Source organism: Acyrthosiphon pisum, chromosome A1 (assembly GCF_005508785.2).
Source record: "Acyrthosiphon pisum isolate AL4f chromosome A1, pea_aphid_22Mar2018_4r6ur, whole genome shotgun sequence".
Lineage (NCBI taxonomy): Eukaryota > Metazoa > Arthropoda > Insecta > Hemiptera > Aphididae > Acyrthosiphon > Acyrthosiphon pisum.
In genome coordinates, this window is record NC_042494.1 from 163,379,431 (window position 1) to 163,451,519 (window position 72,089).

Consider the following 72,089-nt stretch of genomic DNA (forward strand, 5'->3'; position numbering starts at 1 on the left):
CGTATTTTATGTACCTATATATAATGTATGTATAAGTACTCGATGGCGTATATTATAGAATAGTCGTAAACGTTGTACAGTCGTGTGTGTGTGTGTGTGTGTGTGTGTGGGAACACGTTTGACGCGTCCTGCTACACGAATCTATTATGCATATTGTTTTATTTCCTTTTATATATTATTATCGACTACTATATTATTATTATTATTATTATTTCAGCGGTGGCGGGCGAGCAGATGTTTATACTATTATTTCGATGATTATTTTAATTCATATCACATATTATATTATATTTTGTTATAATGTATGCCAAATATAATACGGTACGCGGCACTGTAGTTACATTGTAGTAGCGTTGTACTGCGCGTTTGCCAAATTAGGTACGTCTTTTCGAATATCGACGACGCGTGTAAAGTACCTATACGACTTTCATCGGCAACAAAAAACACAACACTCAAAGTTTCACACGTCATTTTAAATACTCTTATATTATAATGTAATCAAACCGCATTAACTGAAATTTTAGGTTTATTGAACAGTAAATACGATAATGTATAATAAATAATATCTTTTAAACGTCCAAATAGCTAATCCATATAATATTATGTTTTCGATCGCCCTGATATTGCGTATTTGCGTTAATCGAAATTAACTTTTTCAGTTAGAGACTGGTGAAGCCTGCACCGATAATATCACGATATGGGTCGTATATATCGCGATAGTAGTTTCGACAAAAATCAAATCCTACTTCCGGCATTCGTGCACGTCATATTTTCGTAGGTATATTATAATAGAATATTGTATGATATCCGGCCGCGATTCGAACTCATACGTTATATTATGAAGTATAAATTAATGTTATTAAAAATTAAAATACTAATACTATAGTATTGCAGCCACAAAAAACGCTATACGATCGTACAATAATAATAATAATGATATACGGTACCGTTCACGACCGAGTGCAGTATTATACGTATTGTATTATACACACACACACACACACACACATACAATATGTCCGATTGCATTTTGTCAGCGTGTGTCTCGGTGAATGCGATCCGTCGCGTAGCCAAGCAATAATAATTGTTGCGGTCGTAGACCGAATGGCGCCAGCAGCAGCAGTAACAACAACGAAGAGACCCGGAGACCTAGTGACGGGAAAAATGCGCACGCCGCCGTCCACTCGTCCGTACGCCTCGTGTGCCGATGCACACCGCAAAACGAGTGCATATCGCAGCTATATAACATATATAATATTATACTCGTGTATACATATATGTGTGTGTGTGTGTGTGTGTGTGTGTATTCGCAATAACGATCGGACACGCTGCATTAGTGCAACATAGACTGTATAATATAGCTGCAGACGGAAAACATACAAAATATGTGTGTGGACGGTGGTCGGTGGACCTGTTTAAGAAATTAGAAATTTTAAATAATAATTTAAACATATTATTATCATTATTAAACGTATATTATTATCGAATGTTTTTTTTTTTTTTTTTACAAATAACTTTTTTACGTCCCGTAACTAATTTGTCCGTTGCGGGCCGCACGCTGTTTACGGAAATAAGTTGTCGTCGTCGTCGTTCAGTCTTCGAGAGACGAGAATGATATATGTAATATGTGATGATGATGATATGATGATGTAGGAGACGTATCGAAAACAAATACAATTGACACGCGAAATGATATTATACATATATATGGAGTACATTATATACACGTTACCTATTTAGTCATTATATGCAGCAACAATAATGGGTCCAGCCGATGCGACCACTGCGAGAGTAATGAACTGCCGAGCAAACGGTTTTGGCAGAAAACGATCTCCACCCGATCGCGGACCACTCGTAGGTATAATATTATAATATAATATGTACCGAAACCTTAATGATTATTTCGGTTCCTGGAAAAACGAAAATATCTGCTTCAGCCCGGTTGTTCTTCAAATTTCCTGTTTAGGTTTTCACTGATTTTAATCTGCTGAAGTTTCAATATAATTATTTAAAAACCATTCAACACAAACATAAATAACGAATCTTAAAAAAACGAATGAAAAATTCCTTCAGTAATCTCGTGATATAGGTTCCGATTCCTAAGATATTTAAATATGAGTTTTCCTATTACAATATTGTTTTCAATGGGTTCCGAATCCATGTTATTGCAGTGCGTGGTATATATGCATACGATAATAAAATCATAATGTATAGGCGATGAAAAAATACGTTCGTCAAACACGCGAGTTATATAATATATTATATTATCAACGTGTTATTATAATATTTTATATTGTATATTATATTATTAAACGCGAATATTATTATGATTTCCACGAAAGACTCAACGCATTTTATATATTATTATTGTTTTAACAATCGACCTCTCGTCGTCGTATATTATTTTGTTCTCGTATCGCATCTCTTCGCGAGCTGGAGAAATACTACGCGGTTCGAAGGACTGCTTCAGTTGTGGGGGGGGGAGGGAGGCACGTTTACCCGTCTGTACTTATTACCGGCATACGCGTATAATATATGTATAGACACTGTGCAACATACACGCCTAAACAATTCAACGCTATCATCATATTATTTTATTATGTGGCGTATATTTATCTTGTCTGCATCAACTCGCGTCGTATCATAATACAATACGTTTTTATGATTTTGAATTAATAATAACCGACGACCGAGATTCCGGGAATGAGCCCAGCCAAAACATTGTTTTATATCACACACGTGTATATGTGTATAATAATATGATACATATATTATATATGATATAGGGTAGGCGCCTACCTACTTCCACCGTGGTGTATATAATTGTTGACAAAAAAGTTATCCGCTGAAAAAATCGGCTGATTATAATTATATTTTGTACACAGCGACGTGGCGGCGCACGTAACAATACGATGCGATAATATTATATAAAAATATGGAACAAAGTTCTGTGAGTATAAAAATACAAATGAATAGTTCGTATAACGTTATATATAAAGTGAAATATGTAGGTAAGTATACAAAACAAAAAAATACAAATACCGCATGCCTATTAAAACGAAACGTATCGTTTTAGGCAGACGCGCGGTGTGTAGGTACAGAAATATAGGTAGGTATCCCAGGTATCAATGTACGACGCGGTATCGTACCAAAGCCGTAACTAAAAAAAATCAGGGGAGATCCAATATTATTTAAGACCGATACTAGACGCTTTTATCATTATTACGTTTGAAATTCATTATGCTCGTTATTATTGCTTTGATGCAAATTATTCTTAATACAATGGGCAATAAATAATATTAACAGCTAAAATTCTTTTACTTTGGAAAAATTCGGGGGGAGGGCCCCCATGAGTTAAGGCCTTGTGTCATACCTATATACAATATTATATATAGCCGTCGCAATATACATCTATTTACTCGATCCAATTATGAAATTACCGTACTGCACTGATAATATAATAATAATAATAATATTATGTATTGATCATCTGAGATTTTTTGGTAATCCGTTTTGCGCCCGTCTGTATAATATGCATATTATATAGTATAAGAGATATGGCAAGTATAACGTATATAAATACGTTTCGAGATAAGACCTGTCAAACGCTCGTCCGCTAAAGTTAATCCGACATGGTGACTTTTTTACACTCCAATATATTATCCTTAATACTTGACGCCATATATTAATGAATTCGATATAGAGTCCTCGTGTTATTATTATTATAACATAAAGTATGCACGACAAGCACGCTTGCAGAGATGAACACGATGATGTACACTATCTATATGTATAGATACATAGGCTCGATTATAATAATATAAGCGTTCGAAAAGTTGACTGTCAAGCGCAAGTTTTATAATTAGTTCTGACGGTATAATTTATCGAATTTTTAGTTCGTAACACCATATAATACTATAGCCTATAATAGGTATCTGGTATATATATACGAACATATAATACGGTATACGTAAACGACATCCAACGTGCAGCTTTTTGCCACAGACTTCACGTGAAGAACTTCCAAACTCGTTAAAGGTATAAAAGTAATTCAACAAAACGTTATTAATACGAAAGTCGCAGCCTGCAGGATGCTAAGGATGCGTAGTACTATGTAGAGATAGCACCACGAATCCCACAATTGAACATCTATGATGAGTATACTATACATATAGACCATGTACTTGGTATAAAATATATCGATAATATTGAACTAGGTAATAGTTGATATTAAGCATTTCAACTTTAAACCTTAGATTGAACCTGCAGTGCCTAGCAAATTTTCCTCGGCACCCTCTAACGCATACGCATTATACGTAGGTGTATACGGTAATGTCAGTGTACCTATACAGAGATTCGTATACATATTACATAGTATAGATATGCACTTAAATATAATTTATTTTTTCTTTCTAAGCGACTATGAAAATAGTGCACATCCACTATAAGATGATAACTTTGAGAGATCACCACCTTGGGAGCGAATTAAATTATAATAATAACACAAATATTATATAATGACACGTTATATGAATACCTATAAGGTATACGGCACCGCGAACGTGCCTATATGAGTCGTAGATTCGTATCGATATAATATCATTACATAGGTACCTAAATATTTTAGGTACCTACCTACGATAGTTTATCTCGGCGCGGTACACATGACCACGGTATCATGATATTATACGTACACTCTACATAATATTATCGTATGTATATAAACATGTAGGTACATAATGTATGGGTATAAAGCCCATTCGACGGAACCCTTTTTTTTTTCCTTTATACATCTATAAATAGGGGACCGGAGTGTATAATAATATAATATAATAAGAGTATAGATACACACCAAAGACGCCGCGTACCTACGTATACATTATAATATTATAACGTTTGTGTATGTAATCGTATCGATACGTAACGTGCAATTGGAAAACAGAATCGGACGAGCGAGGTGTATAAAATATTTAATGTACGAGTGAGTGAATGTGTGTGTGTGTGTGTGTGTGCCATGTATGGTATATATAGACAACGATCTGTAAAACGCCCGCGAAACGACGATAATTGATAACTCTGGAGCCGCCTGTGTGGGTCGTATAAAATCGACCGTGAAAATTGGGTTACCACGTAATATTATGTTTTACACCTATATACAATACATGTCTATATTGATGTTAGTATATATATATACACCGCGACGAACCGTTTGTACTTATATAATATATATATTATACCTAATATGATTCTATTATCGTCAATATTTTCAGACGCGTTTTAGAGGCGATGACGATACGATGACGACCAAGTCGAAGACGACGACGACGACTATCGCCCTCGTAATATTATTTTACATCTCATACATAGTACATACTATGATATTATACCATTATTTTAAACGTGCACCGCGATATGTAATATACGAAGACCGCTCGCACTCGGTCTCGGACCCGCGATGAGCCGCACCAGATTCCGACGTTATAACATAACATTATCTATACATGTGTTATATACCTCTATAATACAGTGCAAGTGCATACAATTCTTCGGTATCAAACTCTCGCGATGCTACGGGAGTGTGTGTTTTTTATTCTCTTCTTTAAACTGTTGTATACCTAATTTTAACTCTCTCGCTCACTCGCACCCTCTCTCCGCGATGCCTATAATAATCGATCGATGGTTCGCGCTAAATTATATAGGTACGCGCGGCTGCGTTAACACCTAGACTTTGTGATCATCGATTATCACACCGGCGGCGCAAACCGATCATTATATCGATACCTACCTATGTTTTTCGAAGGCGATGCCCAGCCGCAAACGTTTTAACCATATAATATTAATATCCTCTACTCCGTCGACGATTCCGGACCGATGGCTTATCTCTGAGTGTAGGTACGCCGTTAATGTTATGGACGCGACGTGTCGAAAACGTTCTGAAAACGATCCGTTTCACCAGCGCATCAAACATTGGCTGAGGAACTACCCATAAAATATAAAGTCTTATAAAATAATATATTTTATCACTGTACGTTTGAGCCAGTCCAAAACGGCTTTTTTGACTGCTGTACGTCAGCTCGTTCAGTACGTTTTACGTAATATGGTGATGTTCTTATAGTACAAATACAAATATGCGTTCGTTAATTCGCTATTAGCTGCGATAACTGCAGTAGGTAGAAAAGAACTATACCCATTCAAAGTCTTACACAGGTATGTGTATAGGCACCTACGTTTGGTATACCGTTTACATTGAAACATTAGTCAGTCACATGTTTATTTCGTTTCCGATAGTCTTTTTAATTAACAATAATATAGTATTGTTATATTGTCGGAAGGCAGCGGCATAATTTTAATGACCGTCTTTGATTCACCGCCCAAATAGTTGACTTTCGGTTTTTTGTGCATTTATTTTAACGAAAATCGTAGACCAGTTTTTATATACCCGGAATACTCCATGATCGGTCTTATATCGAAATCGTTATTCGTGTATTTTCGTATGTTGGCCGTAGGTATACTATTATGTAATTGCACATCATATTCGACAAAGTTTGTGTCATAAACGAATTAGCACGTTTATATATATGTCTTAAACGAAACATCTCGAACTAACAATTTTCGTTGCAGTATAGTTGTCAGATAACATAATTTGAAAACATTACTGGCATTTCTTAATAAACAAACTATATTTAAGTCATTATAATTCTGTTACAAAGTTTCACCGGAATCATTATGCACGCATTTGAAAATTAATAATGCGGTTAACACTCGACATAACTTTATAATAAGCCACCCATATTATACTATAACGGCGATTATATAATATAGGAACAGATGATAGCTCTAGCTGCGCTCTCGCAGCTGCAGAATTTTTTACCCTTTTAGTAGGCTTCTTTGATTTTTATCAATATTATTTTTGGCGTAGATTTAATATTGCCGACAGCTGTATGCGAACATTACTATAAGTACCTTCTAAGTCCAAAAGAACAATTTAAAAACTCTGTATCTTTCAACATTTAAACTATAATGAACGTGTTTAAATAATAAACAAATTTATTACCTAGTCATTATAGTTATTGAATTTCTCAAATTTTTTTCAGAATGTTCCGGTGAATGGTTTTGTTAAAGACAGCTGCTGCAGGGAACATGGTATTGATAAATTATAATTAATTAATTAACTGGGACGCATATCATAAAAGTCTATTAAAACAAAAACCTATTTAAACTCGGTATGAGCCTACAATAATATAATCTATACGTTGTAAGTACTTACACATAGTCGACCACTTGTTATTTTTGTGCGGGACTTATCTACACTTATACATACATTATTACACCTTTCGGGTGTCGGGACGTTCGAAAAGAACCGCTTGATACATTACGAAAAAACTAAAAAGTATTATAATATAATATATAGTTAACCACGATTTAAATGAACTATATCTGAAAATAATAATTCGTCTAGATTGGATCGACTCCAACGACCGCCGCCGCCGTCGTTTGTTTTAATTGGGTTTTATTTTAGACACTCGAATTAGCGCTATAATTAATACGTACTATACAGCTTTTGAAACCGATCGCTCGTGTATAATACCATCACGCGTTTGTGTACTTATAAAGAGCATTCTTCTGTTTGTTTTCTTAAAAACAAATCGGCGTCGGCTGCGGCTATTTAATATACCCTGGAACCCTGCATATAGACTAGACACTAGACGGCGCACTAGCTAGGGACGGTCCCGCGAGTGACGAGACCCATCATTTCGGAACCGGGGGATTACGGTTTTAGACGTTTATTTTCAGGTCGTTTTCTATTCCGGATGAATTACATTTGACGACGACGTAACACTTTACGGCCGTCCAAATATATACCACACGACACAATTATATCTTAAAAGCGAGCGGTTATGTGAGCTCTGATGCTGCTGTATATCGGTACTCTGCAGCGCAGTATATGGAATCGAACACGAGGATACGCTTTTCGGAGTGCAACGGCAGTAATAACTAAAAATAATATTTAATTATTATTATTATTATTATTATTGTTGTTGTGATGCTGTACTATTTCACCTATACCCATCTACACGATATATATAACACGGCTCGGTGTTGTTTCAATCTCTAATCGTATTTGGATTGTACTGTACGCCGCCGGTGTAGGCCGGAAACGCTGATTCTTACGTATACACACACTTAGATATATATGTACCTACCCGTGTAGGATATGTGTACATCGCGTTTCTATATGTCTACGCGGGGAAGGAAATCCGTGAGCACAGGACGCCCGCTGCAGCACACACGAGTCTTTATCAGTCGGTTCGGATTTGTGTTTGATCGGGAGGAGTAAAAAAAGAAAAATCAAACAAACTCGTCGTCGCGTCCAAAGCTTAGCGCATATTATATAGCACAATAACTTCATGTACCCATATACGTTACACATATAATACATATAATAATATTATATACTATCCCAGAGCGTGGGTTAGGTGGTATACCCTTAAACCACGTGTAAACATCATTATTACGTCGATTTTCAGTAACCCCGGTGCAGCAGCAGCTATCGCACACGGTGTAATATATTATTTTAGGGTTTGTTTTGCGCTTATACGCGCGTTAAACACTCAATCGTAATACGCGCGTAATCCCACTACATATATATTATGATGTGTTTATATATATATATATATATATATTATACATAATATATGGTAGCTCCGAGTTCGCGGCGGTGGTTTTTTACGACTCGATAAGATTGGTTTTCCTGTTTCCGATGTATCGGAACCGGCGCGGCGGCGACACGTCGTCGAGGCCGCAGCCGGGTATTATTATATATATGCCTACTTATATAGATTGTGGAGGTCATAAAAATTTGTCGCACAGGTGAAAAGCCATTTCGGACGAGGATACAACATTATTTATTATATGGTACCTAACCGATTCGTGCCTAATATTTACATCCTTTAAACGTTATATACGTGCGCCCTCGGGGCGTATCGTAGGTGTGTGTAACTGGAGCAGGTGCACTTTTGTCCACCTATCCGGTTTCATTCACCTGTACATAATAATATATACCTACACCATCACTCGCGTGTGCACGAGAATCATACTATTCGGAGGAATAGTCAATTAACATTTATATATATGCGTGATACCTAATTTATATAGATATTTATAACAACGTTTACATGTACTTATATTTGTCGTATATTATACCATCGCGCAGCCAGCCTGCAGTGGCACCGTTTAGTAGGTGGTTGGGGCACAACGGTCTATTACTACCACCCCGAACTTTTCTAGGTATAGGTACCTACAATTGTACATAATGGGTTATTGTATAAATCAAACTAAAATGTTGTCCGATCAAAATCGAAAAATGTTCTGAACGTTAAGTTATTTAATTTAAGTGCATACCTATGTACGTACAAGTACATTATACGCGACTATTGAATAGACCAGGTGCAGCTGTGATGTACACTGAAGTTTAGCTGTATAAAGCCTTCCAACTAAAAGGGCATTAAACGAAATGAACAACAAAATTAATATTATAATCAATGAGTATACATATTATGTCATTAGATAATATTGTGTATATTTACTCGAATGGCGGTGGTCAGTATGGTCGCGACGTGAATAAAACTCGTAAGATATTATAATATACGCTGTATTTAATTATTAATATGTTCGATCGGGGTCAGTCAGTGACTATATCATCTCGTTTATCCACATTATTAGATGGATCGAATTATTGATTTTTCCACGGATTCTCGTTACTTTTGTGCGTGTGTGTGTACACGTATAAATAAACACTCGTCGAACCCGTTGACAGATGAAAGTAATTTTCCTGTCTCATTTACTGCCGTGCACCGCTTCGGTTTGCGTGCGTTCGGAAAATAAAGAAGTCCTGAGGGGAACGAATAAAAAAAAAAACGGTTTTGATCGACAAGGCAATATCTTGAAATTCGAACCTGTGCGTGTATGTTATTGCTATTATATTATTATATTATTTTATACCTACTTATTTTTTATTCTATATACCTCCGTTTGTACGTTTGTTTTGTTTTTTTTTTTTTGTATGTTTTTTTTTATTGTTATTTATTTTTATTACTCTGCGCGTATATAGGTACATATGATCACCTGTCATCGTCTGTTAGAAAATTATTTAACGGATATTCTTCCTCGTTATCGATGCGATTCTCGAACAACACAACTGCCATTCGATGTAGTGATGATAACATAATTTATAACGATTCTATATTTAATAACCTATATATAAAATCATGTATAGGTACAATTAATAAGAAAATTATTTTGTCCATTCTCAAACACATAGGTACAATAGCACTGCATTCGACATCGATATAGTCTCGATCGAAATTATTAGACAACATAAACACATATTATATTAAAATTTAATAATTAAATAGATATATAGATTGTGACGCTTCGTATAGGTCTAAGTACAAGGTACTATAAATATGCTGCTGAAAGTAGTGCAATATACATAATATTACAATCGTCAGAGTTGACGGTTTATAAATTACAAATTATTACAAATAATGCCTCGACAATGACAATATTTAATGTCTTTTAATTTCTATTTTCACACTTGTAAAGTGGAAAAATGTTCTAAATTAATATACAGGTAACTGCTGAGTTATTTTATCCAATGAAGATCTTAAGTATTTTTCAGACGTTGACTTATATATACATAATATGCTTATTAATATGAGTATTAAGTTTATCCATAACACCTATTGTGCGCGGTTTGCACAATTTTGAAACAATCGAATGTAAAAACAAACTAACATTATGTTTTTTTTTTTTTTTAATAAGACATTTAGATGCTATTATTATATTTAATACTAATTAAGGAAATATAATTATTACGTTTTAATGAACAAGTAGGCAAAAAGAAGTCAATGTTTGATGGAAACGTGTGTTTTGTAAATTTATGTATATTTTATTCAAATGTTTACTGTTTAGTCCGAACACACTTTTATGTACCTAATTACTACTTTTATATCCATACCTGAAAATTTTCTGATATGTCAATTATATCGAATTGTCTCATATCTATTTTATACGTTCAATTAATTATAACTTATAACCATAAATATTATGTACTTAATATGTATATAACAAATAATAATGTATATAGGTACTGTTATATTCGTTGTTTTATGATGTCAATAAGAATAAATAACTTCGATATTTTTATCATCATAATAATCTAATACTAATAATTAAAATTGTGTTAAAATATTTAAACGTATTACACGGGAAGAGAGTATAACAAATGTCATAAAAATAGTCAGTATAATATTATTACATTTATTAGGTAGTCAAAAAAAATAAGAGAATAAGTTTATAATCGCTTACTCGCAGTGTCTAACTATATATATAACAATATAGCCTTGCCTAAATAATAGCTGAACAAACAGACAAATAACTTTTTAAAACGGTTTTATATCTTAATGGGTTAATTAAACACCTCACATATGCCATAAATGAGTCTGTACCTGTACAGATTTCCTGTTTATACGCATTTCACAAATAGCTACAGCAGTTCCGAGAATTATATTAGGAGATGAATTTGCAAATCGAATGTTCACAAATAATTTGCAATTAAGACTAGGTAATATATTTTTACTGAATGCAATAGCGTCCTATATCTATTTTGTATACATGTAGGTACCTATCTTGGTCACAATAATAATGTGCATAATATACCTATTTATACATAAACTGCTGATTATAGATAATGATTAAAAATTATATCGCGAAATAATGTACCTACGCATGCAGCTTAGCCAATACCTACTCACTCCTGTATAGTGTATATACATATTATATATATATATCGGTATGTATATAATATTATATACTTAATTATCACTATTACATAGGTTAGGTACCTACCTACCTATATATATTTTTATTTTTTGTTTCTAATGCACTTGTCGAGAACATTAAAAAAATATAAAATCGTATCTATTCAGTGCGTAAATCGGTTTAATAAACTACCGGATCAAGTTAATGGTCTAATTATGAACAAAGTCCTATACGATGCTCGGGCGGCGCGGCGGCAGTGGCGACGGCGGTGGCGGTGATTAGAGTCGAGGAAACGAGCGCCTCAGACCGTGGCGGCAGCGAATTAGACGCACATTCGAATTCACGGCAATAATAAGTCAGATGACCGTTAAAAAAAAATGAATACAAAATGTATATTATGTACACGTATAATACACTATAAACCCATCAACCATCGCTGATAATTACGGATCAGCGATTTCAAAATGGCGGCCGATCTACTGCCGATGATATATTTACACCTAACTACCTAAAAGAACGGGCTGGAAGAAAATAGTAATAACAATAATAATAATATAACAACACAACAAGTATATTATATACCTACACGTGTATAATAAATAATAATAATATATATAGTATATAATAATAATAATATTTTACGGCTTGTTCCATTAGAGAGAAAAATAATATATATCATAGTAAATATATGTATATATAGTGAGATAGATAGATGGATAGTTACTGCACGAGCATTGGAGCGTACATATCGGATACGTACATCGCAGTACTGCTATGTATATTACATATATAAAGTATATGACGAGGCACCTCCAGAGTACAATTTCTCTCGTATAACGACTTGCAGTCTATAGGTATATTATATTATAATAATAATATTATAATCGTCTCGTTAATTTCGATTCTAATAAGCAATAACATAATATTATAAAACATACCAATATATGATATGATGTCGGCGGCGGCGCCAGAGGAGAAAACGGGTTGCCATCTATACGACGTGACGCCATCGAAGCGGAAGTAATATTTTTACCCATGTACATATCGTAGGTATATAGAGATGCGATGGTATCAATGATGATGGTTGCGGTTGTTACCGTTATTAATATAACTACTCGTCTAAACAGTGCGACGAAACCAACCTAACTATACGTCGATATGATGTATATACATATAGGTATATTATATTTTATTAGCGTCAAACTTGACGATGTGCGCATTCCGTACACATAAATTACACAAACTGTTGTCATAATGTATAATAGATATTACGTTTCATACAAAATATTATAAGCAATGTATGTATCTATATTAAATACAATGCACGTTTTGGCGACGGCGTTGATAATTTCATTTCTAAACGAGGCGCTCAGAGAACGCTTCAAAGTCTCGATTAATCGCGGATATATCTATACGAAAACCGTATAATATATTAATAACGTGTGTATAGCGTGTACGTTTTTCCGATGTAATGACTAATAAGTAGTTGAGGTGTTTCGCCTCCGGAAAATCTTGTAATCTGTAATATCATTATTTTTTTAATAAATTATAATATATTCTAAACGCACAGAGTCCGGCGAAGAATGCAAACACATTATTGAATTACCATATCATATTGTACACTTTATATATACCTATAATGTTTGTCAACAGTTTGGACCTCTCACGTATTATACGCGTGTACGGTATCACTGCATTATTGCGTAATGTTGATGTAAAAAAAAGCGATGAAAAAAATAAGTAATCATAAACCAAAAATAACAATAATATACGAAATTAAATAGTACGGTAAACTGCAATAGTTGTTGATAATGTTTCGATGCCGGCGTATATACAGGAAGCGAACGAGCCGCGCGTTTCGAAAACAACAGGTGAACGTGTGTTATAATACGTATATTATACTCGCGGATAATGGCCAATTGAAAGTTTTAATATCACAGGAGTACATTATTATTGAATTATTTCATATTCGCTGGACGGGTTTCTAGTTTTTTTTTCGATATTATAACAAATAATAATAAACAGAAAAAAAACCCTGAATATATCGAGTTACCCGTCTCGCGGGATATTTTGGCGGTTGAGGTACGACCGTTTAGTAAATTATAAAAGACAATTATAATATGATATAAACCCTTTTCGGTGCCGCCGAGGCGGTTATGTTCAATAATTGTCGGTCGGTTTGCACGCGTCTACGTGTAGAAAGAGATTTGTTGAATTTTTATTTTATAATTCATTACTCGTATTATTGCTTTTGAGCATAAATCCAAATACTTATATTACCCATAACGTTCCTTTTTTTGGTTATGTTTGAGATTCGTTACTCAATCGTATTTAATACTCTATATATTATTATTATTATTATTATTATTATGAATTGTGACGAACACAATAAATATAAATAGCAATTCGATAATTCTAAACGATTTTTTTTTATAGCCAACAACAATTATTATAATGTTGTGCTATACGCGTAGAGTGCATATTATATTTAAGGCGTTTATCTATACGAGCATGCGTGTAGTGCGGTTTGTGTGTTACGCGTATCAGCATATAAAAATTAAAGAAAAAAATGCCACGCGTAAAACTACCTACTATAAAGTATGAAATCCGATTAAATCGTGTGTGTTATAACGTCATGTGCCCGGTTTGCTGGTCATTAACATCGAGAGAATAATATCATACCTATAATAGTTGATAGTTCCGTCACCTCACCACGACCTTGATAAGTGTAAACATTAGTGAATTCATTTTTTATTATTATTATTCTTTTAACGCGTCAATAATTGATTTCCCGTAATAATACAATATTATTGTTTACTCATACCTTAACAGAGCTGTAGTTATACGTTGTAGTTATCGGTATACAATATACATGTAACATGTATATGATAATAATATATGTACTGTTTAATTATATGAATTTGTGAGTACCTCCGTGTTAAGAGACTCGCGTGATTTTCCTTTTAATCTTCGCATTATTATATAGGCGCCACTAGGTCAATTCAATAATACGCACTATAGTTGGTAAAGGTACTGCAGCTCTCTATTTGTACATACAGTTGCGTCGACCTTTGTCGGTAAAAATTGATGTCCGTCAAAAGGCGTTGTTAACTATAAAAATGTATACACATTTTAAAATTATTAATTATCATCACTTGGTACATCATCATCGGGTAACATTATAATGAAAATGAAATATTTGGTTATTTGGACCGTTTAATGCGCGTATCGGGTAAACTGCAGCAGTGTATAATAATATATATGTACCTACACGTTTAACCTTATTATTAGTTGCTATACTGCAGCAGACGTATTATGTTATTGCAGCGTACAAAGGTCAAGGACACGCGTCGAAATGTCACGAATTAAATATTGCACGTGCCAATTCGTTTACATTAAAATAATAATATTATATACACGTTAATTGTTTTTGCGACGCACACGCGTATAGGTATATATTATAATATGCGTAAAACACTCGTATATAGGTATATAGGGCGCAATGATAGCGTCCGAACTCGGGTAAATTACACAGTGGGGTGAGGGGGTTGATGCGTGTGTGTGTGTGTGTGGGTGCGCGGGTGGATGTAGAATAATGTATAATCAACTCAATTTGTATGTAACCCCCGACTGCGACCGCCGTTAGGTATATCGGCGCGGTAATGGTAGCGATGCGGTATGCGGCGACTGCACGAGGGTGTCGAACGGATTAAAATCACTTTGATTCATAGACGCGTTATTAAATCACCGTTTATTTAAACAATATTATACTATATGTGTATACACCCACTGTTGTTCGTAATTTCGGAAACTCAACCTATAGACTAGTTAGACACGTATAGTCGTATCGTATATATGCATAAGGGACAGTGACGTAATTTGGGGTAGGGCAACTTGGGCATATGCCCCAGTCTAGTATTTATATCAACCTTAAATCGACAAATTTACCACCCCCCCCCCCCCCCACGACCCTTAACCACTATGGCACTATGCTACGAGAATCTGAGTGTAAAAAATTTTGATTTGAAAAAGCCGTGAAAAGTTTCCCTAGTCTAATAAAAACTGAAATGACACCACAGGTAAGGGAAATGAGATCAAGACGATTACAATATCACCGTAAGGTAAAATATAGTCTTAAGAATACTTTGTAGTGTTGAGTTCGATGATTTTTGATAAGTAATGTGTGATATATATAAGTGATATTAGTTGATATACCTATGACATATAATATACTAGTGTATTTTTTCCGCTCTCTCGACGGAATCATTTAGTAAAAATATCTACAATATTTTAATCAGATATATTTTTGTTAATTTAAAAATTATAATTATATGGATTTTTTATTTATATAAACATTTATTTTGCCTAATTTTTGTGAAAAAAGTATGATCAAATGTTAGACAAATATTTTATGAATCGGTCTGTCTCATTTATTATAACTCCGTACTGTGAATAAGATGGAAGAAATGACACATTTATTAAACAACAATGCAATTTATCAATCATTTAAAGTGAAAACATTTAAGACTTAGGAGCTTATTATCCAAACAAAGAGTTTTATTAAAAAATCCATTAGAGTACAAGCAGGAGTTAAATATTAGGTGCCTCATCGTCTTCTATTACCTAGATAGTATTTAGGTATATATTAGGTTATGTATATATTATGCCTGCCGATTGTGCAGTAAACAACACTATTTGCGATATATATGTATACAGGTTTACCATCGGAAGTGCGTCATCAACATTCAAATCGAATCAGGGAAAAATATTTGTACAATTTTTACGGGAAATTAATTCGAATCAAAATTTGTGTACATAATATTTTACGAAATCGAAAAAAAAATAATAACAATAAACTTCAACGACAATCTCGACCATTCATTGTTATTGTAAACGTAATAATATCTGCAGTGTGCATTGTATTTATTGTGGACATGTCAATTTCGTTTCAATTGCATTATTGCGGATCTTAGGTATAATTTTGGTTCGTATTTTTAATCGAAATGTATTCGAAAAAAAAAAAATAGAAATAATGATGTTCGGGAATGACGATTGCTATTTCTCACGACCCGTATAATTTGTACACGGTAATGTACAAAACTGTGGATAATTTCCGAGACGTGTATTGGCATTTCGGCACTCAATTTAATTGAACCGGTCAACCGAGAGTATAGCTATGTTATATTACTTCTTAGTAATAACTGTACTTACTATTTTTTTGTTGCTTCATGTGTGTTACACGATAACGACCAAAATTATACTATTTATATTTTATACAGATAGGTACACTACATCTCTTTTTTTAATGAAAATCTACTAAAAAAAAACATAAAGAATATTATATAAATTATATTTACTATTCAAGCATAATAGGTATACAAGTATAATTCGAAAATAATAATATGAATAATACTATAGGTATACACGTGAAGTCTCCGCAGATTTTGCGTTCCATCACCGATAGGTAGCAATTATAATTGAAAATAAACTAATATTAAAGTTAACTTTCACACTATACAATATTATATATACACGCACACAATGAATAATTTGTACCTACCTTCACATTTTTAAGTGACGTGTAATTCACGAATCGATAAGTTTTCAGTCGCGTTGCATTTAAATGACCTTTAATTATTTATACATATTTGAGTGTTTCGAGGGGATGTTGGCTACGTGTTACACGAAAAGTACGCGAAAAGTACGCTGCACAATAATTATTATTATTCTCGTATATGGAGTAATCAATAAAATTGTTATTTTAGTATTATAATTATTGTAAATACTAAATACACCTAGTATATAAAATTCACCACATGAGATTGTACATTGAATTATAACACTTAAATATATTAGGTGGGTACCGTTTTAATATTTCAGATCAATTTTCATACGAGATTCATATTACCTACACATAATTTAATATTAATCATATGTTGTGTATAATTACAGTTTTTTTTTTTTTATCAAACTGGTTGTCCTCGAAATAATATACGACACAATTATTATTTAATGATAAAAAAAATTCGATTTTATAAAAATATCAATGCACCTATATAATCAGTGTCTACACGTCATATTCCGCACGATGTATTTCAATGTAGGTAACTACTATCTATACCTATATTTTAATAAATTATCTCTTAATATGATCTAAACAGTTTATACTGTTATAAAAAATAATTGAGCTAAATAAATAAAGTAGTTTCAAACAGTTGGATGAAAAAGTGTGTATTATAAAACATAAAGTGGTGTATTTTTTTTTATATTCATGTTTATTTTCCTACTTAGGTATATTGTATTATATAGTTTTTAAAATATAATTAAAGTTTTTTATATTAGATTATAACAGTTTTTCTGCATTTGCTGCTAGTTGTTTTTATTTTTATGTGTATACCAACAATTAACACTTATGAAAAATATAAATAAATCCTACAAAATCGTTACAACGTTGCTATATTCGTGAAAAATCAGATGAGTGATGAAGGATGAGTATAATATTATAGTTCGTCTATTTTTTCTAAGTCAATGACTCTTCAGTCATGAAGTTTTATATTGTAAAATTTATAAAATTTATATTAAGGTTAATACTTGAAACTTATAATTTAAATGATAAACAAAATATGTATGGTATAAATATTATTGAGATTACTACTAAGTAATAAGTTCTTACCCTTTACATTTAAACCATATCAAAAAGTATGCGTCCTTAGTGAATTGTATATAAAGTTATTAGGTGAATTTATAATGTGTGGGTATATAATTTATCTGATTATATATTATAAAGTGACGTATATAGCCATATAGGTATATCTTAGGTACTTATATATATATTATCTAATGAGTAGTATACAATTTGTATTAAGATTTATTTCGATCAACTATTATACATGTGTACTGGACAAGGTGTGTATAGGTATAGTGTATACCTACACATGTCAATAAAATCGTCGAATATTATACAATTTAATAATTTTTTAAGCCGTCAGCAAGTCCGATTTGCATTAATTTTGCAAGAATAACAGATAATTAGTTTGGATAACGCAGTTTGTTCGTAGGATTCGTGTGAAACATGCAATGTAGGTACCTGCAGCAAGTATATAATATACATGTCATATAGTCTGAATTGTGGAATACCTACCGAAGCAGAGATGTAAATTTTCGTCAAAAACAAAAAAAAATGTCGGGACAAACCAGGACAATAACTCTAAAAAAATTTTGATCGCTCTCTTCTTCACGCGCGGATATCGAAAGGCCAAGGCTTAAAGGCTACATATTATGATCTAATTTTCGGGCGAATAAAATAAAATAAAGAAAAAAAATTTAAGCCGTGCCATGTAGTCGTACCTTATATATTTTGCCGGCACGGGCGGGTCGCAGGTGTGATGGGCGTTCGCGATCGGCTGCGGTGTATTGGCGGCGGTATCGGGAAAAAAAAAGAAAAGCGAAAACCGATCGGCGCGTCGAAGGGACGCACTTACGACCCGGCGCGCGCCGCCGCCGTGCGGTGTGCGCCCAAGTCGGCCGCCGGTCGCACACGTCGATTGGCCGCACCAATATCGTCCGTGCCCGGTGATTGATAATAATATACATAGGTAGGTATATATATATACGCACATGGAAAAACGTATCATACGATTCGCGTGCAACCCATATATAATATAGGAAGAGACGGACCGACGGGAAAGCGATGTGTATACATAAAATAGAAAACGTCAGTCACGGGTGGGGGGGTCGTAAAACGGGGGCTGCGGGGGAGAAGGAAAAAATAGAGAGAAAATAAAAAGGCGGACGGGCTGCGGTGGTGGAAAATCGGAAACGGAAAATAGGAAGAGAGAGGACACAGCGACCGTGTGACGACCGAGGAGAGGAGAGGAGAAAAAAATAAAAAGGAAGAAACAACGCGGAGCTATAATAGAGGGTAAAGGATTGTGCGCCGTGCGTCCGCCGTGGTCGTACAGCCGTCGACGTCGCCGACGCCGCCGCCGGCAGAGGGCAGGAGTGCACGGGGACCGCTCGCGCCGGAGATATCGTCGTCACCGCGCCGCCGCGCGTCGTCTCGTCGTCGGGCCCACCGGTATCCGCCGAGCGCCGTTCGCTCGCCAGTCGTCACTGATTGTACGCGCGGTGTCGACACGCGTGTGCTGTTCGTCGTCGTCGCCGGTTGTCGTCGTCGTCGTCGTTGTCGTGTGGTGTTTGTGTCTCGCCGTCGCCGCGTCTGCTGATCACATTGTCCGACGCCGCCGTCTTACACGCGAAAATAACACAATATAAAATTACTACCACATAATATTTTATCACTGTCCTATTATTATATTACCGCCGTCATTACCTATCATTGCCGTCGTCGGTCGTTATTGTTTTATCATTATCGTTTATTAAAAAAAAATCTAATTTTTTTTTTTTTATTTCATTTTTTTTTTTATTACGAAACACTCGTCGATTTTTGTGCGCCCGAAATACCCCCCCAAACAGTGTCGTACCCGTACAGAAAAACAAGTGCGGAAACATTTTTGCGATTGAAAAGTTTTTTGGGGTAATTTTCGAGAAGGAAATTTCTTATAACATTTTTTTTCTCCACTCCAAACATTCCAATTAGTATTTTTTTTTTTTTTTAATCACCCGCGAACCGGGTAGGCGATCTTGACCTGTCATACCCGGTGTTCCTGCTGCAGCAGTGCATTCGAGTGCGTTCGAAGAGGTGAGTCGTTATGATTATAAAATGCACATTTTTTATGATATATATTATATAAGTTATGCGTGGTGTAGGTGTATCACCTTTTAAAATGTTATCGTAGAATTTCAACCTGTTATTTTTTTTCACTTTCTGAGCAAAACAATTTTTACCCGAAAAATCACATTTCCGGTGACTACCTATGTAAGAAAAGTCAATTAATTCACTTCACGAAATTGTAAATTTTAAATTAATAAAAATATGCACATCTACGAATATTTTATTTTTTGCAACAATTAGGTCTGAAAAAATTGTTAACCCCGTATTATTTCCAAACATCTGCCAACAGGTTATAAAAATTAAATGTTTTATAAAATAAATACGATCAACTTGTGTAGCAATTTAAATTCGGTTTTAATTAATAGGAAATCAAAACTTTTAAGTATATATAAAATATACATAATTACGTATTTTTAATCTGAAATATTATAAAATTCACGCAAACTGATTCAGTTTCTATATCATATCGGGGAAAATAATAAACACGAACTACTATTTAAATTTTAAAAGTACTGTCATTTTTCTTTATTATTAATCATTATTGTTCGGATTAATGTATTATTTATACCTAACTTATATTTTTAGTAATTGCAAAATATTGTTATTATGTTGTAATTATATTTTTTATTCTGATAAAATTATTGTATTTTAACAATATTTAAAAATTATTATAGAACTTATTCAAAGATAATTTAAGATTACCTAAGATAATTTGTATACAACATTCATAATATTCAGTAAAATAAGTGAAAACAATAATATTCAATATTACTATGTATATTTTTTTAGTACATATGCCTAAAAATTATAACTTATTATTATTATACCTACTTATTTAATACATTATATAATATACCTACATATTATATTATATTATAATATATTTTCGGATTAATATATTTTATTTTTTGTTATTATTTGACCGAATTACAATATTATATTACTGATACATTAAATATTTTATCATAAATAATAATTAATATAATCAATCACAATGTTACATGTGTTTACATCATCACTTGGTTAAAACGTTTTGTAATACCTAAATAATAGAGAAACAATGATTATTGAATTTACTTTGAATTAATGGCAAAACAAATTGGTTAGGCACTACAACAAGAACAACAACGATTAAATATTTTTTAATTTTATCAAATTTTTAGTCCTGAGTATCAATATATTTTCATGATCAATATTTGAATTTTTAATTTCGATTAACTGAATATATCGCTTTCTACGAAAAATAAACAATAATAAAAACATTGTGTCTATTGTTTGGCGTCAGGTGTTTTGTTTTAACGCTTATAATATTTTGATAGCCTACTTATTGAATTCCAAAGCTTCCAAACAAAAATATAAATACAACAAATATTCCCAACAATAGTCCTGATCGTAGAATAATTAAAAACAATAAAACTGCAGGGATAAGCCGCTTAATAGTGTTATCGGCATCACCCATTCGACGTGCGTGCGTCAGACTGTACATTTACTATGATAATATTCATTTTGGAATTTATTGCAAAAAAAAAAAATTGGTTTCTACCTTAAACTGATTATACCCGCATAATACTATAACGATAAACACGTTCAATATACTGTAATTAAACATGATCAGAATAAATTGCCAATTGAGGTTATTAATTGTCAATTCGTTTTTTTATATGTAAATATTTATAGATACCTATACACAATTTATTTATACATATATTTTGACAGCTATAATTAAACGACAATAATTACCAAAGTAGAATAACAATTACATTAATTGAGCATAGAATTACGCAATAAAAATGTGTTTAATCACATTGGGTATGGAAATTACAAATTTGGAGGACGAATTAAACAAGTACGTTTAATAATATTATTATTTCCAACTCTATTCGATTTTAGAAAATATATAGATAGATGCGACAATTATAGCTTGTTCATTGTTAAAATGCTCATTACTACTTGTGCACGATCCATATTTTTTTTTGACGTTCAACAAGTTCCTACGCAATTTATTAATTATGACGATTATTTTTACACCACAAAATGATTTTCAAAAAAGCTTAAATGACTAATATAAAATATACGCTTCAAAAAAAATAATGTGTTTCACCAATATTTTGTCTGTCACACATTATATTTTATAATTAAAACATAATTTTCATTTATCTGATTTTATAAATTGTACTACCTAATCATTGTATCGTATTTGATATTTTGAAATATTTTTTATCATACCAAGCAAAAATTGATTGCATGAATTCCGAATTGTTTTGAACGACAATGATATGTAGGTACGTAAACGAGAAAAATATTTAAGAAACAGTCTTGTTAGGCGTTTTGTGTATGCAATCTAAGTGCTCGTACGCCTTTAACTTTATTAAAAACCGTGTTTTCATTTTTAGACTTGTTCCGTAAAAGTATTATAAAAACAATATTTATTTATGTGTTTCAGATGATAGACCAGACATCGTACACATTTTTCACTTGTTAATTCCTGTCGAAAAAAGCTGCTTATACGATAATTATTGTGTATTTCACATTAATTATGCGTAACACGTGATATGGATGTCCAGGCTATGCAGTCTATGGATTGGCTCTTTAAAAAGGAACGTATCTATCTACTGGCTCAATTTTGGCAACAGGTAAATACTAAAACAGAAGATAAAGAAACCAAAATTTTTTTAACATAAGGTGCACGTCACATTGTTTTAACGACGAGGGTTAAATGGAAGAGGAAAAAAAAAGAGTAGAAAAGAAAACCGTTGGCACAGAAACATCGGCAGACGTTACGTCCCAGTTGTATGTGGTTTGCCGGCCGCAGGGATAGGGAGGGCAAAGGGGCAGGGCCAAACGGCTCTTTAACGCACGGCCAAACATTATAAAATCGTTCGCACTTTATTGTTATTCGATGTATTTATGAAAGACATTCAAAACATCAATAAATTCCGTGTCCAGCGATATCACCGTTATATCTATCTATAAACATCAAATTATAACCAATCTCCTGAGCAATGCAATAAATTCCTGTCATCTCAGACGCTTTGTATAATTTGAATTTTCAAAACATTTTGCAGTTATTGTATTCTTCCTGCAGAGTGTAAAAATAATATATAATAATATTGTAGTTGAAGCTCAAAACATTTGACATTTTTAGTATTTATTTTGAATATCAATCTGCAAATCAGTTATTTGTGTATGCAAACCATATTAAAAGTTCAATTTTATCAGTACCTATATCCAAGTTTATATAATAAAATAAACAAAAACCCACGAAAATTAAATACGTCATGTCACGCACATACCGTGCGAATATTGCAAAAAATCGTCGTGCGGTAGGAACCCACTTGGAACTTCAATAACTTTCGAAGCCAATATATTATTATTTATTTTATGGTATTATTAATTAGGAAAAACTTCCGATTGTTGTCTGAAACCTCTGCGTAGATATTTTGAAACGCCTCTGTGTGACTTTCAAATTGAACACGTCCATATAAGTATTCAAAACACGTATAATAACATTTATCATTGCGACGACCGTTTAGTGTTGTTCGACTTTAATATATTAAATAGAGAAGGACCGTTGCACGTCTAAAATTATGACGGTGGCCGCAAGAAGCAGGATAGGGCATCGGGTGTCGATTAACGGTGGCGCGGTCCGAAATAGAATTTTACTTAAACGCCGTACAGCAGCCGTCGGCGGGGGGAGATTTAGAGCGCATTACGATAATATGTATAATTAACGGGGTGACGTCTCGAAAAAAATATTCATTAAACATATTTATTGTGTCCGTATCGCTTTACGCACGTATCGCCTCGTAAAAATCTTATTTATATCTGTCGCATTTTTTTTTTCGATTTTGTAATAATTTTCAGTGGCGCTTTATATTTTATAATATCATATACGAGATATAAATACACCTCTATCCGTTCACGGTCTTTGCCCAGTGACAGTAGTGAATTTTATAATAATAATACGTCTCTTCCAATGCGCGCGTGTTTGCGTGTGTTTATAATGTTTGTGTACGTATGTTCGAACGTATAAATTATTAGTTTACAGAATTATTTGGCAACGTCTCACAATTGACAGCGTGTTTTAATTTTAGAATTTTAGCTCATTAAATAAATACACGCGCATACATAATATTATATACTACATGCGTACATAATGTACTCGTTGTTTATAATAAAATGTACCATTAGGTACAATACTGTATTGTGTTCAATATAAAACAACAAAAAACACTTTATTGTGAAGACCGTTTGCGAGACCGGCGAATGGAATAAACCCGCAGCGGTATCTGTTCGGGCGGCGTTTGCTCGGCGCTGGCACAAAGGTCGGGCGATAGATGGTAGCACAAGCGGTCGGTACACGTGCGGCGGTGGTTAAACCGCTATACCATTATTAATACTATACCGTTGTTGTCTTCGCCATCGTTTGGCGAGGATTTGTCGCACGATAATATTATAATAGCTGTAATGGTATGTAACATACGAGCACGTATGCCGAAGACGAAAATCGTTTTTTGTGTGACGAAGACCCTTCGTCCGCGATTCGGCGTCTGTAGGCGGGTTGGGGCGGACTTGATCATAATATCACAAGTGCCTACACATATATAGATGGGTGATGTATAGCATTATTATTGCGACGTCTTGTCAATTCAATCGGAACCAATAACACATAATATGGATAGTGCCGGGTGGGCTCGGACATCCTCCTCTGCAGCATCACCCTGCACTGCATAGATATTGGAACGGCGGGCGCGCGCTAAGTTTAGAAAAACGCGCGAGTGTCCTACGCTCGTTAGCGGCAACGACTTTCGGCGGCGGTGTCAAAAACATTCGATTTTTCTATAATGACGCCTATTCCCGGTCGGTCGGCCGGCGGAGTGTGTGTGTGTGTGTGTGTATGTGTGTGTATAATATGCGAGTGTGAGTGACACGCCGAAGAGACGAGCAGCGAAGAAAAGTGAAGGAAAAAAAATGTCGAAAATTTACGATTTTCTTGGCACCCGACTCGACACGAACGACACACGGGTTCATCGGTGACACTGTCGCGCCCGCGCGCTGACTTTTTTCTCAATAGATCGAAAATACACGTGTGTGCGTGTGTGTGTACGCGTCGGACAGACTTAAAGCACATATTAATAAACTCCCACCGTTATAATACGGGCAACTGTATATGACGACCACGATGACAGCCGTACTGAAATAGCACCGGGGTCCACCTCCACCCGCCCCCGCCGCAGCACCACCCTCGCCGTTTCGAGTGCCACCGCCGAACCACCCCCGCTCGTCGACCGGTCCGAGCGTATAACTCTCCCTGCCGCCGCCACCCCGCCGACGATGAGACGGTGCGCGGACGAAGAGGTGTCGTCAAACTAATGGCGTACACAGATTAAACACGTTTTAATGCGGTTTTTAATAATCGGTTTGTTTAGAGTGACACATCCGATCTATGCGGCGGCGGCGGATCCCTTTTGAAAACGATCCAAAACGGCTATTTCGGTATATACGACCATCACCGCCGTATATTATAATATTATCGTCGGTCGTCTCAACTATTATACGGCCGATGCGGCGGCGGCGGCGGCGGCGTAGACGACGGTCATCTGTGTTTTTATTATTCTTTCGTATATACATAAAATATGTATTGCGACGGCGTTTTCAATATAATGATATTATATTATTATACGGTCGCATATATTATTAGTTATTACCATACACATCGATACGTCATGTATATTTTATATTGTCGCGGATATTGCAATGATAATAATAATATTTTTGTTATTGCTACGTGTTTGGCAGAAAAAATTTCATCGGATTGGTTTTTTTTTTTTTTTTCGGGACTTTTGTCATCCATTATAATAATATTTTCGTCTCCCGAAGGGGGGTTAGTGAACCCGGACGAAAACCGGTTTCCCCGTCATTGATAAATCGGGTTACCTGACAATTGATTAATTTCGGATAAGCCACAATGCTGCGGCCGCCATTGGTATTTGCAATCACGACTTCGGTGATCTCTCCACGCCCGGGACCGTCCATTCTCCGCCGTCCATCCCGCACGAACGTACTTATCTTATGTACACCTATATAGTGAATAATATAGTAATAATTTTATAAAATTGAATGTAGGCATTACGATTTATATATAGTTCCTTATACGACATATATATATTCCATTTACCTATACGACAAAAAATCATGCACGCGACGCGTTTTTCCAGCATGCAGTTTTCACGAATATAGGTTTCAGTATTTTATTTTTTTATTATTTTTGCGGCCGCCGAAACAGCTTCAATCGATATAATATAATATTAGGTATGTATATATATAAACATAAACGTGATTAAAGGGATCGGGGGCTGGTGTATGTGTAATCTTCATCCATCCTCGGTGATTCTTTTCTTTTTTTACACGTTAATAATTGGATTACTCGGTAGAGGATATCTTATAATAAAATCTTTTTCCCCCAAGACTTTCTCCGGGGCCAATCTCGGGCCCTGTCATTTGGATAACAAACGACGTACCAAGAAATTTGCCTCTTCTTTTCCCATTTTTTTTATCCTTACCACCGTGGCGGCGCTACACGCCGATTCTAATTATACGGCTGGCAGAGCACCGGCAAAAGAAAAGCTTTTTTTCGAATACTTGTCTTGTTTTTCCCTCCGAACACACATCGTTTTCCCATAACTAATTACGTATATACAGCAGTACTGCCGTTCGACATGATTTTCGGTGCGGTTTTTATACATCATTTACCTGCAGTCATTTTTTTGTGACAAGCAATCGTTCGCAACAGATGTATTTCGGTATGCAAAAATCATATCACGCAATTTTCGGTATTACGCAATAATATTATATATGTTTCATTACTTATCGTTATTTCTTTACCAATTGATTTATATAATTTTTTTTATTATTCTGCACGACCGCACGTCCTATTAGGTAGAACTACACATTCAAGATAAATATTTTATAATAGGTACCTATTATATGAGTAGGTATAATGAGATCGATTTTTGAATTAGGTACGAACCGATATATAATATATATTTTGTATACGCTTTAAAATATGGTTTAATCATATTTGATATCTGAATTACGTATAGCTATATTATGCAAAAAAACATTTTTCTGTCAATTGATATTTTTTTAAATCTCGTATTTCAAAAAAAAAAAATCATTTCAATTTTCTTAAACGATAATATTATACAGTATGGAGGTATATAACTATCTATACTTATATGCATATATATACATGATATGATAATGAGTAATGACAGTATCATTATTGATAATGCACAAACTACGCGTAAGTATATTTCAATAGGCACTGATTATACAAATAATTCAATACGCAATAAATTGCATTTTATATATTACAAGTTGCTTACTGAGATTTATTTTCAAACGGATTTCTTCCACTTTGTGTTTTGTCCGTGATTCGTGTAATAAGCTGGTATAAGAAACTACGTATGAATATACATAAATATAATATATATATAGTGTATATACCTATAATTATGCGACGTTTGCGAAGAATTCAGTGTAAACACAAATCACTTATTCGAATTTTTTTTTATTCTTTTTGTTTTTTTTTTTTTTATAACGTTGAATGGTTTTATTAGTATACCCTGAATATGAAATCCGATATCCTCGTGTTAACGTGTCGGATTGTACGTAAACAAACACAATATAAATGTTAGGTTTTATTTTTTATGTATGCGCGCAAAACAAAAAAAAAAATAAAAAATCCGACCCTTTTCGGATGTATATATGCACTTCCGCCCCCGTCTTGTTGTTCTTGTGTGATTTGCATACGTGCCCGTGTCAAACATTTTTCTCCCCCTGCCGCGTGTAATGTGTTCTTTCGCAATTATTTTTTTCCGCCCCCTCAGCTCGTGCAGTGTAGTACGCACATAATGAGTCATTCTTGTTGTCCATTTTGTCTTCAATCCGCCGATAACGATCTGATCGATATACCAGCAACAGCAGCACCACCACCACCACCATCACCGCACTATAATACAACACCGTTGGCGCTGCAGAATGCGTCTGTAAAAAAAAATTAACATAAAATAAACCATATATACAAGCAGCCAGTATGTATAATAATACACAATAATAAAATATATTGTTTCAAAAGTCATTAAAATAAACAATTCTTAGTTCTTATATGAAATGTGTTGCATATTATTATACAGAACAACATATTATTTTATAATATTCAGAATCAGTATTTGTATAATATCATACCTATGTAAGAACAATAATAATAATATAATAGGTTATTTCAAAAACCGTATTTATAGGTATACGCGCGTTATATTATTGTTACATAATTAATATACGTAGCGTGTATATATACACTAAAAAACGTGATGTAGTTTATTATAGGTACACTGAAATCAAAAGTTTTGTAATTCCAACGACACATTAATAGTAATCTCACGAGTCGTGGCTATATTATGTTATTGAGATGTGTCATTAGACACGTTCTTATATATATATATTTGTTATTTTTTTTCTCCTTATAGTCTACTTTTGAGATAAAGCCGACAGTTTACAGACGCGAGTGAGTAGGCGTAAAAAAAGTGTGTTTTAGAAAATCTGCAACTCTTATGAGAATCGATCTATATAGTTTTTACCTATATAGGCGGCGTTCTTTCATCGTTATCGATGTATACGCAGAAAACAAGATAACATTGTACATGTATAAAAGCGCCTTATACCGCCTTAATTACTAGGAAACCACGAGGACTATAACACACACACACATATATTATAGAAAGTTTTTTTCTTGATTATTAAATCAAATAATAATTAAATATTTCATCAACACCTTTTTATCACAATAAACCCGCATCGTATTTATTATTTAATTAATCGTAAAAAAAGGTCAACGGTTTTATATGTAAATTTGTTTATGTATACAGTATGGTATAATATGGTGTCAACCGATCAACAATGGGACATCGGAAATCCAGGGGAGGAATAGGTTAGGCTGTTGTAGTCATCGCGTTGAATGTGCGCATACAGAGAGGGAAAGAGAGTGAGAGGATAGTATATAAACACATAAATAATATAAATGAGCATAATGGAACAAAAAAAAAAAAAAAGTACTAGCTAAGAAAATAATAATAACACAAAGCGATTTATGTTTATGAGGATGAAGTCTCAATTCGTCAGTGTCAAGACCGTATTTTCCTTTCTTTTTGAAAGCAGTCTCCTCCCACGAACGGGTTTTCTTCTGTTTGATCCGATTTATCACCTATACATACGGCACACACACACACCCGCGGTCGTATTATTGTTGTCATATTTTTCAAAACGATATGGCCCATTCACTGGTGAGCGCGCATGTGTGTGCGTGTCAGTGTAATATGTAAATGGACAGAAAAACAACGAGAGCCCGTGGGTATTTTTTTTTCTAGTGCGACCGGGGATGGCGAGTGGGTGTGTGGATGGGGGGAACCCACGCGTTGAAAACAAAAGGGTCCGGACTTGCCCTGCGGAAGTCAAACGCGCGCCGCCGACGTCGACACTCGATGGTTGCTCGGATGTAAAATAATAATTAGAAAATAAATATATCATACGTATAATATGATTTGTGTGTGTGTGTGTGTGTGTGTGTGTGTGTTTCATAATATATGCGTCTAATATGGTTACTGTATATATAAGCTGAGTAAATAATACTATTCCGATACTATTTATATTTTTGCTGGACGAATTCGACGATATAGTATATACTATATATATATTATATTGTATAAATTACAAGAAAATAATATAGTGTTCGCCGCCGCCGCCGCATTCGCAGGTGTTTTATTGAATATAATTAATTAATATACACATAATAGGTATAATATATAGCTGATACGTATCAACCATATGGGTTATAATGCGAGGGGAAAAAATCCAATGAGCTCTCCATATACGTACGTCAAAACTCAATATATATAATGCGTCGCTGATGCAGAGAACGAATGTATTATAATATGTTTCAATTTAAAAATTCGGCAACAAGGTAAAATGTGTAGTTTTTTTTTTCACCGTGTATATACATAGGTAGGGACCTCTATAAAATGCATATATTTTTACATAGGCATATATATTATTCAAACCCCGACTAAACGGAAAATACCGGTTTTTTTACTACGTTAATGAATATTAAGTATAGATATGGAAATGAAAAATAGTGGGTTGACTTTTTTATTTATTGTGTAGAGATATTTTTTTGAAGGGTGTTTGTCTTGTATGTGGCGAAAAAAAACCACCCTCCTCCGTGTGGTGTGTATACATTATGCACCTATATATGTGGGTTTGGCGTGAAAAACACAGGTTATATACGGTTTATTTTTTCTACATATTATACGCACTTCGAGGGGGATAAACCACGATTTTTATCCCGCGCACCCTAATGACTGGTAATGGAGCTAATATGTTTGAACGAATTCCGCGCGATTGGGGGAAGTTGTTTAGTTGTCGAGGAGTACCTAAATTCTTGTAAACTTTGATACATTCGGATTAACGCGCTCGTTATAAAATATAATATATAGATACGATAGGTTAACTTCTCGAAAACAGATACCAGTCCGACTAAATACCATATAATTATATATAAATTAAATTATATAAAATACGCATTGTAAAGTATTATTAATATATTTTTGTATATAGATTAGGTATTTAAAAAATATATATATTATTAGTATAATGCAATTGTATAAAGGGTTTATCAATACGTAGGTAGGTACATACATTATTTTTTTTTTACAAATAATATTTTATAAACTGCTTATTTGCATTGTGTGTACATTCAATATTGTTATCTTGTAAAACAGCCGTTGTAAAAATTATCGAGGGCCGGAAGCACTCTTATTAGCATATTACGACCCTGCAGCTATATTATACTCGCGGTGCACGTATACGTATAGGTTATATATTATCATAGAACATAATAATGATATTATATATTATAATAGACCGAATACGAATAAATTTTTTCGTTCTTTTTGTCTTAAGTGTATATAGTTACGCCTAATTTGTCAAAACGAACATGCATAATATACAAACTATACACGTATAATATATTATTGTATATGTACGAATAGTTAGTTAACATTAACTATACAGTACATTATTATTTTTAATAAATGCGCGAACGGGAACAATGCGGGGAATTCTGAAAATGTTTTCAATGTTGCGATGCCGATGATGGATCCGGTACGTTATAATTAATAATAATAACTTGTAACGCGCGGTACAAATAATTATCAAAACAATCAACAAGTACATTTTTAAAGAAATCTAATTATAAAGAAAAACGTCGGAATATAAAATATGTATTCAAAAATATTAATTACTATCTATATATAATAAAATATTATACGGATATAACAAAAAAAAAAAAAAATAGTTAATAATAATAATAATAATAATTATGTATACCTACTGTATAATACGTATAAAAATATCCAAACTCGACTCTATTAGGTACCTATATATCTATATGTATCTACGTACATATTAATACACACATATATATATATATATAGGTATATATATATAACGTAATAATTATATATTATATACCTACAGACAATACGCGGACGGACGGAATCGTTCGAGACATACATCCGTCGTCGAATCGATGAGAACTTAATAATAATAATGATGATAATTATGATGATGATGATGATGATGATGATGATGATGATGATGATATAATATTATTCGGCGGCGCGTTGTCCGCACCGTCGAGGAGCGGTCGCTCTCGTATTATTATTATTGCGAGGACGCCGCCGTCGGGTGGTGCACGCCCGCGGTGGTTGGGAGGGGGCGGGTATACGATTTCCAGACGTCCGAATATCACGGACCGCACGTCGTACCATTATAAATATATTATCGTACGCCGATACAGGTACCTACATAAACCTATATATATATATATGTTGTTATAGACGTATGCATATTATACTATAATATTTAACCGTATATACCGCGGTGTATATGATATTACATGTATATTATAATGCGTACCCGCGCCGTGGCATTTAATATAAACGTACGTATAATGTGTATAGATAGGTACTATTATTATTACGTTATAGTTCACGATCGGCCACGGTGGTGTGCAGTCGGCGGCGGAGGTGGTGGGCGTGACTGCGCGGACGACTGTCGGAAGAGAGACGAAAAACGAAAAACGGAAAAAAAGAAAAACAATAAAAAAAAAAAAAACCCCCGACAACAAAGGCGACGGCGGGACGGAGAGATACGATACGGAATGAAAACCGTACCCGACGCCTATAATATTACGGAGCATATCTACCTACATAATATTATATTATAAGTATAGTATACGTCACATCTACATACGGGTTTATATGCCAGCAAACGTGCGTGCGTGCGGCCACAGCAGCAGCAGCAGCAGTCGTCGTACAGTAATAACTAATAATACTAATAATAATAATATAATATAATATATGATTGTACTATTATAATATTATTATGATCGAGTTTATACACGCGGCGGGACGCGATTCTACGCGCGAACAAACGGCGTCGGTGGCGTTGCAGTCGTGTTGTAGTGGTGGCGAGCGGAAAAGAACGAGAAGAGAATAAAAAAGGAAAAAAAAAAAAGTAAAAGAAATAAAACGCCGCCGCCTCGCACCACACACACGCACGCCGCCGATCTATCGACGGGGCCGGTCCAATGGCGCGTGATACGGTCCAATAGTTCCACCTACTTTAAGACACCTCCCACCGGACTCTTTATATATATATATAAATACGTATACACAGAAGGTCGATTTATTGTTATTTTTATTCGATATTTTTCTTTTCACCGCTCCGTTGTCCGTTCCTATAATATAGTATTGTAATGTGTACCTCTACACTATAATATATTGTGTATTCGGACGTCCCTCCGCTCACCGCCGTGTACATGCGATGATGTGTTATATATATATAACACGTACACGCTCGATTGATATATTATTACCCCCTGGTGGCGGGTGGCGGGGGTATAGGTGGAGTCGATATTTTCGTAGCCATTTTCCAAACTCGGCAATTTTATTGTATTTATACACAGTATAATAAACACTGTTGATATATTTTATTGTTATTATATAATATATATAATATAATATCGAAGCGAACGCTGTGCTTCAGCAGTTCAGCAGAAGGTAAATTATATTTTATTTTATATAATACAAAAAATCGAAAAAAAAACACTGCAAAGCACTCTATATCTACCTAGGTTAACGCCGCGGCTGACTCGTAATTATACGTGTACCTATATTATACCGTCCGTCTGCAGTGGCGTGGTAAACACAAGTACTTATGTTAAAAATCTAAATATGAGCACTTGCCCAGAGCTTTTTTTTTTAAAAAAAATGGGGGGTGTTGAGACGTCTGTCATGTTATATTATTTTTACGTACATAATTATATAATTATAGGCTAATTCATAATATAGGCTGTATAGTTGTAGTGCGTTTGGTTTGTATATTATATTTAATATACGATAAAACTAATAAAATGCATATTATAAAATAAACATTTTGTTTTTTTACCATAATATTATACTAAAAATGTCACTCATCACGCCTCTGCAACGTGTACCGTATACTCGCGTTGCAGCGTAACTATTTATTATTTTATTGTATATATATTATAATGTGTAAATATTATTATTATTAAACTGTATGTGTCATATACTCATATATATATATATATTATATATTATGAGATAAAATGCTTTTTAAAAATCGGTGGGTTGGACGTACATTTTAACATTCTATAAGTTAAAATAGTATAATAGTAACCTACAAAAAATGTTTTAACTCTCCTGAAAGCTTCGAAAACGTTGCTTAGCCCCATATGCCGTGTATAACTACCGATATAGGGTCTACTGCTACAATAGTTTATAATATATTGCCTTGGCAGCTATCACATAATATAGTTTGCGTAATCATCAATTATTGTTGATGTTTAGTAGATATTAAAAATTAATAATTTGATTTTCAAGAGTAGGTAGGTACATATACCTACTTATACCCATACTTATGCAAAAATAATAAACGTCTGTTATATTATTATAAAAATATCACGAAATATCTTTATTACATGCAATCGCAGTATAGTATTATATATTATTTAGTATACGAATTACGTTAAAGTGGTTTCACGCTACAAATCGCACTCAAATGTTCTTTATAATATGTATATGTCTTATACCTATATACGCAAGTCTTCGGCTAAAAACAGAAGACGACGGAGCTCGTATATAATACTGTGTGCTACGTTCAAGCAACATTGTTATACAGAGAACAACTTTGGTCAATATAATATATATATAGGTATATTATAATTTATATAATATGCATGTATTATTATGTATAATAATGTCCGGAAACGGCATAAATATCGTCTTATTAAAATTGTTTTATTTTAATCATACGTACGGAATGTACGTACGCTATGTAGATATAATATATATAATATATGCGCGACCGGATTCGATCGATTCCGTGGCATAAGTGGATATAATAAAATATAATAAACGACGAGGAAGTTGTCTAGCAAATTGACCCGCGGACCATTATTTTCAATCACGCTCAATACTTAGAACCACATAGTGTGCTGTATTATATTAGGTATATAATATAATATATGAGGCTGAAAGATTATATTACTACGTTATTATTATTATTATTATTATTATTATTATTACGAGTGCCGTTATTACAATATTATACGGTCGACATGTATGTAGGTATATTATTGTATACCATCCATACGTGTCCATCTAATATTATATATAAAGACCGGATACCGGTGATTTTCTTTGGTCTTCTGTTGTAGTGCTCGAAGAGTGGAATTCGAATAATGATTTTAATGTACCTATATATCAAAATATTATGTGTACCTGTATTTATGTACCTACAGTTTTTGTTAACAATTTTTTTTTACCATTATCTTTTGCAGAGAGCTACTTTGGCGGAAAAAGAAGTGACTGCACTGAAGGAACAGTTGACCAACAACAAAGCACAAGACACGAACGTCATGACCATGGCCACGCCTCTGAGCAATCATGTTGAATCCACCGAGGATCAAAATAAAACACCCGCTGAACTTGAACTTTCGGCCAAAGAAAAAGAGGTAAGAATTTTTGAGTGAAAAAATATTATATCGGGCGGGATCGTATTCTAGTTATCCGAAATATATATAAGGATATATCTATTATATTCCTACGCACAGTGTCATAATAATAAATATATTTACGAATAATATATATATATAGGTAGGTACATACGGTGACGGTTTATTGCTCTGAATTACGTGCGAGCGTTTATTGCGCTCAATAAAAAAAAAATATATATACGATAATAACGTATATACAATAGACGACTTCCGGCATTTGCTCTCTTCGTGCCGTTTTTTTAATAATATTCAAACACTTCTTATTCAAATATTTGCCTGCCACCGCCGTACCGGATGATGTGTCTTACATATTATAATCTCGTATTTTATCACCTTTCAAACACCTCCATTTTTTTATTATTATATTATTTATAATTCTCTTTATTATTATACTATTATTTTTTTACGAATAAAGGCAACTCCCGGAAATTCCGCAGCAGCCGTTCCGTCGTTGTTGTTGTTGTTATTATTATTATATATTATTATAAACCTGAGTCTACATCTCCATGTTTTACATTATAGACGCGTAATATATAAAATGTCCACGGGACAAAATACATAACCACGCGTCCGTCTATACACGCTACACGATGACGGAATTTCAAACGCGATCGAGTGTGTGTGTTCGCCCGCGTTAGTGCGTATACCTCTATAATATGTATGTCTTATATAATAAATATATAGACCAATGGCGCCATCGAATCGGAAACAAGGTGCTCGGCGGTCTTGCAGGAGGGGTATATACACGGTATAATATAGTACATGGTAGTATGGTTGTATAGGCGGTTTGTGTGTGTGTGTCTACGAACGGGGAAAAAGGTAATGGTATAAATTTTCCACTTCTATCACGCAATTTCCTTCCGTTTCGCGTCCAATCACGCTATTACGTCGGACGCATAATAAGTCTTGTGTGTATATAATATACGGAGAACTTTGGGATTGATTTTATTACATCTGCATTTTCAACGTGTATATATAATACTGTGTTATATATTATTATTGTATGTATGTATATATATTATATATATACATATATTATATCGTCGTCGTTGCCGCCGCCGCCAGGGTCTGATATGATCGGGCGAGGCCCTTAAAAATCGAACCCGCTCGACCGGCACGACATGCACACACTACAGACTATAATATTATAATATACTGATCGTGGAACGTGTATATATATACCTATAAGTATATGTATATAAGAAATAAGTATTGTAAAACGACTATATATACACATAATATATATATTATACATAATACGGTTTACTGTGTTTATATATATATTTACACACGTATAATATGTATAATAAACGCGTGGTGGCGGCGGCGGTGATGAGGTCACGGAAATGCGAAGGACCGAATTCGTAGACGGAGCGAGCGCGGGGCAGAGTATATTTCCTCCCCCCTTCCCACCGCCCACGCTGGAGGCTCTTGTGTGCTATTAATGGCCACAGACACAACGCGCGCAATTTAGTGTTTTAATAATGTGCATATATATACACGTAGGTATATTATACATATATATATATTATATACATAGGTACCGACCAGCCGATCGTTTTATTACGTGAGCGCATTCTTCGGTCTTTTCATCGGTTGAAAATAATAATATTACTATCATGTGGTATATTAATGATATTTCCTTAATAATACACTTTGGCGAGTCGTAGCTATATATTCTTGTGTGTGAATATCGTATATATATATATATATAATATTTTATATTATATACCTAACAACAGATGCACGCTTGCACATCATTCTTGGATATGATAATAATATGCATTATAATAATATACGACATAGGGACCGCGGGTGTCCCGGAGTATCCACTGATATTCTACAACCACGGTACGTGCCTGTATGGCGATAATTGTATCCCAATCCCGATCGATATTATATTATTATCTACATAATAACAATATGTACATAAGTGCACGCCGTCCCACTCAAAGGCCGTATTATTTTTGTAACGTTGTTTATCGATTGGCAACATTAAGCTATAATATTGTATAAAGACACTTAAAACGTATAATATATATTAGTACATCGACTAAAATTCTTCGTTATACAGAATACCTATTATTATTATATACAATTGTTTGCTGATCGAAAAGTGGAAATGGGGCGCCGAGCGTCGGAGCCCTTTCACTCGATGTTTAAATGTTGTGCGTTTGTTTTTTAAGTGTTTAAACGCTCAAAGGGTTTTTCGTGCGCGGCCAAATTAGTTAAACGACTTCCCCACCACCGCCCCGTCGACGACAGGTGCGGGTGTTGCTATCGTCTCGCGTTGTTGTCACCGTCCATGCCGCGCCGCGCTCAAGCCACCCGCGGCCCACTCCTCGACTTGGTTGTTTTCCCATGTACATTACTCTATTTAAATCTATTCGGTCCACCGACTATGTTTCTAATTGTTAAAGGTATACAAAATAAGCACTGTATAATATGCCCGTAAAGGCACTACGAGAAAAAATTACAAATTGTCCCTTACAGGACGTCACGAAGACAGATCATAAACAAAATATGAAAAAAAATATGCTCGCGTCACTAATCTAATCCGATCTACTAACGCATCGTTTTAAATTTATTAGAACAAAAATGTCAATTTTGTCAACACACACATAGATACTATAATAATTATAGTTTAAAAGAGTATAATTTTGAAACTTTGAAAGGAACTTACAATACTGTTTGACACAACACGGGCTTCGTTAATCAGGTTTAATTTAACTACTTAGGTTAAGGCCATCAACTGATGTTAAATTAATTACAAGATGGTTTAACACCAGTTGATGGTAAAATTATAAGCGTTTGAACAGCGCCGCCATCCCTTTTATAATACATCATAAGTATTATTCATGCGTAGTTATTCTTTCGAAGTACCTATAGCTATATGAATATAGGTAGGTATAGGTATTTATTAATATTTTATTATAAACGGGCGTTACACGAACCCGATTCATTCTATTGGAATCAATGTAGACGTTAATCGCATAATTATGTTATTATATTAACATAATAAAGAAATAAAAGATAAGCTCGCAAGAAAAATTGTATATTGTTATACATTGTATAATAGTTAGTTTTTCTCTGTCGTATATATGATAAATACCATCATCGCCGGCCAAAATAGTCTGCACACAAATGTAAAGGTATACACACACACATACACACAAAATATACTCGTATAATTTATTAATTTAATAGCAGAGTACTACACACACACAACAAAACGACGATACACGATCCCCGCACTCGCCTCCTCCGCGTATATAGACAGACCCGTCCGACATCTATACTTTTGGTCTCTCCGCCGATGATTTTCTTCGCCGACGTTCGGTCTACAATGCATACACACACACTCACGCTCACAAACATATATAAACGCACATATGACGAGTGGTCGCCGAAGGGTAGAAAATGAGGGTTGATAGATGGGCACATAACGTGGTATAACGGCGTATTATATCTGTATATATATATATATAAATATATATTATATGAGTTCGGAACTTCGCATCATCCTCACGTCCGCTGTACCCAGTGCTCGCGCGCGCACACACACACACCACCTACCCGCCGACCGCGTTCCTCGTCCCCACATTCACATGCGAAAGGGGTAACTCCCACCTACGGGCAACTATTAAAACAATAGACGATTGACGCGGCCATCTTGATTTGAAGATATATCTCCGGGGTTCGGCATCTCATTCCCACACACACACACACACACACACACACACGTGGCCCGCACTTTAAAACGGGATTGAATTATTGATCAGCTCTCCCACCCTCGCCCGATCATACCCCGCGACCATTTCCCACCCACTCCAGCACTGTGTCGGTGTCTCGCGCGCGCCGTATATATACGCGATACGATATATAGACGGGGCTTCTAATTACGAAATTTCATATTTCATATCCACCCCTACACCCTCACATCCTAGAGCCTCTACCGTCCGTCGTCGTCATCTCCACCCGCACACACACATACACACACACTGCCCGCGCCCTCTCCCATACTCACTCTTTTCGCCTCATCCGCCGCCAACGTACATCCGTTCGACCCCCCGAGATCCTTTACGAAGTCCGTCAAAACCTCACCCTCATAACGATTGTAAACTCGGTCATGTGTATATGTATACGTGAATATGTGTACCTCTCTCCTCTGTCGTATCACCTCTACTGTTGCATAATGTATAATACGCGCAGAAACCGATATTTGCCAATAATTCCAACGCTCTGTCCACCGTGTATAATATATTACAGTCCCGTAGACCCATAATTCTTATCACGTCGTATATAGTCCGAAGAAGGCGGCCGATTTGTCAGTGACGTTAAGCCTCCGAGCGAAATCTAACACTAATTCGTGTGATAACATTATATACTCAGATTACCGAATGACGATGTTAATATGCAGTGTACCGGTGTTTCACGAAAATAATACCCGTTGTTCAATTAAAAAATTATGCGGAGTTTCCGGTTGTAAAAATAATAAATATCAATGGCAAAAAAAAAAAATAATAATAATAAAGACAATAATTACCCATATCAAACTAAAAGAAAAAGTTTCATTTTTGCGAATGTGTAAATAAAGAAACGCGCAGACGCTTCCCGTGTCAGAAGTTATAATATGCATTTCAACGACTATATATAATAATACCCACGTGCAGAGAAGTTCGTACCCCGCGATTGTTGGCCTCGAAAACTTTCGTGTGTTTCGGGCTCGGAATTCTTTTCTCCATTGTGTACATATATACGATATGCGTTCGACGATATAATATAATATGTACAACGTTAAAAAACAACCACGTTTTACTGCAATAATTAGGTGTATTGTGCGTCAAGTGCCGACCGCGTGATCCCATCGATAATGTTTTGCTGAATGTGCAGCCCGCTTGCCGCACGTTATGCCGTACAAATAAATATATATTATAATAAAAACTTAAACGTCCGTGTAATATTTTGTTTACATAACAACTTTGTACGAACCGCGCAATGAGATAAAAACATGTAGAATACGCGACGGATTTACTATAAAATATTATCCCGACGGAAACCCTATTTAAATATATATGTACGCGTAACTGCACATAATATAATATATTATAATACCTATCACGTTTACGTATATACGTTTCATCTGAACCTACCGCTGTGCATAGAAATGTGTACGATGAATACTTATATAGGTATAATAGGGGATCTTTAAATTTTTACCGCGGTAGGTCGAGTTATATCGAAGCGACTTAGTAGAGCGACGACTGTATAATAGAATAGGTATATATTATAATATTATAATATTCGGTTAATCAAATCGTTTTATTTACAATAAGATACATTCGTATTTCGTCTTTTATGACGTTATATCAATATTATACTGCAGGTATATATCCATCTGGATAATATGTGCTGGCTATAAATTGCACGTCGCGTATGCGACATATATGTGTAGGTACGCATTTTACCTGCGCACACAAACAGTCGAGTGATATATAATAAAATATAGGTAGGTATACATAATAAATTATTATCTTCGGGCCGCCGCCGCTCTCCTAATCTGCAGTTCTCGCCCGAGATTTATACTCTTCTCGAGATATTTCGCTCTTCGCAATATATAGATATATTCTCTGGCACTCTATTATAATCATTATTATTTATATAACATTATAATATAATATATATATATATATACGCGCACGTACGAGGAGTGTAATATTGTTGCAGTACACTCCGCGGCGATATCGCGTGGCGTATGAATATTTACACGAGGTAAACACCGAACACGTCTGTATGATATGCTCGCGCATTACATAATATACAATATAATATATGAGATATATTATAATAGACATCGGATAAATATTAATCACCTCCACGCAGTGAATATTACGAAACATGGCGCATATGTGAAAAAAAACCGGATGCGCCCAGAAAACTAGCGTGCACACACGACCGCCGCTCACACTCGTCACACTCGGTCAGCGCTTATAATATATAATATGGGCAATCAATGCATCGACTGTACTGTGTCCGTATATACATACGATACACAACACATAGACAGATGATACATTGTATGTATATATAGGTACACGTCGCCGAGTGTGATGGACGTACAATAAAAAATTAAAATATATAATAATGTATAAAGGTCGAAAAAAAAATCGAACTATTATATGGGAGGGAACTGGTCAAACTGGTTATCGTCGTTTTACCTATACGCCGTGTGCGATTATTTCGTAGTGGGTATGCTATATATGTTCGTATATAATATATAATGTATTATTCGCTTAAGGTTTTGACGGTCACCTATAACACAGAGTTCGAAATTCGCTCCTCCGCCGAACGTCACCGTGCACGCGCGTGTGTATACCGCGCTCGCCGCAGTGAATTTGAATAATGTCTTTTTACCGAAATCCACCCCCTCGTTTTGCACACGCACATACGTCGGATATAACGACCCTCGGTTAGGATGTGTGTGTGGAAAAACAATATACAGTGCGTTACAAACTGACGAAATCCGATCGTCTTTCTGCAGTATGAGGTTTGTACCAACGCAACGACAAAACGATACGTCATAACTTACTCACAAGACGTGTTCTACATATATTATTATCTATATCTTGGGTTTGTTTTTTACACTCTCAGTAAAACTTTTATGACATTTACAGTTGATTGGGATGTGAGTATACCTATATATAGTATAAAAGTGGCTATTCCCTGCAGTAGGTACCTATACGCTAGACATTTATTATGTATATATCAACGTCATGATGATTTGAGCTCGAAAGCGTTGTCGTGAAAATAATTAATCACAGCCTAATGAAAATCGTTTATAATATACGAGCCCAATATATAATGTAATAAATTATGAGAATTCGAGAGATTATCAAGTGCGGAATTACTCAGAAGATCGAGTTGTTTCAAAGTTTTCCCAAAAATTTCGGTCGAATATTTTAGACGAATATTTTCATCTGTACATTATAATATTCGTATATAATGGCCGTAATATTATAAAAACTACAACTTTTCATCTCGTGATTGAAACATTGTTTCGTATTTATTTCAGAACTGTATAAACATTAATTAATAATATATCGTTTATTATGTACCGGTAAACTTATAAAAAATTATTGACGGACGTGTTTTTTTTCTTTACAACCAGTTTTTATATTATAGTATTACTATTATTGGTTATAATATAATTATTTCGCAATGGGTCCTGTCATTGCCGTCAAGGTTTCCATTGTGATACGCGTCTAAAATAAAACAATTAAATCGTTTCCAAAGGTCACAAACTACCGCCACCACCGTGTATAATATATCGAATGGCGTGTATTATAATAATATTTGTATTCTTGACAAATCATCGGCTTAGTGTTTGGTTGATAAAAAAAAAACAGACCCATTACTGTTACGACGTACGTCTAGGTAGGTACAACTCGTAGTGCAGTATAATATATATTATACATATCTATGTGTATATATACCAAAAGATTATATAATAATTTTACTATGCTATTGACAAATATTCTAAACTGGCACCCTTTCTTCATCACCATCACCACCGCCACTACCACCGTCACCGTCCGCACACCCCCGTTTCGCAACCGGAAGACGTAATACACAATAAAATCGAATTTCCCTGCCCACGTTTCGTCACGAATGTGCTTTTGTTGCTCACACACGTACACATACTGTGTATAGGTACACGCACACACGCACACACTCACACATGCAAAGGATTGACAGTGGTTGCGAGTTTTCGAGGTGGAGGCGCGCAGGAGGTATGAAAGTGTAGGTGAGCAGAGAAGAAAGGTACGGCAAAAGATGGTAGTAGTGGGGGGATGTCGATGGAAAAGGCGAGGGATATATATCTAAAACTACTTGGCGTATTTTGAATGAGAGCGAATTGATCGGCCCTGTTATGTACATATATATTTATACACGACCGTGCGTAGGGATGATGGGTAGAAGAAATATTCGACGGGCTGCGAGAGTGTGATGATCGGTGGGGGTGTGTGTGTGTGTGTGTGCGTGAGGGATGAATATATGTATATACGGGGAGAAAAGGGTTTAAACTTGCCGTATCTGTCTAATTGTCAGGGCGCTACCGCTCCTTCGCCCTCCGCCGTCTCCCACGCCACACTGCTTCGCCTTTTATATACGCCTGTCCCTGAAGTAGGGGTGTATGCGTGGCGGGCGAGAGGCCGCGGGGAGTGAGGCTTAATCACTCGCCCTGCAGGCTCCGGCGACCGTTATCTTAATGCCTCCGACACCGCCGCCACCGCCACCGACGCCCTTGTCAGCCGTATATACATATTGTATACGTACGTACATACGATATGTATACTTGCACGCGTTCGTCAGTCGATTTCCGAATCCCTTCATCGGCACTTGTCGATATAATCAATAAAACCGTGTTCCACCACGGTCGCCTTTTGTTTTCTTCCCGGCCGTCCGCTCGTTATTTCCCCCGCAGTGTGCTATTATATACACACATGCATATATTATAACATGTACACAATAATATACGGGGACCCGCTCTTTTCGCCTGTCATCCCGCCGCCGCCGTCTCTCATACTATATAATATCGTGAGTCGTCGTCGTTGTCGTTGTCGTTATACTATACAATCAATCAGCAATGTTGACGCACTATGTTTCTTTTTTTTCTGAAATCGTATATACACGAAGACGCATAGATACAAGTATAGTGCCTCTACGAGTTTATAAATATGTTTATGTTATACGTCCGGCGCTATTATTTCAAATTATATTTCTTACTCTGGATCGCGTGACAATAATTATTAAAAGGTGTACGCTATAATAATATTATACCCGTCGCTATATATTATAATTCATAATATAATATACGAGTATCATTACGAGTTTATTTAATATTATAGGAATAATAGCACAAATTCACCAAACATATTCATCGATACCGGTATATTATCATACACGCATATATTATGCCCAAGCTATATTTTTTTTCGCCGTGGGTACATTTTTATGAACAATGACCGTTTTATGGTACACCATTACATAACATCCGTCACTTTCGGTTCCTTGCACGCATAGAAACCTGGCGGTCTTTGATGTTCTCGAGAAAATTAAAAATTAGCACTCGGCACCGACTTCAAACGACAGAATTTAAAATCACCCGATGTCGTATTAATAATATTTATAAATAAATGTTCCTTTTGTTTCGCGAGCGTACGTAAAAATAACAACAAAGTAAAAAAAAAAACGAATTGAAAAGTGCCGGGGTGGACAAAAAAAAAATAAATAAATAGGTAATTCAAAGATAAAACTGCGGCGAGAATCCTAATGGCAAAATCCCAAAATCGAGCCGAAAATTAAAAACCCATATCAAACGCTCGCGTGTGGCACGTATTGTTGGACAATAGACAAAAAGGGTGTAAGAATATAATATAGTATTATGTATGCATATACAGGGTCTTACAAATTTCGTGTGACGAAAATGATACACTTATTGGTTCATACGCCATCCACACCGCTTTTGTGCGGACACAAAATTTGGGAGACCCTATACATTTCGGGCCGTTAAACGATCGTGGTCATTTGGTCATAGAGTGCCGGAGCGGTTCTCAAGAACGTTCGTTACACATTATGCGAACGGATTTCACACCCCCTCGTCGATCGATTTTTCCCAGCGACGCATATATATCATATGCATGCATTATGCATATATACGCACATACATAATACACATATACGTCCGTAATCGTATATTATTATTATCATACGAGAACGGTCTCTTGCATGCGTAATTATTATTATACACAGTACAAACCACCACCACGTGCAGCGGTTAAAAAGGATATGTCGCCGGGTGCGAATGCGCGGTTGCGGGGGTGCGCGTTCCAGAGACCCTGAGAAAAAGGATCTCATCCGGTGCTAATGAACACCGCACGTAGAACCCGTCGTCGACGTCGGGCGACGGTCTCACGAATTCGGGTTTTTTTTCGCCATATGGGCGCCCTCGCAATATATAGATAGACCTACATAATAATATACTGAATTATTATTATACATACGGTGACCATATTAGTATTATATCTTTCTCGCCAAACACGATATTACATTTTCGTTCACCGAAATCGACTAAAAACAATACGCCAGACCCACGCACACATGCCGAATTAATAATTACACGCGTCCTTTTCCTTGACAGACGTTGTTCTCGCGCGCGCTCGCGGAGGACGATGATGTGCATACGTATCCGAACGGGACACGGTCGGTTGATCTCGAACAAACGAGCCTGCAGTGTACACACAGCCGCGTAACAATAGTATGTGTTGGTTTGCGTTAAAAACGTAATAGATTTTAATGAGGAAAAAACAATGGATGGAAAATAACGACGACGACGACGTTTGTGTGTATAGAAAATCTGAAATATCACGAAAATGCGCAACGTAACAACAATAATTACAATAAAATATAATATTATATAGTAATATTGTATTATTATTATTACTATTATGTATTGCTGTTACATATTTGTATAGTTATACTGTTATTATATTATCCTAAAAAATAATATAATCCCATAGATCTACTACGACGACGACAACGACGACCGTTATTGCGTTACACATGGGATCGATAACCGGTATATTACAATATAATATTATTATTATTATACGATGGCGATTGTCGATTTCGGTAACCGGTTCCTCCTCGCCAACGAACGTGTCGGATTCGGGCGCGGGAGTCGCGGCGTTGCTGGGCTTCAAACATTTATTATTTTTTTCCCGAAGTAATTAGAGTCTTGCGAATGTCCCACGCGACCCTTACGAAACCGTTCGGGGGTGTTTTGTGTCGGCGTTTGGGGTGCGGGCGAAATTAATTGTACTCGCGCACATTATACGCGTATAATACACGTACCGCGTACGAATCGATATGCAAAATAATCATTTTCTTTTGAGGGTGGTCAAACACACGGAGGAGATTTATGCGTGTGCGTGTGTGCATGATGTAGGTACACCACCCCACAGCCGTTGCGCGAAGAGACGTTGAACGACGTCGTGATTTCTATTTTCTGCTGTCGTGTGTTTATAATTACATATAATATCGTACGATTTACGATCCAACATTGGGTCGAACTGGCAGCCGACGAAATATATTATCTATTTAAATATATATTTGTATTATGTATCCGTCGTCGTTGTTATAATAATATTATTGTATTATAGATACATCGGTGTGCGGCGGACCCTCCAAGGTGACCTTGTAGTTTAGACAATTTTCGGATTATATCGACGTTATTATATTAACAGACAAATAGTTATAAAAGCACAGGAAACAGGAAACCGATGATTTTTTGACATCCCAAGATTTATTGCGGTTAGTCAATTGGAACAAATTACGGGCTGACCCGAACAACGACTTCTGTTTCGCTTTAATACGATTTTCCTTCGCGTTTATAATTCTACCACTACTATTACAGTATTACTATAGTTACTACTACTTTACTACTACCACTACGATATAGTTAAAAGTTAAACTACTACTTCTACTACAACAACTTCTACTGCCTACTTTTGCCGCTGCCGTCGCATAACATATATACACTATTCAGACCATCGTCGTGGACCCCTCCCCCCTCCACCGTAACTACTCGTTCGCGTGATGTTTATTCATGTGGGCTGTCGGCTGTGTAATAATTTTAGGTTGCTACTTCGGCGTGTGCAGTTGTATATATATCGATGCGGACGATTCTCTGGTTTTATTTTTATTTTTTCCTTTCGGTCATTACTCAATATAATAACATTATACATCGAAATACCGGCTAATGAGCCTCATTTGATGCATCCTTTCGGCGGCCATGTTTGATTCTTCTCTATAAAGTTTCGTTGTTTGCTAACGTTTAATTGTCTACGATGTATTCTGTGTATATAATATAATATATATAGCATACACGCATAATATATATATTACCTTCAGTGGTGATATATAATCGGACAAACACTTTTATCTGTTTTTTTTTTTTTTTTTTATTCGTTAACGTCATAAAACCTGCAACGATGAATACTGCTACGACGTCCCACCAGTGTTTGTATGTGTCTATCTAATTACAAACATTTGTATTCCAATCTTTATTGGCGTTGATACCGACCGCAAACAAGCGTCGGAGAATTTTCGTGCGTGTAATTTATTCGACGAGAAGTATTTCATAATTTTTTAATGCATATTATATTATTTATTGTACACTTAGGTATAAACATTTTTAAATTTTTTTTTTTTATTCCGCTCAAATAAATGCTGTTCAAGAAGGATGGTATATATTATTATGTAGGTTATGCCTGCAGCGAGTATACTGTGTATAGTGGCTGCTCGGGTTTGGACGTTCGTGAAATGGATTTTCAATACGTTTAATGGAAAAAGCGTATGTACGTTGTTTTTACACCCATCGCGTATATTATTTAAGCTCGGTATACGTGGTAAAATAAAAGGGTGAGGAAAAAAAGTGTAATCAATCCTGATGGATACAGACGCGCATAATAATGACTATAATTGTTGAAGAGAAAATCGGAAACGTCTGTCTGTCTGCACGCGGAACTTTTCCTTCATGACTAACACTATGGGACAGACTGGAGGGGGGACCTTTCAGAAAACAGAGCGCACTCGGCTCCCTTTAGTGTATCTCGTTACGGGCCGTTAATATTAAAATAAAAAGAGAATAAGGAATTGTTGTAATAATAATAATGTAATTACTGTAGTTTGATATCGAACACTCGCGCACGTTTTATGATAATTAAAAAACATATATACATAAACATTTTATATATATTATTATTATGTATACACAAGGTAAATAGTTCTGTTTCGTGTCTATGTGCCGTAGGCTATCGGTGGCGACAACGGTTTTCAGTAATTAACCGGGACGCTCTTAACGGGTTTTTGATGCAAATTGTATAAACAATAATTTTTTAGGACCCCTTATGCTTATAAACGCCATCTTGGATATCGATTGTGTTTGTTATAATACTCATTTCTACCACCCTCTTTATATGAATAATTTTATTTTTTTTTAGATTTCACAATTGGTTGAGGATGTACGCAGACTGCAATCGAGTATCGGTAAACTACAAGATCACACGGCAAAAGAGATTGCCAGACTCGAAGAAGAGTTACATGACAAAAGACAACACATTATGAGACTTGAAGCCAGATTGGACGCTCAGAGAGACTACGAAGAGGTTAAGCGACAGCTATGGTGAGTGACAAAATTTAAGGAATTCGATTGAATAAAATATTACAAGACACAAGAATCTAGTGACAAAAATCTCAAAGTTGAAAACGTTAATTTTCTGTTTCTGGCACTTTTTCAATTTACACTAATTGTTTAATTTTTGGCATACCGGCCAAATTACACCATTTTTTATGATCCAAGAATATTTTTTTCATAATCATCCATAAGTCTTCTTATTTATTTTTGCATCTAGCAATTTAATATGTTCAACAGGCCAATTCAATTTTAGTGAGTTCCAATTCAATGCAATGAACTAAAAATACGATTTCCAAGACATTGTATTATAATGCAGGTACTATACGTAATATGAATTGTATACAATATATAATTCATATTATATAGGTACCTACGTTAATACGTTACATAATAAACAGCTTTTGTTCGAGCCAACAAAAACATGATAAATACCTTGTGCCTCAATCTCAATATTTCCTACACATTAATGTTTGTACGTGGGCAATGGTGGTTTTTTTTAGTGATATTTTAGTTTACTAAATAATATTATATAGATGCACTCGAATATTTTAAACTGATAAATACCACTTGTTATTAAGAAATATGCTTCGCTAGTTTTTTTTTTATATAAATTAATATCCGACCAAAATATTTTTTGACATCAATGCCGATATTTTATGATCATGTGGATACAAACTAGTTTATTAAAACGAAACCTGGTATTCGAGGATAGGAAAAAAATGTCATCGATATTAATTATATGGAACGGAGAGATGGTTATCGATACAGAATCGTCTTTATTTCTAATGTCAGCGGGAGGGCTACATAGTAAATGAGTCATAACGCTAATGAAATATTCGTTTGCTCAGTGATTTTTCACAATAAACGTGAATAACGGTTATAAAAAACTATTATTTAATTTGTTTTATTATGTATATTTTAGTGTACTGAAGGCCGTCGAATGTTCAGACGACCGTAATAACAAGTCTCCAAACAACAACAAATCTGAAAATACACAAGGCACATCACCTCAGCAACAGAGGTCGTCTTGCAGTCCCGTGCCTGAAACTCAAAGTAAGTGAAACTTTGCAATATTATAATAGCCACCCATTAGTAGCAACACATGAAAAAGTAGCATCGCTAAAACGGCCGTATATCTGTCTTACAGATGATTTTTCAGTTCCGGTGGCCCCACCCCCTCCCGGGCTACAAAACGTCGAACAGTTTGGCCCGATACTCGGCGAAGAGATCGTGGCCAACTGGCGAAGATCCCTCGAATGCAATAAATCTGAACAAAAGAAAGTCTATACTTCTCCAAACCGACATGAAACTACCGGTAAGGAAAAGTTTAGACGTGTCCTTGAAATGAGGGGGAGGAGGCCTCGAGAATTGTTTTTTTAAAGTTAACACATATACGATTATTAAAAAAATCCTATAATATTTTTTTATAAATTATTTTTAGACAAAGAAAAATCACCAGGTCTAGAATCTGTCAAAACACCACCTCCAAGCACGTCTCCAGCACCAACTTCACCGTCTATCACGGTTCAACCAGCGCGATCTGCTAGTAGGTCCGGAACACCATGCAAATCGCCCACAAGTGAATCAAACAGTTCACCACGACTTAACAATAGTTCTCCTCATAACAATAACAATAACCCATCTCAGTTAAACAACAACAACAACAACAATATCCCTGCAGGTCTCATAAATGGTCTCTGTGGTCTTAATGTTGGTCTCAACAATAACATTTTAGGACCTGCTGGTGCCTTAGGGTTTGACTTGATAAAGTCGCCTTTTGATCACAGGTCTTCTTATCGATTTGGAGATGGTGATTGTACCATGGTTGGACGTTTTGGTGAATCACTTATACCAAAAGGTGATCCTATGGAAGCCAGACTTCAAGAAATGCTTAGGTATATATAATATAATATAATTAAAATTATTTCATACTGTACTATACACAAGTATTTTACTAACTAATTTTTTTACATGATAAGAACATTGTTAAAAATATAAAAATTTTGTTTTTAGATATAATATGGACAAATATTCTACCCAAAACTTGGATACATTGCACATAGCTCGTCGTGTACGTGAACTGCTATCCATTCACAACGTGGGCCAAAGGTTGTTTGCCAAGTATATTCTCGGACTTTCCCAGGGGACCGTCAGTGAATTGTTGTCAAAACCTAAGCCGTGGGACAAGCTGACCGAAAAGGGACGCGATAGCTATAGGAAAATGCATGCATGGGCATGTGACGAGAACGCGGTTATGCTACTCAAGTCGTTGATACCGAAAAAAGGTATGGTGTTCCGAAGCGATTATAGTTAATTTAACCCCGAGAAATTCCATTAATCATGACCATTCAAGTAGGCAAACACGAGGGGTCAAAAGTCCGAAATCAATTAAGTTCTTGTTTTACGTAGTAGATGAAGTAATCTGAGGGCACTAATTAAAACCTCGAAACCCACCAGAACCCCTCTAAACAATTGTGGTCAATAGGGTCACCGTGAACCCATGAAAATCATCATTGTGAAAAAGGAATAAATCTTTGTCAAGATGTATAAACGTATAATTTTACCATCGGTACAACTAATTTGGACTAATTCTAGTTTGTTGGAGTAGGACAAAAGTCGAAAGAGGGTATAGTGTTTAAGAATAGTATCCCTTTATGCTAACTTGTTGGGTATAGGTCATTAGGGTTTATCAAAGAAGGACTCCTTGTACTCATTGATTGCAGGTAAAGATTCTGGCATACCTACGGTAATGGGAAGAAGTGAAAATGACGTCACCGATGAAAGGATTGTACACATATTGAACGAAGCAAGTCAAATGATGAAACCTAATCAACAACAAGACGATACTCAAAGCAATGACGAAAGCACTTCACCAAATCAATTAATTGTAAATATAATTTTTTATTTTTATATATTACATTTTATTTATTTATATTAATTTTAATTATTTTATACAGAGTACTTCCCCGTCCAGACAAAGACCCAAAGAAGATATACCACAAGAACAAGTGGCCCGACTGTATCAAGAAGAGCTATCAAAGATCATGGGCAAACGTTTAGAAGACTCTATGAGAAGTGGCGAACAACCCTTTGCAGGGTGAGTTTACTTATTATTTCTATTATTTAGATTTTTAAATTAATTATTTTGTGATTATTAATATCGAAAAAATGTTTTTAGTTGGCTCTTCCCGCATTTCTTCGGAAATCATACCGGTAACCACGATGATATTCGAACTGCATTGGATGCTTATCACCGAGAATTATCAAAATTACAAAACTGCCCACAGAGCCAATTGTCAGGATTATTAGCTCTTCAACAACAAGCTGCCGTTGCAGCGATGTCAAACAACAACAATAATAACAATAACAATACCATACAAGGAACCGGTATTGCTCAAGACTTGTCTTTACCAAAAGACAGAAAAGATATTTATCCGTTTGTACAGCGAAAAGATTTTGCTGTTAAAGTAAATGGGACTGAAGTTTCAGACAAAGAGTCTGAAACTGTAGCAGAAGCAATGAAACAGGCCGGAAGTGCTTTTTCGCTTGTACGACCTAAAACTGAACAAAGTGAGTTATTTGAACAATTTAAATATAATATTTAAAAAAAAAGTAAATGGATATGAAAATATTATATATAGTTTATATACAATATACTGTACATACAGTATATCTCCTATGTATATTGTATAAAATATAAATTATATTGTACAGAGTATTGTATATTTATATTTTTTTTTTCAAATTAGGTGGTACATCTTCTGTAGGAAGCTCAGCTAGCTCACCATTAGGTAATACTATATTACCTCCCGAGGACTTCGGTCAATCGGCTGCAGTCAGTCCACTTCAAAGAATGGCTTCAATTACAAATGCTTTAATTTCTCAACCAGCTACTCCACATCATCATTCTCCTTCTCAGAGACCTCTGAAAGCTGTATTGCCACCAATAACTCAACAACAGTTCGACCAATTCAATAATTTGAATACTGAAGAAATTGTGAGGAAAGTCAAAGAGCAACTTAGTCAATTTTCAATCAGTCAGAGACTATTTGGAGAATCTGTATTGGGTCTTTCTCAGGGAAGCGTGTCTGATCTCTTGGCTAGACCAAAACCATGGCATATGTTGACTCAAAAAGGAAGAGAACCCTTTATAAGAATGAAAATGTTTTTGGAGGATGATAAAGCTGTGCATAAACTAGTTGCTTCCCAGTATAAAATAGCACCAGAAAAGCTTATGCGAACTGGAGGATATGGTGGATCAAGTCGTAAGTATATTATCATTTAGCACTACTGAATTTACACTAATTGATTATTTTAATATTTTTTTTTTTGTACCCATGTATTAATATTTTTATTTTTTATTTATAGCTATGAACCAGAATTTAGTAAAATCAACTCACACTTTTGGTGGTAAAATGACCCCTTCACCTCTCGATCTCTTAAAAGTTAGTGCTGATGTGGATCGCCAAACACCGCATCATCATATACTTACATCAATGTGTAACACATCTACAACAATGTCAGAAGACTCTGATATGGCGTCTTCGCTACAATCACCGAGCAACCATCATATTCAACTTCAATCTCCGGGTGGACATCACCACGCAACTTCGTCTACTGCTTCGTCACTTATGTCCACTGGAAGTCAACTGGCGTCGATGATGGTCACTGAAAATAAACTCAAAGCAAGCCCAATACCAAACAATGGAATTCCACAAAACCTGATGTTACAACACGTGGCTGCAGCTTTCCAAAACCCTGGAACACGTCACCCACCAGCTGTTGTACCTTCAGTTTATGAGATGGCTGCTCTTACGCAAGATCTTGACACACAGACTATAACTACTAAAATCAAAGAAGCACTCCTTGCTAATAATATTGGACAAAAAGTAAATATATATATTTTTTAAATTAATAAATAGTACTTCTTACTAACTGTATATATTTTTTTAAGATTTTTGGTGAAGCTGTACTGGGACTCTCTCAAGGATCAGTCAGTGAATTACTATCAAAACCTAAGCCATGGCATATGCTGAGCATTAAGGGCCGTGAACCATTCATTCGGATGCAACTTTGGCTATCTGATCAACACAATGTGGAAAGATTGCAAGCGATTAAAAGTGAACGTAGGGAGATGAACAAAAGAAGACGAGGATCTGGCCAACAAGATAATGGAAGTGACACATCCTCAAACGACACTTCAGATTTTTATCACAGCGGCACTAGTAGTCCTCCATCTGCCGCAAAAAAACAACGAGTAAGAATCGTATAAATATTAAACAATGCATGTTATTTTTCTAATCGTTGTATAGAGAAATTGTTTGAATTATATATGGTCATTATAATTTACACATATTATTTTCAGGTTCTGTTTTCCGATGAACAAAAAGAAGCATTGAAATTAGCATTTGCCCTGGATCAATACCCGAGTGTTGGTACCATTGAGTTTCTTGCATCGGAGTTAAATTTAGCGACTAGGACAATAACGAACTGGTTCCACAACCATAGAATGAGGATCAAGCAACAATCACCTCATTCTGATTCACAGCAACAACAATCACAAACTGGTCCTGGATTCGATCCGATTCAGTTTAGGATTCTCTTGAGCCACCGACTTGGTTTCGGTGGTCTACCAATTCCGTTTAATGCAGGAAACCCTTATTTACAACACGGCGCTGATCTGTCTTCCTTCATACCAATGTTGACGTCATCCTCTTCGGCCACGGTGGACGAACAAATGTCTGGATTGGATTTGAGTGTAAAACACGAAGTAGACACTGACTTTGACGACGAAGACAGCCGGTCGGAAGAGTCGGAGCCTCGAGAAGAAATCCCGGCCGTACCCGTAGTCGGAAGTTCTCGCAGAAAACCAGCAGCTCCACAATGGGTCAACCCGGATTGGTTGCAATCCGAACAGAAGCAACAGCAGCAGCAATCCGAAGTAATAATAAATGGCGTTTGCGTAATGCAAGCGGCCGATGGCTGCACCGAAAGAAGGAGGTCGGAGACCATTCGAGTAGAACCGTCGGACGTAAACGATGAAGACAAGTCTGGTAGATCTACACCATCGGAATCCAGTTCCTTAAAACAAGAGTCAGATGGCGAACACGAACAGGAAGCTATCAGTGTTAAGGAAGAGAAATCGTGGAACAACGAATTTTAGAGATTAGGCCAACGAAATGTTACCACAACCTACGTGAGTGACAGATTATGACATAGTTAATTTTTTTATAACGTTTTGTATACACCGTTTGTAAATAGTTATTATACATATACATATATTATTATAAAAACATATACTATATTATATATATAAATATAAAGAATGTGCAATTTTTTAGACTTAAATACGCATCCCAAAAATTGTTTGATTTGTATCACTTGTGTGATCCTATTTTTTTTGTGATTATATAGTTTCTTTATTATAACTTACTATTTTGTTTAAATTTAATGTTAGTGTGAAAAACAAACTTCAACTAAAACAGTTTAAAACAACTAGAAAGACTGTCACATCTTTAAGTACAGCGTCAACAATTTCTTAGTTCCATGATGTAAACAATTTTTTCTAGTCTATCACGGTCTCTAGTCTTGGGAAAGTTTTTCACTTATAAAAAAAATACCTTATATTATATAATGCAATAATTATAATATTCGAACCGAAAACCATTGGGAACTATTTGAGACCTGTTAAAATAAGACTTATAGTGTTATTCGAAGGGTTAAGAAACCAAATGGATCAACCCGATTTATTTCGTTTAACTAATAGTTCTAGATAATAAGAGACTAATATCTGTAAAAAAAATCGGGAAAAATTACGTTTTGAAGTTATAAGATGTCAAATAATTTTTGTGTTAGAATTATACTCTTCGATTCGACGTAACTATACTATCCGTTTGGTTTCTGAACCTTTTATTTATTATTATTATTATTATTATTATTATTATTATTATTATTATTATTATGATTATTATTATGATTATTAGTGTAAATGAGTACCTATTCTACTATAATTTTGTAATTTTTAAATATATTTATTTGTATAATATCGTGTAGTTTTAACGAAATCGTACACTAGATAAGTAGGTTTGATAATGTTCTGCGACTGTTGTTGAGTTATTGTCATTGTCGCCGCCGATGCGACTGGTAATGTGCCGCCACATACTAACATACGCATAAACACCATACTAAGATTTTTCTAGTAGGTACACCGAGATTTTGTGGTATGTATGTGACAAGTCTGCTGGACAATGGATAACTCAATGACGGACATAGAACCGTAATGAATGTACTAAGATAAGCCTACCTAATTGCACCAAAAATAATATGTATAAAAAAACCAACTGTTTAGTGTAAATACTTTACATTTTTTAAACTATTCTATTAAGTTTCACTCGCTTATTATTGTTGTACCTTAGGCAGTTGATTTTTTTTTTGTGGAATCAAATCAAAAACTTTTTCAAAAATAATAAATATTGTTATTTTTTTCTTCGTTCTGATATTAATTTGTTTGTTCGATATTTTTATTATTTTTTTTTAAAACTATTCTACTTATAATTATTTTTTTATAAGTAAGACTATTTGGTGTTGACTACAATATTATGAACGATATAATTGTTAATTTATTTTCATTGGTTTAGTTAAGAAAATTTCCACGTGACATCTCACCGTCTGTCCTTTTTTAAGAAAACAATAAATAAATACAATTATTATAATCAATATCTCGTTAGTATTAATCGATAATTACCTAGTAAAATATTATTTATTGATATATACAAACATATTTATTTTGTATATAGATACGAATTGCTCTTACGATTTAAGGATTCATATCATTCGATTGTTCTCGTGAATAGTAATGTGTAAAAATGATTTTAAAAAAAATTGATTTTATTAAAAATAACAATAAAACAAAATTATTTAAAATTGTTTTTTTTTTAAAAATTATTATTGTTGCTATTGTTGACAATATGTTATAGCCGATAAATATTAAACAAACAAAAAATAAATATAAATAAATACTACACGCAAGTATGATCGAACTACTGCGATAACGAATGTTGTTTTGTTAGAGCATTATTAGTCGAACACCGCAGGCGAGCCGCGGACGACTCACGACTGAGCTGGTTGCATTCCCATGGCCATTCCCGAACCCAATCCCATCCACGAAAACAGTAGACAGTTCGGCTGGTAATACACCGGCTGTGGAGGTGGTTGATAGAAAAACTTGCACCAGCCCTGGCACCTGAAAATCGAATTATTAATATTATTACGACCACTGCCAGTCGGTGTACCTAACATATAAATTCAATAGTAATTGTACAACTGTTTTACGCGCATCAACGATTGCACAGGTGCCGCGACGACACAATACTTTTAAAGTTAAGTAGGTAAGTAGCGACACGTGGGTAACGGGTTGATACCGTTGTACTTGCTTACCAGTTCGGGTACATAATGATCGTTTGCGAGGTGTATGTCGGGGTCGTCGGTGCCGGCTTGGGTGCTGGCATTGTGGTTTTCGGCGGCGGCGGCATGGTCGTCGGAGCGTGTGTGGCTGAAATCGTGAAAAGGCATGGCATTTATTTACGTACGAAATTGTCGCAGATGTATTCAGAAGTTGACGATCGAAAAATCGTAAGAAAGAAATGTGAAAAATTACAATGAGTTCAAAGTGTAGGGCTTATGTTACAACATAAAAATTCTTATAATATACCTATTATTAAACGGTAACCACTTTTTAAATGTGGATTAATGTTAATAATTGTTCTTTTTGCGTGTACCTATAGCATAATATTATAATTTGATCTGTTGAAAAGTTAGCAGTAAAAACGAAATGAATATACAAAATATATACCTATACATTTTTTGAGAAATGTTAAAACAAATACAAAAAAGAAAATGTTATTATTAAAAATATGTTTGGACGACTTTGGATAACTATTTGTTATATTAGACCAAATAATATGAATTATCTATTGAAGGTGAAATAATGAAAAGTTTTACTAGGTACACTAAAATTACCACATTAAACGTTCTCAGGTTTTAGATTTTTTTCACCAATTTTATAGTTTTGGGTAACAAAAGTTTTTTTTCAAATCGAAAATCATAATCATCTATAAAATAATAAACCATAATATTAAACGCTTCATATAAATTTAATTATATAATATATAAAAATATATTAAAATATTTGAAATACGCGTTGGCTTAGGTAGGTACTATAAGTATATTATATTATTATATTTTATTGTTGTGTAAAATATGTAAGTCACTAATTTTGATTTAACTTGATATTATTTACTACACAAATCAGCATACATTTTTTTCTTAGATTTAATTTTATATAGTTTGTATAAAATTATAATTTTTTTTTAAATTTTCACACCGGGTTGGTTGTCGGTTACACGTATGGTACTAAACCACTTAAATATGTCTTATTAGTGTTTTGAAATTACTGTAAATCGCTTACTCGGCGCGTGAGTCGTCGGCACCGTCTCCCGGGGTACTTGTGGCTGAAATATTTGTAATTGTATTGGTTGGCACGTTGTGTCACATCCGAACGGTGGGAAAAACGGAAACGGTAGTTGGATGCCGGACATCCCGTTCATACCGAACGTCATGTTATCCGTGCCTGTAGGTTTGCTACCACTGCTACCACTGCCACCACCACTGCTACCACTGCTACCGCTGCCACCGCTGCTACCACTGTTACCACTGCCACCACTGCTACCACTATTACCACCGCTACCACTGCTACCGTGTCCGTCGTTGGCCTTTTTTTCGTTTTTATCGTGTTTATCGTCTTTATCGTCGCATTTCTGAAACGATTACACCTGAATCAGCGCCGGAGTTACTTGCATCAGTTGCATTATACATCTTGCCGTGGGTAACATTAATTTTATCGGTATTTTACTGTGCGCAGAGGGTCGCAGCGCATTGATATTATATCAATTGATTTAAAATCATAAAAAAATTGTTTATGTAAATTGTTAGTATAGGTATACCGATCGTTATTTTCTCTTTTCTCCATACCATCTCACTTATGCCTTTCTGCTTAGTCAATTTATGTGTCACATCACAGACATGTTGGCCTGTGTCTTATTAGACAAACAAATTTACTGTGCATACGGACATTATTCTCACATCATCAGACAGATAAGTAATATATAAAATATGCCGTGGATATAAGAAAATCAATATGAATAAAGTACGTATAGGTATCTACGTTAAAGTAGGTACCTACGTTCCGGTTTTTGTTTACAAAAACAGTCAAAAACTAGTCAACTAGACAACGTGTTAGATAAATAATTTTTTTTTTAAAGTACACTATAGTGTATCTAGTGACTATTTGCATCTAGTAAAGGTTAAAGTAGTGCTATACCTGGACCTAGTAAAACGCATATTATAATTTTACACTTATCGAACGCACGCAGTTGCTGACCCGTCGGAATAAAACAAGACGTAGGTATAGACTTTATATAGTTAAGCGTGAAACACAATTTAAGAAGCATTTTGGTAGTGAACAAATTCGTGTATACTTACAGTTTGACTTATGAATAATATGGCTAAAAGCCATGCGGCGATGGTCACTTTGAAATGCATAGCGATGAAAAATAATATGATTTAACTACTTTCCACGGCGCTGTTCAGTTATATACCCAGAACGTTCGTATTTAGTGACATTGAATGGAATAATGGAGGTTAGCGTTTTTCCCCGGTTTTTTAGTGATTTATAAGTCCCACTCCGATGCCATTGTAATAAGGTTTATTGGCTCTTATTGACACGGAATTTGTATGGACCAGACCTTTAAGGCCAACGATTTTAATTCGTTAATTTCAAGGTAGGTACTAGCAAACAATGCGAAATCATGTATTGTTTTAAAATAAGCGAAATCTGTTGTTTTCCGCCCGTCTAATGATCTAGATTAAAAAAAATGCCCGTGTATTGTATACGCGCGTCTAAAACTGATTTGGTACTTATATTTAAACACATCAAATTAACGATTAAATTAAAATAACATACAGAATCATACATTTATATTAAGTGTATTATATAACTTGCAAATCATCAATTAACGCAAGGTGCAAGCCAGTAATACAAATCAATGAGCACATTATATATTTATATACAATACAATATAGCATATACGTCGTGGTTCACCGAGTAATATTAAGCCCCCCTTTTTTCAATAATGCAGTTATTCTGCATTCTATAAAGATAATTATTAGAATTTTTAAATATGTATTCGTAAAGACCCGTATTCGAATTTTCCACGTATTTTCGGATGCTTGATATAATTTTTGTAACATTTAAGAAGTTTTCTGCAGAATGTGGTGATATAAATTTCTGTTTTTTTAAATGAAAACGGGGGTTTTACATTATGGACTAAAGAATAATTATAGGGCTATAATGAATTGAAAATTATAGTTATTAATTTAAAATTTTAATCAATCAACATTTTATAGTTTGTAAAAATTATTCTAGTACCTATCAGCATTAAATATTATACATTCATCTATTTTATATTTTTGTAAGACCATTTCTAAAATGTTCAAACCATCTACTAAATAAAAAAGGGGGGTGGTTTTCATTTGAATAATAGAAGTTTGTATCACCACAGGAGTACAGGATACTGCTTAAATGGTACAAAAAATGTCAAGTACCTATTTGAAAATATGATATTTGTGTTGTTTTTTTAAATTACAAAAATCATATTTTGAACATCTACAATGTTAAATAAAATAGATGGGATGTGCATGCTTGGAGAAGCACCATAATAATTTTTGAAAGTATGACAAACTAATTTTGTAAAATATCTATGTGTTATTTGACACTTTGACAGCGTTATGTTTGAACAATAGTTGAAGAACAAAAATATGGACTGTCACGACTATCTATCTATGGAATAGATACGCATCAATATGGAATTATGCATATATTTAGTTACTACATTCATAGGTAAACAGGTAGGTATACCATTTAATATGTGTGTATAAAATATTATATTATATATATAAAACGTAATATTGTGTTTATGTGCCTCTTCAGAGACAAAATCGTCTCCTGTGTCATTAAACAGCCGGGAAGTTACCTACAATTTATCACTTCAATTTTTAAAATTTAATTTTTACTTGTGCAGAATGTAGTCACCGATCATTTTTTCTTATTTTTATTTTTTGTTTATTTATTTTTTATCACTGTTATATATCGTTGAAGATTTTCTGTGTACAAGATTTTGGTTATAATTTTTATTGAATACGCAGTATGAGACCAATAATTGTATGTGACCAATATTTAGACAACATAATACGATGTAATAACATAATATATATCGTATGTAATAAATAATTATTATTTACCATATTATATTATTACGTGTCGTTTAGTATTTAGTATTCTGCTTTGACAATTATGAATTATAATACTCAATGTGTAATGCAGTCGAACATAATAGAATTACGGCCAACGAATTCAGTAACCTTGGGTATTCAGTCTTTTTTTTATCGCAATAATAATGCACTTTATAACGACGATATTTGAATTGTTTTCAGATATACATAAAAAATGCCTTCAATGTTTGAAGTTCAAACACTTTTGCCTATAAACCTGCAAACACTATTCAACAATACACTCAGTCAAATGGAACATGCTCATAAGAGGTGCATAGAGTTTATGTAAAAAATATTATACGGGTTCGATAACTATATCGACTATTGAGTAATCAGTATGCACTGACAGAAAATTTAGCCAAATTCTGGATTTCACATGTAACCATTCGACAAACTTCTCGCTAATATAAGTCAAACCATAGAACTATAATTATAATTATGTATACGATTTCAAAAAAGTCGTTGGACTTTTTATACCTCCAATTAAAACCCGAATGCATACATACAGTATACGGTCTGCAATATTACTCGAGATAACCAAATCAAAAATAAAAATAAGATTTACATCATTGAAAAAACGATTTGCGTAGATATCGATTAATATTGACCAAACTGCAAAATTAGAGCTAAAAACTAAAGTGATACGTTTTTACTCCGTCACAATATTCGTGTTATATATAATAATAATGTATTGATATGATGATTTATCAAATTTTACAATTCTCTCCGATAATTAATTTCCTCATAACGAACAAGTATATAATATTATAACGTCGTCATTACTTCGATCAGATGAATCGTGTTTACTCGAATTTCTGTGAACATTTAAATTAATGGTCTATCTTACATTTCTACAGACATACAGTGGGGACTGGAAGATGTCAATTTAAATTAATTATGCACGTATATTACATAAGAAATAGTTGGTATATAATACATATCATATTATTCAATGGCTTGAAGAATTTTTATTTGGAACCCTTTAATATGGTTTGGTAAATATATAGCAACCTTACAAGAGATTATTAATAATTATGGGTTTGAACATTTTTACGAAAGTATTAACTATGTTCTATTTATGATGTATTTTTACACTCAGAGTTAGTTGATTGAGTGTAATTATAATCACACGTTATTCAACAAAGAATTTTTACAGTTATAGGTATAGAATGTATATTATTAGTTTGTTAAATATTTTCAAACGCCAATGCCAAAATTTAAATTATTATTTACATTGTACGGCTCGACATACTGAATGTAAGCGTATTTATAGTTGCGGGTTGTATGGTAATTATTTAATTCTAACCTTTTTAAATATTATTTTTATTTGATATCTGTAAAGATTTATAGAATTCACATAAATATTGAATTAATAGATATTTTATTTATAAATTAAAGTTTAAATAAGTGATTGACAAAGGATTGGTATAATTGGTACCACACAGTAGTTATAACGTAATATGCAGTGCAGTGGTTCCTAAAATGTGCGGCACAACTCCTAAGGGAGAAGACGAAGTAATATTGCATATACATAATTTTAAACTATTTTTGTGTTTAGGTTTAGTTTCCACTTAAAGAGGAAGATGAATTATCTTGAACAATCAATAACAACATTTTAACATTACATATTTTCGTATAATATATAAAATTAAACAAGTTACTGTTGTTCCATTTGTTGAGAAAATTTAACTAGTGAAATAATAAAGTAGGTACCTAAGTGTTTTTAATAAAAAAAAAATTGGTAACCGTTGACTAGTGGATAAAACAAAAGCATACAAAATGGTTAAGAACATTTTATGTTCGTTAAAAGTATAATTAAATAGATAAAACTCTGTTATTTATACCATACTTATAATATATATATATGTGTGTATTTTGGACATTGCCGGCCGCAGGCGATAAGATTTTACGACACGACCGCGACGCCTCTCTTGTTAAGATTTATATTTTAAACTCTAATATACAATAATAATATACAATGATATATATATATATATTATGTATTATGGCCATACGGGCAATGGTAATAATAATGTAGTACAAAATAGTAAATACACAAAATGACGTGCGCAATATATTATAATGAGACTCGTTTGTGGGTTTTTCACGCTCGACCTCCTCATATATTATACTCAATCATTCCCGATATATACATATACATATATCTACGAGACCGTCATTATCTCCACCGTTGCTCCGTAAATAGTAAATCGTGAAAATCATCTGCGTGCATTATATTATGTTAAACCGACAGCGACGAGCGACTATATAATATTATACATACATATACCTATATACCACGCGTCTCATAACTTCTGGCTCAGCTGTATATCCATGTCGGAAAATCGATTTGTATAACTAGTTTAAACTTTTATTCTGCGTACTGCGTCTATAAAGGTTTGGAAGAAAATACCACGCATAGTAAATTCATATTTCAATTCCCAACGGTTTGATGCGCCATGAGATACCTATATGCACATAGTTAATGTCGAATTTTAGTCTCTTTACACAAGTATTGATTGATTTCAATGCAATTTTCAAGATTCAGTATAACCAATGCATATTACAAATCGTTATTAAAAATGTCTTATTTTGCATAAATAATTGTAAAAATTAAGTAAATACTGAATAAAAAATAAATAAATGTAAAACGCTAATATAAAGTTTCCTGTTTTAAATTAAGAATAGTAACGACTCATAAATCAAATGCATTAAGTAATCAATCATAAAATCGATTGATAATACTAACTGTAACTATACGGCATCATGACATAATTTGTTGTCCTTTAAATTGTAATAGTCATAAATGTTAAAACAGAGGTTCCCAAACTGTGGGTTGCGATTATATTTTTGATGGGTCGCGCTATATTTTGAAATAATACATATTTTTCGTTTATGTTCAAAGTTCAAATTCAGTTTTTCGTTAATTGTTATCTGCGAGATTGACGATTACAAGTTTACAGCACCGTATCAAACAGATTAATAGTTATATAGTTATACCTATTGAAAAGATAGCGATTTATCTGAAACAAATTAGTGTTGGTAGGTATGTACCTAAATACCTAAAAAAAAAAAGGTCATTCAATGTATTGTGGGTCGCCAAATTTTAAAAAATTCTCAAAATGGGTCGTACAATAAAAAGTTTGGGAACTAACTGTGTTAAAATGTAATATTATTATAATATTACATTTTTTTATTTTATAAGTAAGCAATAATAATTTATTACTTATCAAAGATGATGTAACTATACGATATTAATTGATAAATATATCTATCCTGTTCAATACTTTTATTGTTGTCGATTTTACCGTTTTATTTATTAGGTTTATCGATATTCATTCTTTGAGACGGCGTCTTGTATAGGCAATTTAGGGGCATTAATGTGTATCGGACATTTTACTCGACGTAACTACCTACAGGCTACAATATTACCAACCAACAATGATACGGAAAATCAATAAATTAAGTTAATAGTAATAATTATTAATTATACCAATATGGATGCACATCAGAAATAAAATATGTACTTAACAGGATGGGTGACCATTTTATTTCCTGCAGTACACTACGCGTACCTATATGTATTATAATATTATGATAAATATATATTTTATTTATTATATATGCATAAATTTAGTTTGAATATTTTGAAAATTTGGAATTTTCAAACGTTAACTTATTTGTATTAAGGGGATCGCAAGACACGTATTTTGTATACGTTTTAGACCAATAAGTGGTGGTAAATTACATATACTTCAGAAAATCGAATTTAAATTCTTTATACTTGTATACATGTACTCTTTGAAAAAATATCTAGGCTTTTTAGAAAGTTAATTTTCAATTTCAAATTTTAAAGGACCTAGTTTAAAATTGTGATTTTTTTTCAAAAATAAATAATTGTATAACATTTGTATTGATTTTGAGCACATCTTATTTTAAATAAAAAAAGTGATTCCTAAAGATCATAGTTTAGAAGCTCATAAATTCAATCTTTTTTTCGAAATTACAATCGAACATATGAATTGTATTTAATTTACTACCACTTTTAGTAGAGTTTATATGTATGAAAACAAGAATATATTTAATTTTTTGCAAAAAATTGACATGTGAGTGTGCGTGTGAGAGTTTCATCCAGCGGTGGTTGACAGACACAGTGACACTGCATTACAGCGATTTTCGAAAACACACACTTATGTTCATTTACTACTCACACATAGGCATCTCCCAAATGTTCATGTCATGTGAATTGCCTAAATATTGTTCCTTAAAACATGATACGCTGGATCCACCTTAAATCATAAATCTTCAAATTTCGACTGACCGATTTAAAATATACATTAAAACGAATTCAGATCACTTTTCTGAAATATTTTTACATTGTGAAGTGAATTGGTAGGATGGACAAAAAGTAGGAACATACAAACGAGCATACCTTTTTTACCGTTGTAATTCATGCGCAACGTCGAAGTGGTGACTTATACATACGCGTGTGGGTGCGCTTCGGTACTTCTTTTACACTAATGAACACTTACTATGCACACATTTACATTTTTTTTTGTCACGCCTTCATCGAAAGTTTGGTTTTCGATAGCGGTTGAAACGTTGGAAAGCGTCTTATTTCCGTCCCGCGGGTGGTAAAGTGGAAATCCTCAATAGTGCTGGGCGGTAAAATGGAAATCTCCATAAGTGCTGGGTGCACATACCCCACGCGTATCGCCTGCACAACCAGACACTGAAATCTATACCATGGTCTTTACAAAACATAAACTTTTGGTTACGTATACATCTTGTAATATTCATATTATAACCTCCATGCCGTGCGTGGGCTTAAATAAATAAAACCAAATCGTTTCTTTTATGAAATATTGTTGTCGTATAATTTGGTCTAGTTGTTGCATGCACCTTTGCCGTGATCAATGAATGCAGAGGTGTGACAAAAAATAGTATGTGTGGCTCATGCGGGAAGGCAATTTCAGTCTTGGGCGAAATTTGGCCCCACCCTTTGCCACACAATATACTATAATATTTGCATAAATGTATAGTTAATAGAAGTGTTTGGAAGGAACGAGTTCCAAAAGGAACGGATTCCTGGAACGAATTCCTTTTCAAATAACGGCACGATGAACGAATTCCTTTTTATAAAAAAAAGAACGAGAAAATGAAGTAGTTCTTTTTTTTAAGAAAAAATAACAAAATTGTTCGTTCCTTTCTAGTTCCAATAATTTACACAAATAAGTAGGTGTGTAAAAATTGAAATTAAGATATATTTTTTTAATGTGTAGATATAATGTATATTCCTAATTAGTAATTGTTATCGAGTATCGATGTTAAGACAATCGACATACGTTAGCCAAAAATTTAATTTTGAAGAAAATCTCAAAATATATAATAATATATTGCATAAACATATAATATATGTACCTATACTTGTAGTTATATATTATAAATAAAAATTAAAGAAGTATGCATAATACGAAAAAAAAACATTAATGATTAAATAACAATTTTAATTTTATTGGAACTAAAAAAGGAACTCGTTCACGTTTCAGAGGAACGACAAAGGAACGAATTCTTTTTTTTTAAGGAACAAGGAACAGAACGAATTCCTTTTTATAAGGAATTTGCCAAACACTGGTTAATAGTGATAGAATATAAATTAAACTATATATAAAAATAATTAAAAAATATTACCGCTGGAGGCTTAAATAATGAAATTGATTTTATCTTCTCAGTTTTATTTTTTGAGAAGCATAATCTGATAATCAGTTTTGCAGCCAGGCACAAAACATTTGTTTGGCATTAAAAAAAAAATAATTACTACAAGAAGTCTTGAAAGATGTATTATACAGCTTTGTGAATACAATGGAAACTGGAAAGTGAACAAGGTTCAGGGTAAAATTATTGTTTTGACAGGCAAATAGCCATGAGATTTCGAGTGGCATAAAGTTTAAGCATGCTTGTACATGTTTGACTTTTATTTTTGAGTATGTATATAATACATATTATTATACATATTTAGATATTCTACGCTTGAATCTACAGTATAATCTAGTACGCAGTGCTTCTCAAATTGTTTTGACATGAAGCCCGCCAAATGTAATGTAAAACTTTCAAGGCCTCCTTAATCAAAATATTATTAATTGTTTTTTTCTTAATTAGGTGTAATAATATATTAGGGTAGAACACGATTGAGAACGGTCCTTATATCGACCATACCTTTTGTAATAAATAATAACACGATTGAGAACGTTCTTATACCTTTTAATTTTTATGCCACGTTGCCGCATTAATTAAAAATACAAAATAGAAATTAATTATCATTATATCAATTATTTGGGATATAGCTTCATTTAAAGAAGTAGGGTAAATTTGGTATTGTTTTCTCTTCTTATTATAAATCACCCTTCGCACTGATGTAATAATATCACTGTTCGTAATATTTGGTAAGTAAATATTTAGTAACTCAGTTCTAATAATTTTTAAAGGTCTTCTAGATGTATTTTCTTCGGCTTTTCACTTAGAAATTTCTCTTAAAATTTGTCTTTCAATTTTTTGATTATTATAACTTACATGATTAATATGTTTACCATTTGATGCATGAAAAGTTTTATCCGTTTACGTTAGTAAACTGGCATTACAATTTACAACTACTGTCATTGGAACATTTCCACTTCAATAATCCGTCTTTGCGTTCTCTTACAAATGAATATTAATAATTATTTAATACTGCAAGATCTTTCCACGTTTAGACGTTATAGTTTTAAAGTTTTCCATTATACTTAATATTATACTACATTGCATTATTACACACTATATATATTATACACTATATCACGTTGTTACGCTCTAAAAGCTTCGTAAAACAGAACGCGTTAAAGTGGTAAATGGCTCGTCGGCGTGGTGCTTTCACGCGCGTGAATAACGCGGCGTTGTAACAAATTACAAAATCACGCGACGTTAAAATAACGCTTTCTGTTTGTCCGCCAAACAACTGAATTGGCGATATTATTTACAGTCGAATATCTGCAGATACGTAAACCGCGTTATCGCATTTGTTATCTTTATTACTAAAATTTAAGATAAACGTCAACGTCGCTCGAAAAATCGTTGACAATTGTGTTACTAAAAAGGTAAAATGTTCTCGATCGTACAACGCCGAGTATAATAAAATTAGATGTACTATTTCACACAGATAAATTATTAAAATGTATGGTAAATTAATGGTCTTTAATATACTATAAAATATAAATACCTACTATAAATATAATATATTATAAAATAAATGCTTATAAAAAGGTAGGTATTCGAAATGTTAACATTTCAATAGCACATATTATGTAATATAAATACTTGTTTTAACCTCTATATCAATTATGAATTATTATTTGTTAATATTTAATTGTATTCACTTTGAAAGCATTATATATGATAATTTAGCGAATTAACATTTTTCATATATATTATTTTTGGAATAAGAAATTTTAAAAATTACAATATTATTAGTAATAATATTAATAGTTGTATTTGAAAAAAAAGAAAGTACCTATTTAAGTACATCCGTACAAATAATTTAAAACACAAATTTCATTAATTAATATTCGTATAGACGTATATTTGCGTGATCGGACTAAATAATTCCCGATAATCGTGTTGAGTGTATCGAGGTGATGGTGTAGCCCCTTAGATTTTCTTAATTTGAAACAAATAATCAATAATTATTGATAAATTGTTGCTTTCAGGAAAAAACAGTTCCGAGCGATGCAGCTGGTTACATCGTAGTTGAAATCACGGTTTTAGAATATTTATGTAATATATTGAAATGTTCGAGCTACAACGAACGCGTGGCAACACTGGTTCTGATATGAATAAGGTTATTATCAAAGATAAGTAATATCATTTCCCGCCTAATTTAATGCTCATTATTGTTATCGATTCATATTTCCTTGCAGTTTCAATTTTGCAAGCTTGCAATCGCGATTATAATTAATAACAAATAATAAATATACAAATAACTTATTAACCCCTTTTTGGTTAATAACAATTAGCTACTTAACGGGTAATAGTGGTAACACCATTATTCATCAATTATTAATTTTATAATTTATAATAAATGCTCTGTGCTATAACTGTACATTAGAATAAGACATAATTGAAATTCTGATGTTGTCAGTTATATTGATGTGCCTACCTCAAATAATAATAAGTAATAGATCTTATTCGCTGTTATAATTGTGTGTCTGTGCTGCTGTTCCTTGTGGAGAACGTCTAATTTCAGTAAGTACTTATTTATTTCTTAATCTATATAATATAACATCAATTTGATGAACTAAAATATACATTTTCTTGTATGGTACCATGTGTACAGGGTGTAACAGATAGAACTGACTTTTGGAATAACTTTTATTCTAATCTAGGTATAATGTTAATTTTTTTTTTTTACATAATATAATTTATAGTCACTTGCAATTTGATTTGAATTGTTTTGAATATATTCAAAATAGCCAATTTATGAATCTGATTATAAGAACAATAATTATGATACTAAAAACATTTATCTAAGTCAAGTACCTAGTTTATTTTTTAAATATCAAATTTTTTTGATTACCTAAATGAATTTGGAAAGTAATAACTTTTTTCGGAAACTTGCTGACATAAGTATATCATTTCTTAAATTATAATTTAATTTCAGCAATTTTTGTCATACGTTTAAAAAGCATCACTTTTTTTTCGTCAAGTCTCTGTTACATCTTGTATATCATGTATATTATACATGATACAAAATGTAATTATGTAGGTTTATTATAAAATGTGTTACATAAGCTTTTTGTATTTAAGGAATCAGGATGGATAAAAAGAAAATTAAGTTATCAAATACAGGTACAATGCAAAAAAAACCTACTATTAGGTCCAATACAAGTAACACTAGTATGACTCCAAATAATAATACACCAAAAAATGTGAATCATCGTTCCATAAGTAATCTTAGTACTCTAAAAGATAGTGATGCTGTTAGACGACTCAAAAGTAAGTACAACACAGTTAAAATAAATATAAATTTTAAATGCCTAATTTAAAAGGACTTGTTTAAAAACTAAACAGATTTTCTAAAAAAAATAGGACTGTTCACGCCGACGTTTTTGTAGATACAAATCGTTATACCACTTAAGTGTGATATCGGATCTCTCTCATTAATATCTTATTATATAGCTAGCTAAATTGCACACCTACTCATTCATAATGAGTTACATTTTTACTATTTTCCTATTTAACACAAATTCTTTAAATTTCAAAAATTCAGATTTTTTTCATTTCAATTACCATACTTACTTGATCAAAAATCAAGAAAGTAAAATTGTTATACACCTACCTATGCAGTATACTGTATAATAATGGTAGTATGATTTACAAGTTGCCTGTCCTACCAATTTCAATGATTTTTCCACGAAAAAATAATATAGTATGTGCACTCAGTAGTTTTATGAACCCAGGCTGAGTATCTCATATAAAATGATACTCGGTTATTTATAGTATTTCTGGCATGGGAAATTACCTAGATATAAATAAATAAATAATCTAGAAAAATGTTGACTATCATAATATAATTTGTAATATTCAATATTATGTCATAGGCACCAACGTTACCTTAGAAAGAAATGGCAGTATGCCAAATTTAAGCGCAACTGGTAATAGATTACAATTGGATAAAACTACCAAGCTAAGATTTGCATATGACAAGTATCTCAGCAGCTTGGAAGCAAAATATGTGTTTCAGCAGATTGAAAAAAATATATCTTCAAATGTCAATGAACAAAAAAAGGTTTTTAGGGATGAATTTGTTATTCTCAAAGATCAAATAGTAACTTTAAGTAACGAATTAGAAAAGATAAATGGATTAAAAACTGAAAAAAAATTAATTGATCAAAAAATTGAAGCACTTGAAATGATCAGTAAGCATAATATATTGATTTGCATATATTTAAATTATGTATTATTAACTTATGTAAATTTGTTTTAATTTTAGATAAAGCTCTTGTATTTAATGATTCTGATGAAGAAATTATGACATTGTTCTCTAGTACGGCATCCAAAGTTGTTTTAAAGAATTTTAAGCAATTGGATGAAACTGACCTAAGTAAGTTAACATTTTAATTGATTGAATTAGTGATGGCCTTCAAAAGTGGAATATCTACCAATCCATTAAGTTGACTATTAACTTGACTTTATCAGGCCCGTGTCCAGTGGCGCCGAACCTATAACCCAAGAGGGGCAACCGCCCCCTCTTTTTTTCGATGGGTGGGGTCCTGGGGGTCCGTGGGTACCCCAGCAAACTACTTATGAATTATGTTGCTAATAAGCTATTAATGCATACATATGCAGCACTGAAGCAGGCATAAACGGAGGTGGTAGTCCGTATAACTTTTTACTTGCCCCCCCCCCCCTTTTAAAATATAGTTCGGCGCCACTGCCCGTGTCTGAAAATTCGATTGGAGGCGTTTTTTTTATACACAATAGTTAACATAATTCCAAAATGTATGTGATTGTAGATTTTCAAAGATTTTTAACCCATTTATTTTGACTCAATTTAGAATTCAATACCTATCTCCATTTTAAACTTATTAGAACTTATTTGTGACTGAAACTAAAAATTAAGTAGAAATTATTGTAGAAATAAGATTAAATTAAAATAA

At 33.9% G+C, this 72,089-nt stretch overlaps 3 protein-coding genes across 6 annotated transcripts in view; 2 read left to right on the forward strand and 1 right to left on the reverse strand.

Annotated features, from left to right (window-relative positions):
* The first annotated feature begins 19,913 nt into the window (after positions 1-19,913).
* Positions 19,914-56,446, forward strand: LOC100161988 (homeobox protein cut). 4 transcript variants are annotated; one of them, XM_001948747.5, is made up of 15 exons: positions 19,914-20,524; positions 23,001-23,190; positions 35,541-35,714; positions 48,821-49,002; positions 49,937-50,067; positions 50,162-50,329; positions 50,456-50,909; positions 51,028-51,299; positions 51,738-51,901; positions 51,972-52,111; positions 52,193-52,584; positions 52,764-53,279; positions 53,383-53,903; positions 53,969-54,271; positions 54,380-56,446. In XM_001948747.5, the coding sequence occupies exons 2-15, from the start codon at positions 23,110-23,112 to the stop codon at positions 55,175-55,177; spliced, it is 4,296 nt and encodes a 1,431-aa protein (XP_001948782.1). In that variant the 5' UTR covers positions 19,914-20,524; positions 23,001-23,109; the 3' UTR covers positions 55,178-56,446. The 4 variants fall into 4 exon arrangements, with proteins under 4 accessions (XP_001948782.1, XP_008183265.1, XP_003244655.1 ...); XM_008185043.3 differs by having other exon boundaries at positions 19,929-20,524; positions 51,744-51,901; XM_003244607.4 differs by lacking the exon at positions 50,162-50,329 and having other exon boundaries at positions 19,929-20,524.
* A 406-nt stretch (positions 56,447-56,852) lies between these two features.
* LOC100570400 (WAS/WASL-interacting protein family member 1) lies at positions 56,853-59,706 on the reverse strand. Its single transcript, XM_003244608.4, has 4 exons — positions 59,554-59,706; positions 58,481-58,829; positions 57,451-57,565; positions 56,853-57,256 (listed from the first exon to the last, which is right to left on the reverse strand). Exons 1-4 carry the CDS (start codon positions 59,611-59,613, stop codon positions 57,124-57,126), a joined length of 657 nt encoding a protein of 218 aa, XP_003244656.1. The 5' UTR covers positions 59,614-59,706; the 3' UTR covers positions 56,853-57,123.
* A 9,636-nt stretch (positions 59,707-69,342) lies between these two features.
* Positions 69,343-72,089, forward strand: part of LOC100168128 — a 5,615-nt gene continuing 2,868 nt past the window's right edge. The window contains exons 1-4 of the mRNA XM_001948628.5: positions 69,343-69,675; positions 70,237-70,425; positions 71,031-71,348; positions 71,423-71,533. Coding sequence (XP_001948663.1) covers positions 70,245-70,425; positions 71,031-71,348; positions 71,423-71,533 — 610 coding nt within the window. The 5' untranslated portion in view covers positions 69,343-69,675; positions 70,237-70,244. The remainder of the gene's footprint in view (positions 69,676-70,236; positions 70,426-71,030; positions 71,349-71,422; positions 71,534-72,089) is intronic.

What these genes read in the sequence shown, in the direction of transcription:
- LOC100161988 (XM_001948747.5), top strand. Translation starts at nt 23,110, where the DNA reads ATGGATGTCCAGGCTATGCAGTCTATGGATTGGCTCTTTAAAAAGGAA. An exon ending in AGGATATGGTGGATCAAGTC is followed by an intron (nt 53,280 to 53,382) that starts GTAAGTATATTA and finishes TTTTATTTATAG; the next exon opens with CTATGAACCAGAATTTAGTA. An exon ending in CTGCCGCAAAAAAACAACGA is followed by an intron (nt 54,272 to 54,379) that starts GTAAGAATCGTA and finishes TATTATTTTCAG; the next exon opens with GTTCTGTTTTCCGATGAACA.
- LOC100570400 (XM_003244608.4), bottom strand. Translation starts at nt 59,613, where the DNA reads ATGCATTTCAAAGTGACCATCGCCGCATGGCTTTTAGCCATATTATTC. An exon ending in GCCGACGACTCACGCGCCGA is followed by an intron (nt 57,566 to 58,480) that starts GTAAGCGATTTA and finishes TCACGATTTCAG; the next exon opens with CCACACACGCTCCGACGACC. An exon ending in ATCATTATGTACCCGAACTG is followed by an intron (nt 57,257 to 57,450) that starts GTAAGCAAGTAC and finishes TTCGATTTTCAG; the next exon opens with GTGCCAGGGCTGGTGCAAGT.